At 26.0% G+C, this 72089-nt stretch overlaps 2 protein-coding genes across 3 annotated transcripts; one reads left to right on the top strand and one right to left on the bottom strand.

The window, feature by feature from the left end:
• The first annotated feature begins 17982 nt into the window (after positions 1-17982).
• Positions 17983-50676, top strand: LOC135927752 (protein PF3D7_1417600-like). 2 transcript variants are annotated; one of them, XM_065463915.1, is made up of 11 exons: positions 17983-18028; positions 43384-44081; positions 44139-44197; positions 44254-44383; positions 44430-44668; positions 44800-45499; positions 45555-45901; positions 46009-46120; positions 46436-46840; positions 47734-47903; positions 50064-50676. In XM_065463915.1, the coding sequence occupies exons 2-11, from the start codon at positions 43520-43522 to the stop codon at positions 50160-50162; spliced, it is 2823 nt and encodes a 940-aa protein (XP_065319987.1). In that variant the 5' UTR covers positions 17983-18028; positions 43384-43519; the 3' UTR covers positions 50163-50676. The 2 variants fall into 2 exon arrangements, with proteins under 2 accessions (XP_065319987.1, XP_065319988.1); XM_065463916.1 differs by having other exon boundaries at positions 44254-44380; positions 50064-50675.
• A 17601-nt stretch (positions 50677-68277) lies between these two features.
• On the bottom strand, positions 68278-70086 carry LOC135928352 (DNA primase large subunit-like). Its single transcript, XM_065464799.1, has 8 exons — positions 69960-70086; positions 69812-69921; positions 69693-69772; positions 69281-69653; positions 69086-69238; positions 68867-69046; positions 68684-68810; positions 68278-68636 (listed from the first exon to the last, which is right to left on the bottom strand). Exons 1-8 carry the CDS (start codon positions 70084-70086, stop codon positions 68368-68370), a joined length of 1419 nt encoding a protein of 472 aa, XP_065320871.1. The 3' UTR covers positions 68278-68367.
• Positions 70087-72089: the final 2003 nt, after the last annotated feature.

Below are 72089 nucleotides of genomic sequence, written 5' to 3'. Positions count from 1 at the left end.
AAATGAATTTGCTCTATCGCTGCAAATATTCGAATTATAAATTAGGACCCTGATGTGGGAATATTTAATATACTGGGAATATTTAATATACTATTATATAAAGGAAAACAAGAAAATGTATAAAGTTTTAAAACAACTCATCCAATTGGAAGTATCGAACATGAAAGTTAAATAATATATTAAATATAAATTTTCAATTATCTGATTCTGATTCTGATTAGTAATTCAACAGTATATTAAGCGTATGAGCATTTCAATGTTAATTTTCTAATCTCTTCTAGCAGTGTGCTTCAACGGTAATATTTTATTTTTTTAACATAAATTATTTCTTGGACGTGTATTTTTAAATTTAGAAATCTTATTTTACCAGAAATGTATTTCAGCATAAGAATACTATTAATGTTACTAGGGAGGTAGGGAGACGGGCTCAAGTCTCCTGAAAAATTTGAAGAGCCCCCTAAAAATTTTGTAAATTTATTCCGGTTATCCGTGCAAATAAAACCTCTGCAGGTCTCTGATAAAAATACATTGGTTGTACAAGGGGAAAAAAAAATTTAAATAACAAAATTTGAATAAAAGTTAAATAAAATTGAATCCACAATTCATTTGTTTATATATTCCTATATATTAACATTTCACTCATTGAAAATCGATTGTTATTAGTGCTGCAAACATTTCTAAAAAAAATGAACGTGTTCACGTTCCCTTTCAATATAAGGAACGCGTTCATGTTTGTTCAAAATTTATGATAAATTTTTTTTTAAATTTAAATTAATATAAATCAGAGACCTGCAAGCCCGGCCCTAAACCCGGCCCGGGTTGTATTTTAAATTTTTTAAATATACCCGGGCCCGCCGGGCCCAAAAAAATTTTTAAAAATTTTTTTGAAATATATCCGGACCGGGCCTAAGATTGTTAAACCCGGGCCGGGTCTTAATATTTTTTATAAAAATTTTTACATTATGAGTTAATGGTTATAAGATTATATTATATTATAGTTATGATTAATATAATATTGGGTGATAGTTAACACTACCTAACACCCACAGATCGATCTAATTATTAATTTCCTGCAAATTTATTCAAAGTATTAATATATTTTTTTATAATTCATATCTAAATTTTTACAACATATTTTACCAAAACAATCAAATAAAGGAATATTAGTTCTTGAAGTTTGTAAAACCTTTCAAAGCGAAAAAGGAGAAATAAAATTGATTTTACTTAATATAAAGCATTTTTTAATTGAAAAATTTGTTTTACACAAGTATCATTTTATTTCTCTTTTTCTCTATCCCAAATTCAAGCAATTACGTATGTTGTCAGGGACAGATCGCAAGATGACGGAAAACTATATAAAAAATTATATTAAATTACAAGAGGCTCAGGAAGTAAATGAAATACCATAGACCAGTCAAATTACGACTGTTGTTAAACAAACTGAATCGTTTTATGACAAATGGGGATATGGTAATTCTGGTAATATGTCAATACCCGATGATGAATATTATAATTACATAAATAAAAAAATAGATGAAACATTTAAGGTGGATAATTTGTTAGAGTGGTGGGCGGCTCATCAAAGCGAATTTCCAATTTTAGCAAAATTGGCAAAACGGGTATTGGCAATTCCTGCTTCAAGTGCAAGCTGTGAGCGGAATTTTTCCACTACTGGGAGAATTCTTGAAGAAAGAAGAAGTAATCTTCAACCTGAAAAGGTAGATATGCTTCTCTTTCTTCATGATAATTTGTGAATTTTTAATATCTTTCTTGAGTATAGGGTTTCGTCAATCATGCTGGTTTTTTACTTTGCAAACTGTCAAATATTTATTGCATTTATTATATTTACCTTGAGTCATGAAAGTTTTTAATCCAACATTTTTCATTATTTTTTTTACAATAATATATAATACAATTATCTTCTTTTGTTAAAAATTTATATTATAAAATAAATTATATTAATATTGTGCAATTAGATTATATTTTCAAAATACTATTTATTATACATGCATTTTTTTAAATAGCGATTTATTTTTATTTTATAAATTAAATAGTATAAATTAAATACAATATATTATATTCTCAAAATATTTCCATTTTTATAAATTAAATATTAGTTTTATTTTTTTTAAATGCAATATAAAATATAGTATATGCTCAAAATATTATTACCATTTTTATGAATATTAGTTTTATTTTTATAAATGCAATATAAAATATAGTATATGCTCAAAATATCCATTTTTATAAATAACAGTTTTATAATTTTTATAAATTCAATATAATATTCTCAAAATATTAACTTTTTACATGTATTTTTTAAATAATAAGCGATAATACTCGCTGAAAAATATGGTAAAATACCTCATAGGTGAATTTTTGTATATACCAGGTCGAATATAATTTTAAAAAATATCCGGGCCGGGCCTTAAATTTTTAAATCCGGGCCGGGCCGTAAAAATTTTTTTTAAAAAATATGCGGGCCGGGCCTAAAAAATTTAAAGCCGGGCCGGGCCGTGCAAATGGTACCTCTGCAGGTCTCTGATATAAATAAATAAAGAAAATCACTAATAAATTGTAACAAAAATAATATTAAAATATTAGCATCAATTTTAAAAAATAAACAATTTAATGAGTTTAAATATAAAATATAAAAAAACGGGAGAAAATTTATAATATAATTAGTAAAAATTGATATAAATATTATGAATTCATTTTATAATAAATTATAATATTATAAAAGAAATTATGCTTAAAAGATATATGCTAAATTTCAAGTTTTTAAAAATTGCAATATGTTATGTCAATAATAATAATATATAAAAATAATTTAACAAAAAAATTTATATAATTGTAGCATTTAGTAAAAAATTAGCGACAATGAATAAGAAAATTTATTGTAAATAACTATATTTGATGAACTAGGAGGGAAAAGGGAGTGTTTCGAAGAAATATTTTGTAGTTCCCCTTTAGAATTTCGAATTGGATTTTTTGTTTAAGAGATAAGGACTCGTTTTTGACCCCCTGTCCTTAATGAAATTCTTCAACTTAATTGATTGAAGAACTTTAGGGATTGGAAACCGGGGTTACCAAGGACGCTAAAAATTAGAAGAATAAATATAAAAGAATTAGGGAGAAATCTATATTTATTAAACTTATTGATTTCTTGGAGTTCCAAGGGGTCGGTATTTCCGTTAGCCGGAAAGGAGGTAACACATGAGACGTCCCAGACAAGTCTTTTGCCGCCATGCCAAGACATTAAAGACATGCCATCGGGACGCTTACCGTCAGCATTTAGGAGACCTAATGGCTCCAAACTATTGGGGAAACCAGTCGAAATCAAGGCTTGGCTGATTAACCTATTAGGGTTGTCGTGCCTCAGGAAACGGCCACTGACTTTGAGACACGAAAAACAATGTCTAGAGAAGGGATCCACCTGTTTGTAACAGGCAGCACAGGTGTCCACAGAAGGGATAAACACCCAAGCCTATGGCCAATGGCAGTTTGAAACTCATCGTCTTAACGTTTCCTTTTTACCACTCGGAATCGCGTCTAGTCATTCATGGCCGTTAGAATTTTTTTGCGTTTCTGAGCAGTTGAAGGTTAGTTAGATCGGGACACATACAAAGTTTATCAAACGCGCATTGAAGCATAGGGACCAGGAAGCTCTTTAGATGACTGGGAACTGGCTGCTCGGAGCCTTGGATAACTAGAGTAAGCCACTCTTGTTTAGCTGAAAATAAAAGGGGATCGTCCAACTTGATAAGCGAAGAAATAGAGTCGTTAAAGGATATTCGAGATGAAAGAAAGCACGCAATTGCCATTAGGAAGGGGGGCTGAAAATCCAAGTCCACCCCGGAGCGGGCATTGAGGCGAAGGACCAATTAAAATCGGAAAAATTTAAGACTAAAAGGGATTCGATAAAATGTTTAAATTTTAATTCGGAGGCCTAAAGGAGGACTGGAAAACCGGGGAAGATTTAAATATGTGTAAGAATTTCGGTAGGAAAAGGCATTTTTTAGTGAGGAAAAAGAACTAATGCTTGGGAAGAAGAGGAAGATTCTTGAGTGAATTGCAAAGGGATTGAATCAAATCGTCAAAAATATTTTGACAAAAGGAAGTTGAAAAACCGATAGGAGAACCTAAAAGATAGAGTTCCTCGTCCGGAATGATTATAAAATCTAAGAGAGGGATAAAATCCTTATTGTTGAGGGAAGAAATTTCACACTTTTTTCTATTTAGAGACCAATTTTCGAAGCTTCCATTTCAACGTACTCTATGGCCGACATAACATTGGATAAAGAACCGCCAAAAGAGCCATCGTCGAGATAGCATAGGTTAAGGTCTAATTTGAAATCAGACTTTAAATTTTTGATCAAATCCTGAATCCCTATAGTAAAGAGCAAGGGACCTAGTGGATCACCTTGCTGAATCCCCTCTTCAGAGGATATGGAAAATCTAGAATTTGAGTAACGAAGGGAATCCATAACAGGAATTAAGGAAATTCCAGTATTTTGGGAAACGATGTAAAAAGAGGGTAAGAATGCCCTCCTATGGATGTTGTTGAAGGCATTTCTTAAGTCTAACTTGCAGAAAACCTTATTGGCCTCAGTATTTATAAATATACGTACAACATGTGAGGCCACTTCACACCCACCCCTAATTTCAACTCTAACTGTGAGGGAAATAGGAGGGAACTGGCCTTACGCCGGATCCTATTTACAATAGCCTTGGCGACTAAACGACTAAAGAATGACCCTATGACTATGGGTCTAATGCCACCATCCGGCTTGGTTAAAGAAACAAGACGTGCGCCAAAAGAATAGGACGAATACAAAGAGGAACTTCGCATAAGAGGATATTATTGCAAAGTTCAGTTAAAGATTTCAGCAAAGGGTCAATAAAACTACTATCAGTGCATTGGATTAAATCCACAAAAAAACCAAGTCTAAAACCGTCCAACCCACCTGTTGTCCCTTTTTTAAAGGAATTTAAGCACTTAAGTACTTCATCACAGGTAAAAGGAATAGGGGAAGAGGCATGCGGGTGAATGTTAAAAGGGGAAGCCAGTGGATGTTTCTGGAGAAGTTGTTGAAAGATAGTAACGTTGATAGGGGAAATAGTATCATCAGAAGTCAATATTCGGGCAGCACCGTTAATATCTTCAAGATCTAAATTTTCAGATATCAATTTACGACGGAAAGAGTTGGGATTTAAAGAGTTAGATGGAGAAAATTCATCGAAATAGTATTTCCAAAATTGGACACTTTCTCCTTGATTGAGGCAGATAAGTTATTTATTCTATTCTTGGGCTTAACTAAAACTCGAAAGCAGAAACTAATTAGATCTAACCACAAGGGTATTGAGGAGAAATCTGAGTTTAAATTATTCATAAGATACGTAAGGAACCTTGAGATCGACTCTCGGGCGGTTATAGAGATCCTAGAAAGAACTGGGGGCTTATGCGAATTAATGAATAAATGAACAGAGCTTGAAGAACAACAAACCGGAATGGGGTCATACGAGTGAGGAGCGCTAATAAAAGGATTTGGGCGGGAGGAGAAGGGGAATTTTCCAGAATTAAGGCAAGCGGGTGAACCATGTTTCCTAAACACGCCATTTAAATTAAGCGAAATTATTTTTAAGCATACTTGACAACAAGAGTTTAACATGGGATGGCTTTGAAAGGGAGAAAATAAAAAAAAAATATTAACAGATATAACTTTGAATGGGAGAAAAAAACCCAAAAAGATATTAACAAGAGAAATGGGGAAAAAAAATCAAAATTGAAAAATATTTTATATTTTCTAACACATTATCTTAGCCATGTTAAAAAATAATATAGTTTTATTTTCATAATCTAATAAATATAATCTCCTTAATCAAGAAATGAACGTTTTCGTATAATCTTAATGTTTTTTTTTATCAATTTTCCTATCATCTTAATGTTAATTTTATTTTTTCTAACAACTTTCCTATCATCTTTATGGTAATAAATCGAAGGAGACTATATACCTCTAATGTTAAATTATTTATTTTTTTAAAAAAAGAATTATTTTTTTTACACCAATGTGATTAGATTCCCAGACTTAACGTTACATAGGCAAATATCCTTTCCAACTCAGCCCCCTTCTACCTTAAATTTTGTAATACAATTCTTCTTATATATAAACTATATTTTGATAAGGTAATTTAATTATATCAATATTTGTTTTATTTATTGAAAACTCCAGGCTTGGGAAAAAAAATTCAAAATTATTATCGGTTGGCCAGGTTTGAAAATAATTTTTTTAAATTATAATGGGTTGGGCTGGGCTTGGAAAATTTTTTATAAATTATATTGGGCTGGTCTTGGGGAAAATATTTCAAGTTATTATAAGCTTGGACGCTTGGGAATTTTTTTATTATTAACTATGGAAGACATTGACCTAAAACAAATTATTTTGGGCCTGTGCTCTTCCTGATCAAAAATCCAAGGCCCATATTTTATTCCAGTTCTCAACTACCAAAATTATTATGACCTTTGGTTGGGGTTGGGGAAATTTTTTCAAGACTATTATGGCCTTGGACTTTACTTGGGAATTTTTTCAATATTAAATATTAGGCATAGATGATCATTAATATTTTAACAAATAATATTGATATAGGCATCAAGTAAAAGCTTTAAATATATTTTGACTCAAAACATAGCATTTACACTTAGTTTTAATGGATTGAACCTGGTTTGAAGGAGGGGTTATAAAGAAAAAAAATTGTATATTATTTTCAAATAACAGGTAACAACTATCATAAATGTAAAGAGAAAATTCTTATTCCCCGTCAATTTTGACAGGCTCAGCAATGCTGATTAACGAGAGCTCTGGTACTCTTAGTTATATATTTTTCATTTTGCCCATCAAGAAAGACGGGTGATCATACTTGAAATTAAGAATATCTTATGAGGTTGATTTACAAATTTACCTCATTTTCTCCTAAATTTTAAAATTTTTATAAAATATATTAATAAGTAACTAATTACCCTTTACCACGTCATTCTTGACGGGTTATTAGCTAGTGTAATTATAAATACAATATAGCGAATAAAAAGATATTTTATAAAAAATTTTCTTATTAATTTTAATAACAATTTTTTTTCATCTGATAGACAGGAATGCTTGGCAGTTAATACGGTATTAGCTATACTAAAAACGCGCTCTACAGGGACAGATGAGGGGATAACGGTATTATACTAATCAACTCTTTTAACGTGGGGAATTTATTAAAAACATTTATTGTTTTGTTCTTTGCTTCAAAAAATTGAGATTAGTTATCCTCCTCCAATCCAATCTCTTACTTCATAGTCAAAAAAAAGGATATCTCGAAATTAATAGTTCTTGCATTATCTTTTCTAGGGTTTTCTATGCATTTTTTTTATTAGCGCTATAAGTTTATTCTATAGGTTCGTTCTGTGGAAGTTTTATCCTTGGCCATTAAAGCTTGAATACTGGATGTATAATTGCAGAAAGAACATATAGATCTTCATATATATGTTCAAATCTTAAAAAAAATAAAATATATGTAATTAATTTGATAGTGATAGGTTTAATACCTTTTATTAATCCCATTTAATACTGATCAACGGTTGATTATATTTTAGGCCATTAATTTTTTTTAATTTTATAATAACTATCGTTTGCTGGGATCAAATAGCCCGAATGCATTTTTTCTTCAAATTTAATGAGTTTATTAAGTTATATTATATAAATTAAATTTATTAATACTACAATCAAATGTCGTTTTGGAACTTGAATGGGCACATTTTACATTTGGTAAGTATTAAATTAGTTCCTTCATTATAGGATGCTACTGTAAAATATTTATTATATTTGGGTCATGGTAATGTTAATTCATCTGATTTCAAAATTTCAGAATCAGATGATGATGATGATGAAATAATAATATCAATACTTATGCTAATCCATTAAATTAAAATATAAATAATAATATTCAGATTAATAAACTATAATAAAGGCATGTGAAAAAATTGAAATGTGAAAAGGAAAAACAACTGATTATAATATATAAGACTTTTTTCTTAAAATTTGGATTAATATTAAATTTTTCAAATAAATTAAATAAAAAGTGTTTTTAAAATTGAACGAACATTAAATTCGAACACGTTCACGTTCAAAGTTCGTCAAAATTAAAAGGAACGCCGTTCATCATTTAAAAAAAAAAAAAACGAACTTCGTTCACGAACGCGTTCAACTAAAGCTGTATCTAAGTCTATTTTCTTGATATTTTTCATATTTTTTTTCATGTCATTTTTATAGTTCTTACCACACGTTCATATTAGCCATTAGATTGGTGATGATGAGCGGTGAGTATATGTTTAATTCCGTGATCTTCACAAAACTTCTTGAACAGGTAGCTAGTGAAGTTAGTTCCGTTAACAGTTACTATCTTTTTTGGCTGATTATTTTCATTAATTCTTTAATAGTTGATTCTGTTGCTTGTTTCTCATTCTTTTAATTATAGGGAACTTGCTATATGCGTCTACGAATACCATCCAATTATTTACTTCAAATTGAGCAAAATCTATGTGTAGGCGTTCAAAAGTTTTGTTGCTATTCCCCATGGATTTTATATTTTGTATGGATTATCTGCATATTTATTACATGAATCACAATTTTTTACTTCCTGATCTATTTCTGCTTTTATATCAGGCCACCATAAGTAATCTCTTGTTAACAGCTTGGTTTTACCAGCGCCTATATGTCCTTTATATAACTCTTGTAGTATCTCCTTTCTCATATTTAGTGGTATAATGATCCTTTCCTTCAGAAGACAATCTTTTACCAGGCTGAATTCTATTTCCATATCGGTTCACCATTTCTAATGTTGTTAATAATTTCCATCAATTCTTTGTCAATACCTGTTTTTTTTCATTATCCTTTTGAAATTTACTGGTATGTCCCATAAATTATTATCAACTTTTTCATTATCTATGTTTTGTAACATCTCCTCTATATTCGTCTGTGGTAATCTCGATAACACTTTATTTTCTTTTCTAGATCTATGGATTATCGTGAAATCGTGAGTTCCCATCGCCATATTCCATTTTCGAAGTCGCATTGATATGGGAGTATTTTCTTTGAGTCTTTTTGTAAAAATATATACGAGTGATTTATGGTCTGTAATTATTGTAAATTTTGTACCAATGAGATATTTTTGAAATTTATTTATTGCGTATACTATAGACAAGGCTTCTTTTTCAATATTAGTGTAATTTGTTACTGATTTTAATAAAGTTCTTGACGCGAACGCAATAGGCTTTTCTTTACCATCACCTATGAAATAAAACGGCACTTAAACCTTTTTTCGATACATCAGTGGCAATGCCTATAGGTAAATCTGGGTTGTAAAAATTTAGCTTTGGCGGACTATTTATTAACCTCTTCAAATCATTAAAGCTTTTCTGATGTGTATCTTCCATACCCATTTTTCTTTTTAACTATTTTATATAAAGGATCTGCTAAGTTCGCAAAGATACATAAAAATTTTCGATAATAACTAGCCATGCCCAAAAATGTAGCTAATTCCTCTTTTGTTGTAGGTTCTGGCATGTTTGTGATAGCTTTTATTTTGTCTCCATTTGGATATATGCCTTAATCGTTGATGTCGTGCCCTAAGAATCGTATCTCTTTTTTAAAAAATATACTTTTGTCAAAATTTAAGTCCTTGTTATAGTATCTTGTAGAAGACTTTTTTATATTGTTCAAATGAGCCTTATCATTCTCATCAGTTATAAGTAGATTATCGATATAAAATATGATATCTATCATATCCCCAAAATGTTATCCATGGTTTGTTGAAAAATAACTGACGAAGTTTTCAAACCAAAAGGAAGTCTTTTAAATCTGTACTAACCCTTGTGTGTTGATATTGTGAATAAACCTCGAAATTCTCTATGTATTGTACTTGAAGGAAAGCGTTTTTGAAATCAATTTTTGGACATTTCTTTTTGATAATTTCGAAATTAAATCATTTATAAGGTATTGGATATTTAAAATCTTCCAAAGCTGGTTTTATAGGATTTTTGAAATCAGCACAAAGTCTAAGTGAGCCATCACTCTCACACAGGTGTGAATGGACTTGCCCAGCGAACATCTTGAACGGGTTCAATAATTTTATCATCAATCCATTTTTGCAATTCTTTTGTTATTAAATCTAATCTTAATCTTTTATATGGAACACGTCTTGGTGGTATAATTTTTGGTGTTGCATTTTGTTTTAAGTGTAATTTGACGTAGCTACGACATGTTGATTTTTTGTTAAGTGTCTCTTTACATTGTTTTATCAAATTTCGTATAGTATCATTATTATCTTCCTCGATTAGATTTACAAATTTGTTTAATATATTCTGAAAAACTTTTATCCAGGTCCTTTCCAGTAGTGCAATCTTGTCACTTTGGACCACGTACGCATTTAAATTTTGAGTTTTTTCTTCGATTTTTGCTTTAACTTGAGTAGTGCCTAATAATTTTATCATTTTTCCATCGTAAACAGTGAGCTTCGTGCCCGACTTATTCAAGACTTTTCTAATTTCTCTTGCAATATTAATCGGTAGTATCGTGTATCTAGGCCCTGTGTTGATCTGCATTACCGTTGGGTCACTTTATAAGCATCATTGGCCGTGTTATCGCTATCATTCACGTTATTTATTTCCAGATTAAATAAATAATACTCCTTCTCTTATCTCGAATATTTGTTTTATTGTGTGGACATTGTTATAAATTTGTAGATTTTTTTCATTTAATATTTTAACACTAATTGAATTATCAAATGGCTTGTTGATGTTTAGGTAAACCTCGATTGCACTAATATGTACTCGAATTTCCATGTATTTTAATTACTGAATGCATATGTCGAAAATTTGCTGAGCCTGTGGTGAAAGTGTATCATATACAGCAAATGTCAGGCAGATTGAGCAGTACACAGCTTTGGCTTTATTGCATATTAATTTTATTGTAATCCATTTTCTAGGTATATTTTTCACTAATTACCATTCGATAATATAATTTATCATATTTACTATTTATTGGTTGTGTATTATGTTACATTAAAAATGTAAATTTTTGAGGTGTAGCTGTTAATTGCAATAAAATTTTTATGTGTATGCATATCCAATTCTGAAGGAGATACTCTAGGATCCCTTGAATCGATTTGTGGCATATCTGGAAAGAAGTTCTTTAAAAGAATAGATAATTATGAAATTGTGTCAGATGAATGTGACGTTAATATTCCTATTCATGGTGAAATTATTTCCAATATGGATAATCCACTTTGTGAAATATCTGAAGGCCTTATTGATGTAGTTGTCTGACAAGTGTGAGGATAATAAAATTGGAATTGCTATAATTAGATAATGTATTTTCATATATCAATGATTTATGCTGTAATGGTGGATAATATAGTTTCAGGTGGGTGTGGCAATGATTGAACTTATGCAAAAATAAATAAATGAAAATGTTGCAGACAATGTAGTAGTTTCAGTTAGATGTGAATGGGAGGCAGTTGTTGATATTCCTAAAATTAGTTTTTTTTTATATGAAGTAGTATTAGAAATACTTGGTATTGATTTATCAAAGAAAGATAATTTAAGTTTTATATATCAGCACCAGCTACTTTGAGACCGGCTTCATTTTTTCTCTTAATTTTTCAGCTCCACCTCTAAATTTCCTTTTGGCATTTCTGCATGATATTTAAAAATATATCAATTTAACTAAAAATAATACATTGTATACACTACACAGCATAGGCGTAGCCAAGGGGGGGCAAAGGGAAATTCCCATCCCCTTCAGAAATTTATCACTTTTTGTAAATATCATTTTTAGCTAATAAAAAATATCCCCCTTAGTCCTCCTTCAACTACCTGACCCTCAAATATGTATGCATATATCTTAAATAATAATTTAAAAGAAAGAATGTAAAAGTTGATATTTTTTTATAAAACTATTCATCATAATTTATAGATTTTTGGGAAATAAATTTATAAATATATAAAATGAACCAGAAATGTTTTTTAATAAATGGAATATAAGCCAAAGATAAGTCTTAAGACAGAAGTGAAATGTATTATAATTATTAATAATATATCCATAAAGTTACTAAATAATATAATATATCAAATATATTTTTTTATAAAGTAAGTAATTTTAATTTATTTATCTTAATAAAAGTAAAATATAATTATAAAACTATTGATAAAATTAAATCATAAATTAAAAAAATATTAAAGCACAATACAAACAGTGGAATATTATATGTCGTAGATTTACAGTATATCTAATTATCAAATGACAATCAAGTAATTTTTACCAATATAGCGAATTATATATTTTACAAAAAACTATAAAATATTGATAAGGACATCAGAAAATGTCTTTTAAAGATTGTGGGATGAATAATATGAAGATTAAATTTAAATATCATTTTTACTTAAATTAAATAGATGGCGTTAAATAATTGAATGCAAATTGTTGCTATATTTAATATCAAGAGCATTGATTAGTAAAATTTGTTAAATTATTAACTGTAATATATTCTCTAACTGTCAAATATGTCTGTGAAAGTGGAATTTTACCTAGTATTTTATAACTAATTCTATATAATAGAGTAAAATCAACAATATATCTACTTACTTTTTATAAATAAATTTCTTATAATTGTTTGGAATAAATTATTACCATGCTTTTATATTAAGGTATATACAATACAAGTAATTTATTATATTTTTATTTTATATAAACTAATAAAAATATATTTCATATTTGTTCCAGGCTTATTTTTTTTTATTAAAATTTGTAAAAATATTTTATGACTATATATAGACTAAAGAAATCCATCCGAAGGCCGGGGAAAAGCGGCCCGCCCAAAAGGGGGTCTGGGGTCGAAGCCCCCAGTAATTTTTTTATTCCCCCCCCCCTTATGAAAATCCTGGCTACGCCTATGACTACTCATGATAAATATAACAAGATAAGTGTAAAATTAAATTTAATATAATTATTTTAAAGAATTGTATTTTCATATAAGGCAATAAAGTCATCATGTTTGGTTATCCTTTCATATGATGTTGCATTAAACATTTACTATTATTAATTTATAACTTAAGGCTAAAAAAAATATTTCAAGATGTGAACTGGAAATTCAAATAAAATTTATATTTTATATAAAATTACTTATTTTTATAAGAAATCTGATGAACCAGCCAGTAATAATAAAAAAACAATACTGTCAATGGATTATGAAATATAAATAAGTGTAAAAATAGCTATATAAAGTTGATTATTATATTTGGTTTGTACCATAAATTTTACTGAATTGCAAATGATAAGTAAATTATTGTAATCCAATCGTTAAGATTTTAACAATCTGTGCTTATTGAGCTTAGTTAGTAATAAAATAACATGACTTAACAAAATTAGTTAATTAAAAAGACACAATAGAAAAGTTGATCAAAAATTTATTTTATTAAAAATATTATACCTGGGTTTTATTTAATTTCAATAAATTAAGAACAAGAAATACAATCGCAAATGTTGGCTATTATATTATTTCTACAATAAATCAATGCATAAAAATAAATAATAACTTAATCAAAACTTAGCTTTCACTCTACTCAAGCGGAAGCGTTTTCACTTCATTTGAAAGAGGACACAGAAAAGCATGTGTAATGCTATATAATAGCGTCAAGCGACGTTATTGATATTTTATGCATTAAAACAGTAGCGTCACTAGGAAGGGGGCGCAGGGGCTCGAGCCCCCTGAAAAATTAGAATAGCTCTCTGAAGCAAAAAAATTATTTAAATAGAATTTTAACCCTTTAAACTAAAAATAAATTTTTTTGATTGCCCTCTGAACGATTTCTTTTATAATTCTATTAAGTAATATATAGATTTATTTTATTATTCAAAAATTAATAGGACTGTCTAATTATTTATTAAATGGATTCTATTTTAAATATTAGATAGACTAGATTAATACATAGAAATTATATTTTCACTATGTCAGCTTGCAATCAAATTTTGTGATAAAAATAGAATATCAATAACACTCACTAAATATTAATTTAGTATTAACAGTTTAAGCTTAAATGACTATTATTATTTAAATTATTATTTAATTATCATATAACCCTAATTAAATAAATATAATCATTTATTAATTGAAAACTAAAAAATTTAATATTATAATTAGCCGAGTTCAAAATGACTAATCAACTGTATATTTATTTTTAAATTTTATTATCATACCTATTCCTAAAAATATTTTCAAGGTCCAATTAAGTATAAGAGATTTCTTTATAAAAATAAGTAATTCATATAGTTTATAATCCTCTATTATATACAGTTGTTTATAAAATATTGGATAAAATGCCACTTTTACGTATTTGAATATATTACAGTTAATATTATAATAAATTTTACTAATAAATACTTTTGATAATAAATATAGCAACAATTTGCATTTAAGTATTTAACGCCATCTATTTAGTTATAAATAATTTTAAAAATTAAACATTATCTATATTATAATTTTCCGATGTCCTCACTACGTCATCGTGACATCATGTCATCGGTACGTATTTATTTTTATTTTTTTTATTTGTTGATTTTATTTATTTATTTTATACAAACAGATGAATAGAATTTCGAGATGGTGTACACATACCTAACATGAATTGAGAGATTTGAAAAATAGTCTTTGAATTGATAAAAACAATATTCCCTCAACTTTGTAAATATGAATGAAACTTTTTATTTCACTTAATGCTTTCTTTATTTTTTAGATTACCTTATCAATTTTCATCTCATATTATCAATTACACATTAATGAAATCTCTACAAGATACTCAACTTGTATATTTATTTTGAACATACTCACAATTTTTGTCAGTACTTACATTACAATTTTTTATACTCACATTTTTCTTTCATAACCAATAATTAAAAAGATAACCAAGTATATTCAAATATTTAAATATTCTTATCCTAACCTATTTATAATCTCCAATCCTTATAAATAACTCTTTCTTTATTTTTTTCCCCTCCCTTAATGAATTTATTTATCACTAAATTTTATTATCTCATTCTTTTCTTTCTATCTCTATTATCTATTAACCACTATTTCTCAAAGCCTTATCAATTCCTTTAATTTAATTTTTATAATATAATAATTTATACCTTCTTTTTTCCCCCCATTTTTAATCTTATTTTTTAATTACCTTACAATTAATTAACCTTAATCTTAATAACATTACATTCATCATGTTATTTTTTAACTTTTAGAATATCATAATATGCTTGATAAGTCCCCCAAAAAATTTTTTCTGATGATAGCCAAACCTTATCAATTCCTTTAATTTAATTTTTATTATTTTTATAATATAATAATTTACACCTTCTTCTTTTTCCCCCCTTTTTTAATCTTATTTTTTGATTACCTTACCATTAATTAACCTTAATCTTAATAAATTACATTCATAATGTTATTTTTTAACTTTTAGAATATCATAATAGGCTTGATAAGTCCCCCAAAAATTTATTTTGATGATAGCCCTCCAACTACTAGAAAGCATCTAATATTGAACTATCTACCGGTTTTACATTATTTTAATGTTTGTTTAATTTAAACAATAGTTTATTTATATTTTTGCCTGATTTCTTTATTTGTCTAGGCTAACCCTAATCCCTCACATTGCTACAAAACATGATGAATCTCTTATTAAAGATAAGCAAAGAAAATAATGACGATTAAACAAACGCCTTACCCGTTCTAGAGTTACTGGTAGACAAAATAATAAAGAACTATGCTTGAAATGAACTCATCTGGAGGTTTGTTTTTTTTTATCTTATGTTTTATATCTATGTTTATTTTATTTTCACCCAGTTCTCCAAATGATATTTCTATCCACCAAATTACTCAAAATAAACGATATATATTATATGGCGTCTATTTTCTATAAATAAAATCACATATTTTTATTTTACATAAACAATTCAACATAAAATTGATAAATTTAGATATATTTTTAAAAAAATTTAAGGCCCGACCCGGCCCGAATTTTCTTAAAAAATATTGGGCAGGGTTCGGGCCGGGCCTACTTTTGCAGATCTCTATTACAAACTACTATTATTTTAAGATATAATATACCAACTAGAGGTGGTGCGATAATAATATATAAAATTTTAATTACTTTCATCATACAACTATGGTTCTTATTTTATAGTTATAAAATGTTTCATTTCTAATATGGCATCCTTGCCATGCAAATAGTTCAAGGCTTCAATATATTTGTATAATTTATTCTAAAGATTTTTAGTGTTTTTGTTTCATCAATTTTTCTAACATAATAAATTCTGATATGGGTTACGATCGTGAGTGTCATGGCTATGACTGTAAATTAACCAACATCTATTATTTGTGTGGCTATGTAATTTAAGTTTATTACTACAGCTGCTGAGAGCATAGATTGCATATTTTAGATATGTAATAATGGTCAACTGTGTAGTCGTTTATATATCACTAAAAATGGAAGATAATCTTTTAGAAATTTGATATCTCACAATAATTTTCTCGATTACTTATCTAGCTTTCATCATGTCATCTAAAAGGAAGCTCTAACCACCATATAGTTATATGATTTTGATTGGTCGTTTATACTCTCTTCTTCAAGAATTGTTCATTTGGTTTAGGCCTATAAATTTTTTCTTATTAGACTATTCTATAAAACATTGTCTAAAATGGTAATAGATAATTTCATGACCTTTTGTCAATGTAAGTTGCTAAGAATTATATATCGTTTTAAAACCATTATCAATTGAGGCATTTTTATGAATTAACTAACCTTTTTTATCACTTGTAATTCCTTAGACGCTAAATTTTTTTATATCAGCAATCGAAAATATTTTTTTACTATAATAAATAGATTTTGTATTTAAAAATTTTATTTTTAGAAATGTCTTATATTGTTTAAGTTAATTTTGTATCCATAATATAATAAATGACATAATAATAGTTAAGAGTTAGCAAATTTAAAAAAGTATAATATATTAATATAAAACCAGGCCGAAGGCCCGCAAATTGAGGAGCGAAGCCCTCCATAAAAATTATTTTTAGTTGAGCCCCCTGAGATTTTAAAGGCTAGCGACGCCCCTGCATTAAAATATAGTAAACGACATGATAATTCTCAAGGAATGGGATAATCAAATAATAGAGTTATCATTTAAAATAAATAAATGATAAGAAAAATAATGTAAACATAATAATATTTCTTTTTCTAATCGGCTTCTTTTTTGATATTTTCCTCTGATCGGCCTCAAAAATCGATATTTTCTAACGACTTCGTGGGCAAAATGCCCACCTGGTCTTATGGCCAGTCCGCCCCTGGGGCATTAGCAGACTGCATGTTAGGTGTTAATAGAAGTTAAAACTTATTAAGCCTATTATTTATAAAAAATAATAATTGATAAAACTAGTTAAAATTAGTTGAGAGTGTGCGAACAAGATTTGAGAGCAAATGTATTGTCTAAAAATAATTTCTTTATAGAAATTTTATTTGTGAAACTTATTAATTTTGTTTTCTAAAATTACGCTAATAAATTGATTATATCTAATTAGATTGCCAACTTTAAATTATATTGGAATTAATTCTTCCCTCAAGAAGAATTTTGATGTTGTTTGACACTTGTTAATTTCCATTATTACGATTATAAATAAAGTTATTATTATAATATGTTTTTCCGCATTATAATGGATTAATAAGAGAATTGGGGGAATTACGGAGAAGTATCCATACGATCATAGGTATACCGAAATCTACTAGACTATGTAGTCGTTATCCACTGTCAAGTAAAAATACATAATAAATTTTTTAACATTATATTAATATAACTATTTAACAGTCAGTTAATTTACAAGTGACATCTGTATATCATATTATCTCTCTAAAATATAGAGAAGTTTAGAAAATGTCTAGTCATTGAAGGTAGAGATTTAAATTTAATTTGATTATTTTGACCTACTGTAAATTTAAATTAATATCTAAACAAAAATGAAAATAGTATTTAATATTAGTTATTCTATTTTGTACCTATTGTAAAGGTTATTAATTGCTTGCATTAACCTAAGAGCTAATCATAACTGACTAAGTGATTTAGTAAAATAAATATTATTAAATTATATAAAATAAAATTTATGATAAATGGCTTATATTTATATTAGATTTAAAAATAAATATATTTAACTTTTATAATTGAATAATATAAGAAACTTATTTTTTTTAAAGATTTTGACTGAAAAATTTATATGCAAACCTTTAATTTAACTCAAAATATGAAACAACCAATAGTAATTCACCTTTTTAAAAGATATTCCAAAAAAAAATATATTGATTTATTATGTAAATAAAACATTATATTTGCCATATTAAACATTGATAATTAAATAACAATCAATATAATAACCTTTTTTTAAAATGACATATTTTTGTATAACCTCAAAAATTTATTAACCTCCTCTGACCATGCTAATAATTTTTGGAGATCTTATATTTGATCAATTCTAACTACTAATTATTAATTTCCATGTTTGTTCTATTGATTGACTGAAAGTAAGTTTAATTAATTGTAAAATTTAATTCTCAATTACTACATCCTTTACATAAAATTTATTAGATAAATTTTGGAGATCTTATATTTGATATACCACTTTAACTACTAGATTATTAATTTCCATGTTAGTATAAGTTTAATTCTCAATAATCTTATTAAATCCCTTACATAAAATTTAGTAAAAAGAGGGAGGAGGGGGAAGCTTCTAGCCTGTTGAAACCTCTTGCCCAAATTTTAAAATATCTTATATAGCAAAATATTTATTTTATTTTCTAATGAATAATAAATATTTCCAACTTCTAATTTTTTTTAAAATTTTTTTTATTAAATTCAATCAGGCAAATAACAAAATATGAGAAACAAATTTAAGATTGAATTTTTGAGATGGGGCCTATATTTATGGTAGATGGAATATAACTCCCCATAAAAATTCCCCTCAATTGTTTTTTTTTTCTGAGAAGGGTGGGATATTTTTTGAATTTTCGATTAATATTATATGAGTTATTGCTGGACTGTTTAATTAATATTGTAAATTTTAGTATAATAAAATATTTGATGCTATGCCCAAAAATTTATGCCTACATTTAAAAATGTGAATCCATTTTCAAAAATATTTATGCTTGAGTCACAAATTATATATTATTTTGTAGCTTTTAAAATTCTACCTTAAAAACTATTTAAATTTTTTTTTATAAATGTTGTATTTTGAATTCAATTTTCATATATCACTTAAGATATGTTAATATTATTTTTTTATTGATTTTTATTATAATTATGTCGATGGTAGTGAATCTGTTGTCCCATTGTTTAATAATGTTTATTGTTTTTATTTTATAACAAAATATATTATTTTCCTCTGAAGATTTTAACGATTACTTTTTTTAACAACAATAAAAATTTAAATTGTCTTAATTGTTTATGAATTAAATTTGGAAATAACGTTAAAAATCGTTCATGAAATTATCTGTGATTTTTATTTCCAGTGAAATTTAAAAAACAATTTAAAGGGAATATTTTTGGATATAATGTATATTTTCTTTATATTTAACTCTTTAATTTTAAAAAATTGATAGTATATTAATTCCATGCCAAATCCATAACTTTTCTACCCGACCTTTTAAATTTACATAAAATTTGGCATACTGATAGGACATCATTAGAAAACATGTAACTCTATTAAAGGACTTTTATTAAATATTAAAGATTTTATAAAATAATGATCTTGCGGTTTTTATATAAGCTATAAATTTTGAACCTGAAAACTCCAGGTATTTCGCTTTCCGAATTTCCTTAAATTTAATATTTTATTATTCACTTATATTATATCTATATGTAGGGATGTACCAATATTTTTTTCGGATCGGGCCGATATTTCACCCATTTTAAAATATTGGTTATCGGCAGGGATCCAAACCGAAACGAAAGTTCAGGTTCGGTTCGCAAAAAATAAAAAGGATTATGTATAAGGAAATTTTTTTTTATTTCATAATTAAAATAAAAACCTTCATTTTTATTAATTGCACATTATAAAATAATATTTAATTTATAAATATATTTAATAAATATATCAATGTTTAATTTTAATATGAACAATTACTTAAAATTTTTTATTAAGACGCACAATTAATATATTTACAAAATTCGTCTCACTCAAATTACATCTATAAGGAGATAATATAAATTTAATTATTGAGAAACTTTCCACACTAACTTGGGTAGCTGGCATTGCCAGTATGATATCAGATTTGATGTGTCATTTATTATACTATATGTAAATAATTTATATATTAGATTTAATTTTTTTCTAGGCATTATAATTTATAAGCTTAAAATATTGTAAAAAATGTTGTAAAATGGCAATATACTAAAGTTTATAAAAATTATGACTGACGTTTATCAATCAAATGTGATTGATAATAATTTTTAAAACAATTTTAATATAATTAAAATTTTTGCAATATACTACTAGTAATAACTTACACATTATAAGCATAAAATTATGAGACTCGAACCGGTTCAGGCATTTTAGCGGTTCGGTTCAGGTTCGGCTAGAATTTTTTTAGAGGTTTAGGTTCGTTAAAAAATACCGGTTTTTAACGGTTCAGGTTCGTTTTGGATCCCTGGTTATCGGCCAATATTATAAAATTTTCCGATTCGATATAAAATGGCGTCTAAACAAAATAATATGTTCTAAAATTTTTTAAAAAAAGTTATATCTAAAATCATAAATAAAATCGAAATCCATTTTTATGTAATATTTTTTTAATTAATCAATAAACATTCTTATTGTTATTTTTTTGGGGCATTCTGTTTATAAAAGTGTGCGATAATCTCTTCAGAATCAGTTTTTAGTGAAGCTGGTGATATTGACAGTTATCTCGCCGCAGGGATAAATTGGAAATTTTGGTATTTTTAAAAAGAAATCTGATATATTATTGTTAAATATTATTGTTAAATATTATTGTTAAATATTTATTTCAAATTTCATATATATTTGTTTATTACTTATTATGTATATAGATTAATGTATTACTTATTTTATATAAAAGTGATTTAACAATAAAAATATTTTATTGAATTGAATATAAACTATAACTGATCATTATAATATATTTAAATGACATAATGGTATAGTTAAATATAGATGTTATACTAACAAAAAATATATTAAAAATAGAAACCATTGGTATCTTTACAGAATACATAATTAGATATGATATCGGATCGGTAATCGGCCGATATCAATTTAATATTGGGAATATCTGATCGGCCTCCAAAAAATGGTATCGGTCGGTACACCCCTATCTATATGTAAGAATAATTTAAACTTGGGACCATGGGCTTTTTAGTCATTACGATTTAAAAAAAAATATTTTTCCCAAAAATAGATGGCCGGCCCTGTATAAAATAACGCATTATATTATTTTTTGGGGATTTTTTAAATAATAAGATTTTCCAGCCTTAATATCATGAAATGAAATTATTTCGATTATAATCTAATTTTTGAAAAATTATTTTATTAATTTTGCAATGATAGGAAAATTAAAATTCACGAAAGATATTACTTATTTTCGGCTTTTCATTAAATTTAGTATTTTTGACTCCTTCATAATTTCGTTTTGCAATAAATAATAAGTATGCCAAGTCATTTTTGATGGGCTCACTGTTAAAATATTATCTTTTGATATTAAAAGGAGATCTGTTGTCAATGCATAAACAAAAGAATTTGCTCGTCCTTTATGATAGAAAAAATTTACTTTCATCTCTATTTACACCCACTTTTTGCACAAATCCTAACCACCAATTGTTTTCTTATATACAAGTCACATATCCTCAATTTCATTAACAGACACATATATTCTCCATAAACGTTTGCGAATTAAATATATTTTAGTATTTAGTTACGATTGGAAACACTGCGTGAAATTTTTATGTCCCAGGTATTGTGTTAAATTTACTAAATTATTTTATCTCTTCTGCCTCATACTCTGGTATTGCGGCTAAGAAAAATTTATACCGTTTATAAAGCTTTTCAGCCTATTTCTAAAATTGTACAGGTATACTTATTTGATCTGAATATGGTCTTTGTAAGCTTTCCTTGGCAACACATCTATTCTGGATTGTTAATTATTATTTCTGAAATAGCTTTTGATATTTTCGTTGGATAATTTTTTCATTAAGTTTTTTTTCTTAATAGGAGATATTCCAATTTCATTTAAGGGAATATTGATTGTATCTATTGATGTGGATGCTATGATGATATTATTTATTACATAATCATTATCAGAATTTATATTATCTAGATTTGATAAACGCTTACGGCATTGATCAATATAGTGTTTTCCTCCTCAATATTTGAAAATTAAGTTATTCATGTTATTACTGTTGGCAGGGTTGGGCAGTATCGCGGATATTTGTAAAGTATCTTTTTTAAAATTTTTGAAAGTATCTTGTATCCAGTATCTAAGATACATATTATTTAAAAGTATTTGTATCTTAACCAACTTTGTATTCAAAAAGATACAGATACTTTAAAAAAAATTTATATTGGTTAATTTAAATAGTATTAAAATTTAAAATGATATTGTTTTAAGATTTAAATGTAAAATTTAATCAAAATTTAGATATTTTAAGATAATTTTTGATATATGACGTTGGTCGTCATATAGCAATTTGCTAACAATTAGAACTACCATATTTGAATCGTTTTATATCTGTCTATTTTAAAATTATGGAAGAAGAAAATAGAATAATATGTTTATCTTCGTCTTCAGATGATTCTTCAACCGAAAATTATAACAATAAATTTAAACTAAGCATACTTAATGGTAAATTTTTTGAAGTACTTCAAGATGATCATAATAAAGAAATTTATCGTGACTTTGGTATTGACGAAAAAGTTATAGCAACTGTTACAATTAACTGCTCTAACTTTAAGAAAGCTTTCAAGGAGTTTGGATATTCTATGGAAGCTGTAGAGAATGACTTTGACATCAATGATGATGAATGTATAGAATTCGAAATCATTGAAAGTATTATTTAATACTTTTTTAAAATTTATTATGATATTGTAAATTTAGTAAAAAATTTTATTCAAATAAAATTATTTATTTGTTTATTTAAGGGTCTAAAGAAGCTTCAATAACATTGCCTCAACACATTCGTTGTTTGTGCCATACGATAAGTTTAATTGCCACAACAGATGTCGAGAGAGCTATTAAGGATTCTCCTAACATTTCTAAAATTCATCATCCTGCAATAGCTAAATGTACTAAGCTATGGAATGCAAATAATAGGCCTAAAACTGCAGAACTTATCAAAGCAGTTTTAGGAAAACAATTAGTTACACCTTGTTGCACTAGATGGAATAGTTTGTATGATAGTCTACATAGTTTATTAAAATTTAAAGGCGAACTTCCTAAATTATGTCAAAAATTAGAATTTCCTAAATTAAGATATTGAAATTCAATATTTAGAAGAATATTGCAATATAATGGCCCCATTGGCTATAGCGATTGACAAAACACAGAGTGAAATCAACTGCTATTATGAAGAATCAGCTCTAAATGTCGTTAAAAAAAATTACAAATTTAATTCAACCCAATCTACAATTTTGCAAACTAATAGCTATTGCCATAGAAAATTATTTAAATAAAAGATTTAAAAATATATATGATTTTGATAACAATTTTAAAAGTGCATTTTTGGCAACTATTTCTCATCCCGATTTTAAAAATCGTTGGATTGATGGTGAAAAAGAAAAAAAATACTTTCAGTTTTATTATTACATGAAGTTTTAATTGTTTTTAAAAATAATATTGAAATTAATACTTCAACAAAATCTTCAATCGATGAAGATGATGATTACTTTTGCCTTAAAAGTACCACATCTAATTCTAATAATTCAATAAATTATATTGAAATAGATGTCCTAAATTATATGAAAGATGACAGGCGGAGTATAAATATGTTAAATAGTTATAAATATATAAAAGAAATATTTATTAAATATAACACAATATTACCCTCCTTAGCCCCCGTTGAAAGATTATTTAGCTTTGCTAATATGGTTAATAGACCAAATCGTCAAAGATTAAACGATAAATCATTTGAAAAATTAATAATATTAAAAAATAATGCTGATATATGATGCTGATTTATTATTATTTACTAATTATATAATTATTAAATGGAATATCGCATTATCTTTTATAATAAATTTGTTATTTTCTACAATTTATTTTAAATATTTTTTTATAAATTTATATTATAGATATAAAAATAAAGCTTTATACATTTTTATTTTGACTATTTAAAGTATTTTAAAAAAGTATCTTGTATCTTATATCTTATTGAAATTTTTCTAAAGTATCTAGTATCTTAAATACAAAATTTTATAAAGTATCTGTATCTGTATCCGAATACAATTTTCTGAAAATTTGCCCAACCCTGACTGTTGGCTGATTTATTTTATAATTAAAGTGCTTAAATTCTTTAAAAGGATTAGAACATTTATATTATACATTATAATTTTATGTAAAAAATATAATTAATATCATAATATTTGTAAAATAAAAATTAATTAATAGCAGGCAGGTGCATGAAAAATTAATTATTATATTTTCCTGCAGGAGATATGGGAATCGTAACTAGTTTTTTAGGAAATTAATCATTATTATACAATTAATTTTTTACAGGTTATCAATATTAATTAGTGTTGTTAAACGGCTCATTTTGAGCCGATTTATAAAGGCTAAATCAATATTTTAACAAGATAATAATTGTCTAAGCATCGAGATTTCACTAGATGTCTAAACCTTTGTGCCATCTATGGGCCAAATCTTCAGGCTTTAATATTTTTGTGGATAAAATATTGAGTTAGCCGTTTATAAAAATCGGCTTAAATCGAGCTGATTAACAACACTAATAGTAATAATATTTATATAATCACCGTAATCATGAAATGAACGTTTTCTTATAATCTTAATGTTAATTTTTATTTTTCCTATCATCTTAATGTTAATTTTTATTTTTTCTATCAACTTTCCTATCCTCTTAATGTTAAATAAATCGATGGAGACTATATATCTCTAATGTTAAATTTTAAGAAAAATTTTTTTACATCACGGGATTCGAACATATGACTTAACGTTTTAATGGCAAATGTTCTTCCACTTAAATTTTGTAATATAATCTTTCTTATTTTGCTATTAACATATTTTTCAATTAATTTATATAATTTAGATCTTATTGTGTTATATTAAAAAGAATACTAATTTCACCTCAAATTATGGTAAGAATGAATATTATTTAAAATATTTAGCCAATTGAAAAATAAACATTGATCTCATATTATATTCAATCAAAGTAAAATTTATTAATTTTTATAAGATTATTTTTATATTACAATTTATGTTTAACAAATAAATTTAAATTATTTACCATCCCAAAATATGGCAGTAAAATTTTTTTTTATCTCAACCACAATATGGTAGCTCTGCAAATAGTATAAAATACCTATTTATCAATATCTTCCCATGCTAGAAAATTAACCTCCCTCACTAATCCTAAGTACTTATTATAATTTAGATTTAACAAATAAATTTAAATTATATTTAGCCAATTGAAAAATAAACATTTATCTCATATTACCACCCCAAAAATGCCAGTATAAATTTTTTTATCTAAACAACTATATTTGAACTCTGGAAATGACATACAATACCAATTTTTCAATATCTACCCTACATTTTTAATTACAATTTCATATATTTTACGCTAAATTTAATAAAATGAATAAATAATCATTAAAATTTGTCATTTATTTTATATAACAAATTATTTTAAAAAAATTTTATATAATAATTCAAGATTTTATTATTCCCGTCATTCTTTGCGGGTTATCGACTAGTAATATAATAAATAAGGCTGTTAACGGCTACGTATTAAATTTTTCATGATATTAATGCTGAAAAATCTTATTATTTATGCTCAAAAATGGGAAATTTTTTTTAACAAAAATGCATTATTTTATATAGGAGCGCCAGAAAAAAATAATCATATTATTTAAATCGTAACTAAAAACCTATGGCTGTTCCAAGTTAGAATTTTTTACTTATAGATATAATATAAGTGAATAACAAATATTAAATTTAAAAAAATTCGGAAAGCGAAACACCTGCAGTTTACAGTCCCAAATTTATAACTTAAATAAAAACCGCAAAATAAAAATTCTTAATATTTTATAAAAGGCCTTTAATAGAATTACAAAATGACATATAATTTTTATTTTTGGCACTTTTGACCATTGATTTCTAAAAAACTACTAATACGTGAAGACTAAAATTTTGGATTCGATGCTTTATAATGATGTTCTCAGTATGCAAAATTTTATCAAAATTAAATAGGCGGGCCGAAAAGTTATCGATTTGGTATAGAATTACACTGATGTAAATTGATAGTATAATATTATCAGAGTTTTATAGGGGTTTATTCTAATTCTATCTAACCAAATTCAAATAGGTTGGATTTGAACTAGAGCTTTGCATTCTATTTATTTTTTCGAATCTATCTGATGCGAGTTTTTTTAAAATATATTTGCCCAACCAATCCGATCAAACTTTTTCTTCCTGTAGATCCGAGTCCAATCCGAAAATTAACTTAAAGAATTTGTGAAAATAATTGCGATATCAATTTAATAATATTATAAAAGCACTAAAACGAATAAAAGATGATTAATTCCAATATTGAATCAAGATTATTGAAATTTTCAACCGATTATTTAGAAAATCATTGTCTGCATTAGTTATTTGGAGATGGAAAAAATTAACAAATAAAGGAAATTCAAATAAAAATGATTAGAAAAATAGGAAATCCAAATCAAAACTACGCTTCTCCTCCCCTACCACCCTTCAATTTTATTGTTGATCTTATGTCATATCCCCCTCCCTTATGACAGACGTCCTTGGCCATAACATCTCTACTAGAAGACCCTAGATGTCTTCGGTTCAAATTTTAAAAGGTGGCAATTGATTATAGTATTTTAAAATTTATAAATATTTTTAATCTACTATGTTTAAATCACATTAATTTTGTTTACGCTTAATCTAACTAAAGAAATAATTGCACTCTAGGATATTTACAATTTTGATCTTAATAAATTTTAATTAGATTATAGTTAAATTATTTCAATGGGTCTAATGGAATACCAGTTTTTCTCCAAAATTAGCTTTCCTAGACCAAACAAATGTTTTACAAGAGCGCTCTATGTAAGTGAGACATTTAAAAAATGTATTATCTTAACAACATTAATATTTTGAGTGTGTTTGAGTTTTATTTCCTAGTTCCATTTATAGAAGTCGAGCCGCGCCGCATCTAGATCTAAAATAAAATACTGCCGAACGTTTTAGTTCGAACCTTTTCTTTTACAAATTTATTAGGATTATAATTTTACAGAAAAGCACATTTTATAAATTTCATCAAAACGCACAAGAAAGCAACTAATATTTATTTTATTTATTACACATATAAAAGCAGGTTTGTGCTCAAATGCAGAGTATCCCAACATTAGACCTACAAAAATACTAATCGAATAATTATATTATTCGTATTCGATTCGAAATTCCGAATCGAATAATGGAATTATTCATATTCGCTTAAATCGAATAATTCATTATTCATATTCGTACGAATAATAAAATGATTATTCGATTCGATTGAATTCGAAAATTTTATTTAACCGTAAATTAAAAAGATAGCATATTAAATTTATTTTGTAAAATTTAACTATGGATAAAAGACAAACAAATTTAGTAAGATAATATAGATACATATAGTATATTTATATTATAATGTAGAAAAATCAATATAATATTCATATCATGTAGAAGACAAATATACCAACAAATTTTTTAAACACAAAGGTTTTGCAAAAAGTCAAATTTATGATTTCTCCATCATCAAACAAAGGAGAAATATCTGGTTCCCCCGTCATTCTTGACGGGATAGCTACTAGTTATTTATAATTGTATATGTGTTATAAATTACATATCGTCCATCGTAAAACAATTTTCGGAAGTTATTTTGTATTATGAATTATTCGAAGAAAAACAGCCGTTAACAACATTTAGAAATATAAAATGTTTCTTCATTATTCCACTAGGAAATTTTATCAAATAGAAATAATTGCAAATAATTCCTACCAGGGTTGGCAAGTCGGTCAATTGACCAGTCAAATTCAGTCAATTGACCGGAGGAGTATTTGACCTGTCAAATACGGTCAAATACTCTAAAAAATTTAAAGGAAAAATAAATTAAAAATATGTTTAAAAAAGGGAAAAAAGATGTAAATACATGTGATCACAATGTTTGCTTATTTTTCGGGTCCACAATATCAAGAAGAGAACTCACTAGTAGTGTAATTAATGAAGTATGTGATATAATTCAAGAATTAGCTATTTTACAAGGTAGTGATGACCAAAATATTTTAAGTGATATAATTAATTTCAGAAGCAAAAACAGCATGTTTAATATAGCAAAATATGTGGAAAGTAGTAATTTCCAGAAACAATCAATTCCGACCTCAAGTTAATAGATTAAACTTTGTCTACCCTGCCCATTAAGAGACTAACAATTCCTAGTTCTACTTCTTCTTTAGAAAGAAATAGGTCGATTTGGGTTAATATTCTTATGAAAATAGAAATCGATTTAAGATCTAAGATATCAGGAAAATTGTTTAAAAAATATTAAAGAAAATGATAATATTGAATATGAATCAGAACAAGACTCTGATACAGATAGCTACACGTTAGTTATTGAATGATTAAAAAATTAATATTATAGATTCATTTTACTATTATATTCAAAATAAAGTTAATATTAACTTTAAAAAAATATATTTGAATTTGACCACATTTGACCGTATTTGACCATATTTGGCCGGTCAAATATCGGTCAATTGACCGAAACGTATTTGACCGGTCAAATGCACAACCCTGATTCCTACTAATAATATATGATTATTTTTCGATATTTATTAATATAAATTATTTTAATCGAATAATCTAGAATAATTCGATCGAATAATAGATAAAAAATTATTCGACGAATAATATATTTTCCTTATTCGAATTCGATTCGAATGTGTTATTCGTATTCGTAAAATACCAATCGAATATCGAATAACAAATAATTCGTTTTAGGTATACCCAACATATATATATTCAAAAAACTTGCTAAGCAATGCATTTGATTATTTGATTTTGTATAGGAGTTGAATCGGAAGTTTTTAAGGACTGAGTTGATCCAGTAGATGACATTGTCTTTTAGGCTTATTGCCTCAGGTCAAACCGAAATTGGGCAATATTTTTTTGCTAAAACTAATTTGATAATAGACGGAGCCCCATCCCTCTAATAATATTAAGTAGATACAGAGCCGTGCGAAAACTTAGCGGCCCAGGGCGAAAATGAATTCTGCAGCCCTTTAAAAATCCCCTATTTACAACCATAAATAAATCATAAATAACGAACTGCGCCGAATGGGAATTAATAAACAGCTTAGAATATGAATTAGATATTATTTGTAGTATGATAAACATTTCTGAAAAAGCGAATTCTTTCGCGTTCTTCGTTTATTAACAAAAAATTACGTTCAATGTTCCTTTATTAAAAAAATGAACCCGTTCAAATTCGTAAACGCGTTCATTCAAACTGTAAAAATTATATTTAAAAAATATCCGTTTTGAAATAATATTTTTATTTTACATATAAAATAAAATATGTAATTTTTAATTAACTTCTAATATGATATACCACAATTTTAACAATATATACACAAATTTGATTTTCTGATATACTCTGAATTGAGGATACTGTGAATTTAAATCATTTATATTTTACAGTTTTTATAGTGGTTTAGTTTTTTTTTTGTTTAGTTGATATATACACTTAGACCAATATAAATTCTTTTTCAATGTGTTTCAAGATGCATGGTTGCCTCAGATTATAACTACCTGCATAGAGATTTTGTATTATACAACCTTCATCTCTACTATTCACCACTATCGTCTGACTCACAATAAGTTGATGCTGTAAAATAATATTTATTCTACAAATTTACTAGCAATTCTTCAATGCTGTAGTTGCTAAATGAAGATGTTATATAAATAATTATAGTATATTCGTTTTTGTTTACATATTGATTTGTGTTAAATAATAAATTTTATTGTTCATGTACCGAATTGGAACATTGGTAACTTAAAGGAATATTAATTCTTAAATTTAAAATATTATTAGATTTATAAAGTACATAAATAATTGATATATACAATTAATTAAATACTGTCTAATCACTATAAAAAAAATAATATGTGTAAATATTTTTGGAATTGATACAGAGCAGGAATTTTTATTGAAAATAAATATATAAATGAAACATTAAATGGAAAATGTTCCATATCAAAAAATTAAAAATGTTTCTAAATCTGAACTCCAGTTCAAAAACGGATTAAAATAGAAATTATAACTTTTTTAAATTATTGAGCGTAAAAACGAACGTTCAAGTTCAAAATTCGTCTAAAATAAAAGGAACGCCTTTTCGAATCAGTTCAATTTGTTTGGTAATGCTATATTTTTATGCAATGTATTTTAGTAAAATATAAAAATTTATAATTTATAATGAATAACTAAATTATAAAATTAAATATTTTTTTATTACATAATATTTGTTTATTACAATTTACTATTAAAATCCAAGAAAGAAAAAAAATTTGGCGGCCCATAAAATAGCCTTTTTTGGCCTCCAGGGGGTAGGCTGCCTCACCCGCTCCTCCCTTTGCACGGGTCTGAGCAGATATTTATGGCATTTGTCCCAAAATTAAATTTTTACCTGACCTACTTAGTCCTAAAAATTCAGATATGGATTGGACTTAGTTTTTTAAGGATATTATAGTTAATTTTTGAATTATTTGCCCTCAAAGAATTATTGTACAATTAGATATATATAGGAGAGATAATTTTATATGGAATCACGAAAGTCAACCCGATTTACAAGCATTTGTAGTCTTTAGGTTCATCATTCCTAAAAAAATTTTAAAAAATAATGGTTTACCGGTTCAACTTTTACTATATATTCGGCTTGAACCGTGCTCGGGTAAAATGTAAAAAAATATTATAAAAAAAATTTTTTTTCGTTACTTTTATCTAATAAAATTACGATTAAAATGTCTCTGGGATCGGACATTAGCTATTTTACTTTTTTAATTTTATTAACTTAATAAAAATGCGTTTAATTTAGATTTCTCATTTAAAATTTTTTAGCCTAGCTCAAATTAAATTTTTTTTATAGGGCTCTAATATCGCGATTCGGAAAAAAAAATATTACCTCCTATAACTTGACTTTTAGCCTTTGTCAAGAGTGAGAAATAAAACAATGACTTGAATAAATTTTTCTTATATTTAATTTATTTCTAAAATAAATAGAAATCGAATATATTTTTGCAAAAAATATATTATCGTAAAAATTCCGCCTTTGACAGGATTTATTATAATTGGTGTTAAATATTTAACTATCATTTGTTGATAGATAATAATGCCCCATCTAGTATATCTTCCTTTTTTTTAAATTAAATTTAATAAAATATATTAACTTATTCTTAAGAAACAATTAATTATCAGCAAATTCAGATTAAATTTTTATTATACAAAATCACACTCGTTATCTTTATATTATATTAACTGGACTATTCTAGACTTGGTAATTTCTTTTATATCTTTCTACGCTGATTTCTCTATAAAAGTTAGCTTTTAAATTCAAAGTTTAATATTAGAATTTTAAGAAAATCTCCGTTTTTTAATTTTTTTATCATTTTAGTGTTAATTATTATTATAAATTACGAAATTTGAAGGTTAACAAAATAATTTTATATATTTTATTCACCCCCACCCAATTCGCATAACATATTTTCATATCGATTTATATAAAATTATTTTGATGAATCAATAAAATTATTTTGATGAATCAATAAAATTATTTTGTTGAATCAATAAAAATAGATCTGATCCAATATTCTCTCCACTATAAAATCTTGCACACTTTATTATTATTAAGTATAATCATTTTTTTTGAAAAGGTCTTTTTTTAAAAAAAAAAGTAATTCTTTTAAAATCATAACATTCTACCTCGCCCTTGGCCTTCTTTTAATTTATTTTTTTTTGAATTGAAAATTAGCAAATAAAAAATTTCAAAATATAGATTATTGATTATTAGTCAAATATATTATATATGTTTAGGAGCAAGTTATAAATTTATGCTGCTTATTATAAATGGATGATAAATTTTGAGTTCAGAAATTATTCGTTCTAATGAAATAATCAAATGCTCTATCAATTACTAAATAATTTTCTATATTTTAAAAAATATTTATTATAAAATGATATCATTTTTATTTCACAGGGAAAAAGCATCCGGTTTGTCTGGTCTAAAATGAAACAATGCGATGCACTGTTAATATTTTTTTTAAACTTTCGGGCCAAGCCGGGTCGGGCTCAAATTCTTAAATATAATATTAAATTTTGTCAAATGCATTGAAATATTTTAAAATTCTTGCAAGAAACAAGGCGTTAATATTTTTTATTTAAAATATTTTTTACAATCTAAATAATATATTTTCCGGGCTGGCCGGGAGGGGGGAGGGCAAATAATTTTTTCTTGGATCTGGCTTTTCATGACAAATAAAATATGGACAAATTTTTTTTAAAAAATAGGGTCGGGCCTGGCTTGAAAAATAAGGCCAAATGCAGATCACTACTGTCTACTAAATTTCCTAAAATCAAAATATATTATAAAATAATTAGTTTTAATTTTTATTCCCAATATTTTTTATTTGACAGGGCAAAAGCGGCCATTTTAGATAGTACAAATACAAAGATTTAAATTATTTTCTTATAATTTTAAATAATATTATCAAAAAAGTTATAAATACTTTTAGCATGATAAAGATGATAATTTTTTTTATAAAATAAAATTAATTGTCGGAATAGGTCAATAGGTCGGTGGAACTGTGTCACCTTTAATTTTAATATTATATCTTTTCTTCTGTGTTTTTTTATAGATCGAAAGTTATCATGTTATAACAGTTTTTTTCTTTCTTTTTTAAGAAAAAACAATAATGTTTTTAATAAAATGTCATCTAACATTATTATACATTAAATATATATATATAATAAGTTTTAATTTTTATAAATTTTTCAACAATGAACTTTATTCATAAGTAATCAGTAAAAATAAAAACAAAAGTAATAATATTTAAAAAGAAAAAGTTTGAACTTTCAATTCAAGAAATAAAATTTTAATATCTTAAATAACTATGCCATGTCAAATAGGTTATTAATATATTTTTATAAAAGAAAATATAAATCCATTTATAGCAAAAATAACCTTACCCCCTCCCTTCTTTATTTTACAACTAACTTTCTAATAAACTTTCTCTTCCATTTTAATGATTCCGTTGATTAGTTTTTTAGAATATTTATTTTTGATAAATCAATTTTTTTAATTACAATTTGATATTCTTATAAATAATGTAAGTCAAGTTTTTATCTTTCATTATAGGGAATTTATTTTAATTATTTTTATCAAATAAGATTTAATCGTTCGAAATTATATAACAAAAAATAATCATTGAATTTTTTTTTGCATATTTTGTAAGAATTTGAGGTTAAAGGTACATCAAAACAAATCTTACTTTTTTTTTATCATACAAAACTTCTAAATATTAAAATATTAATTTTTAATTATTTCTAGCAAAATTAGATATCACATTTTCTTTAAAATTATATTACAATTAGATATAATATTTAAAATTTATTGTTTCAGAAAAATTATAAGATCCATTATATTCAAAGGGTTGGCTTTATGCTTCTTAATTACTTACCAGCGTATTCTTAAAAAGGTAGCCTATTTTATTTTTCAATTTTATATATTATGTAATATGAAATAATCTAATTTCTTGTGATTATAATTCAAAGTCCTCCATCCCAAATATTTTTCACCTTGCATATATTTTTTTTGCAAGTTTCCAGCTTATAAAAATTTTGCCAATTCAACAATCATTTATAAATTTTTGTATATAGCAAGGATCAAAATTATTTAATTCCGAACTCTATGCAAAAGGAGACAATTATTATTTTCTTATAGGTGATTTGATTGCTTGCACCTACTGTTAAAATTTTTGTTAGATGTTTACATTAATTATGAATTGAAATATTATAAAATTACAGAATTCAGGGTCATAATCATAACAATTTTTTTAATGCATCATATTTCATTTATAATATAAATAATAAATTGGAATAATATTTATATGTAAATAATACATTACATCTAATGATTTCGTTCCAAAATTCTAAAGATAATTTTCGTGTTAATTTATTATTTATCCAAATTGTAAGACAAAATATATATATAAATTTATTAAATATGAAAATTTTTGAAATTAATTAGTTTCTAATTAAGTTTAAATTTTAAAAAATTTTTCTCAAGAAACCGGACTTCGGAACCATGTTTTTTTAAAGTCACGGCCCTGTATTTAATGCTTTTGTTTGATGCCTTAAGATTATAGTTGGGTAATTACTATATTTTTAGACTTTTAAGTCGATTTTTAGCCGGCTAAAAAATCGGTTTATCTACTTTGGTCTTGGGGTTTTTCTTAAAAATATAGCATAATATAAATTATAACGTCTTAATATTGAGGGATTTTTTTTCTACACTTACCTGTAAATTAGCCGATATTTCGCCATATCATACAACCAGAGCCCTGCTAATTCTTTATTTTTAAACCCGCCGGATCACTATTATCAAAAAACACTACGATGTGAGATAATTTATAATCGAACCTAAACCTTTACGAATAATTACAAAATTCATAATTATAGATTTTAAAATTACAGATATCTACAAACTACAAAAGATTTTATTGGTGTTTTATGATATTGATACTTATAAATAAAAATATATAATCAATTTATTTAGAAATCATATATTTTATAAAGTTAGGACAAAGAGTTCTCATTGGTATTTTAAGATTATTACATTTAAATTTAACCCTTTACTACAAAGGTGAAAAAACTACCTTAACTACAAAGATGGGGTTTATTTTACCCCAGATTTTGATTAGCCATATTTCAGAACATTTTAGAGTATAAGGCTGTGTCCTAGGTCGGCTTAATACTTAATAGCTGGCTATTTAGCCGCCTTTTAAGTATCGGCTAATTAGCCAAACAATAAAAAAATTTAAAAAACAACAAAAAAAATGAGAATAAAATGCCAAAAATAGCTATGCCACCAAATACTTAAAATAAATTAAAATAGGGTGTTCTCTTTTTAGGCTTTACTAAAAAGCAATAAAGTACCTAAATTAAGCTGATAAAATCTTAAATTTTGAATATATATTTTAAAAAATATTGGTGATAATAAATACAATATTTTAGATTAATATGTATTTCCAGAAAAAAATTATTCAAATATTCCTGAAGTTTTTTGAAATTTTTTTTATTTTTTTCCTTTAATTTAAGTTAGTGATCTGCATCGGGCCTAATTTTTCAAGCCCGGCTTGACCCGAAATTTTTTTTATAAAGTTTTGCCCGGCCCGAACCCGAGATTTTTTTAAAAATTTTTATTAATTCTTATAATTACTCAAAATAAACCATATATGTTATATGGAGTCTACTTTCTATAAATAAAATCACATATTTTTATTTTACATGAAATATTCAACATAAAATTAATAAATTTAGATATATTTAAAAAAAATTTAAGGTCCGACCCGGCCCGAATTTTCTTAAAAAATATTAGGGTACGGGCCGGGCCTACTTTCGCAGATCTCTAATTTAAGTATTATCACCAAAAAAAATTTTTAAATGCAAATTTTATTACATATTTTATTAATTCAATGTTGAATACTGATAATTACATAAATTTTTATTAAAAAATTATCAAATCTCAACAAAAAAAGTTAAACAAATTGCAAATATTTTAAAAATTATCAAATCAATAATCTTGAAATTTGGAAGATATTCCATTGACATATAATAATACCCAGACTGACGATGCTTTCATTGAAAGTGCACATCAATCAAAAACAGCTGGGGACGCCATTTTGGTTACCCATATAATTTTTAAAAAAGTTTAAACTTGAGGCCAATTTATTCCTATGCCTGTCTCAAACTTTATTAAAGAATTGCCTGATCATCGAAATAATAAGGAAAGCAAGTAATCAATTTAATTTCTTCAGAATCATCTTTAGAATTTAACAACAATTTTAAAAAAATAATGTTTATACAGTTGATCCACATTTTTCACTACCGTATTTTCATAACCACAATATCCTATTTTTCCTATGTTAAATTCAACTAAGCATCCTTTAATTCCACAATCAAATATCATATCTCACAATTATTCCAAGGCTATTCGTCCTAGAAAATATGAATTTAGCAGACCAAATTTAAATAATTTAAAATATTATAGCAAAATTATTATGAGTTTAGTTAAATATTCATTATCTTATATATTTTGATTAAAATTATAAATTTTTTATATTTAAACCTTTAAAGCTCGACTTTTTAAAATAAGACTAAAAAATCTTCATTCATATACACCAAGGATGTAAAATTTTTATTTCGACTTTTATTTCATAGTATATAAATAAAAAAAAATCATGATACAATTTGGCATCATTTAGCGAAATGCGTATATAAAAAGAAAATTTTTTAATAATTTATTTCCTAGTTATACCATAGATTTTTTCACACATAGTCCTTAAATATGCGATAACACATAATTTACACCTTTTCGAGTCTTAGAAACTTCTGGCCAATGCCCTAAATTATCATATCTAACGTCAGTTATTATCTGAGGTAACTTAGATCCTTTTTGTATTTTAGGATTTTCATTTGATGGTTTTTACTAATTTTACTTGCCATTAACAAGGCAGGAACTATTTGAGATTTAAATGTTATAAGTTTTATAAAAGATTTTTCATTTTTTTGAAGTAATGTCTTCGATACAATAACCATGCATTCACAATGCAGGTATCTCAAATGAAATATTATTCGAAGTGATATGGTGTTGGAATATTATTTGGGGGATTAGAAATTTTTTTAGAAAATGTTGTATCAAATGATTCAATATTTTTTAATACCCAATTACTACTGAGATTAGGAAAACTAGGACATTCATGAACATTATCAAGTTCTATGTGGAGTGCATTTATGGGCGAATCAATATCTATATTGTCAATAGGATGATTAAAATTATCATCACTATTATCAATATCTGTTTCCGTAATATCACCTTCAATTATAATTATTTTATTTGACATCTATAAAAAATAAAATTTATTCAATGTTAATAGAATAACTTATTAAATTCCCAATGAGTTAATTTGACATCATAATTTTAAAATTATATTTAAAAAAATAATTAAAATTCTAAAAAAATATAAATTCATGATGACATATTTGAATATTTTGTCTTCTTTATAAAATAAACAGTTTTCAAAATTTTTCAATTAAAATATATATAAATAATATGTAAAATCAAGTAATTCAGAAAAAATCGAAACGGAAATATAGTCAAAATTTTCATGATAATAAAATAAAAACAAAAGCATATTTTTTTTATTATTGATAAAATGCTATTGAATACATTTGTACATATTTATTTTAAAAAATTAAATCATTGAGTGGTTTTAAACGTTAAAAAATAACATTCAATAAGATGATGTCAAATTAGCTCACAGGACTTTAAATGTTAAAAATAAAGTACCCTAACTTATCTTATTTATTTTTCAAGAAACAATATAATTGTTTTTAGTTTCTATTCTATTCTTGAAATATCTAATAGGGTAGATTTATAAAGATTGCTTGAATTTATGTTTATTTTAATATGAAACTTTTCTAACCCCTTTAATATTTCGAACCTTACAGGGTGATAAAAAAACTGAATCATCAGGAATTTAATTACAAGTAACCATCTTGTTTGGCTTAAACATCTAAATATAAGTTATATTTTAAAGCATTCTAGCTGAATAAATAATTTACATTTTGCATATTAATAATATAGTAATTTTAAAGTAAAATAAAACTTAGTAATCCGGATTTTAGGCATCCAGGATATGGAGAAAATCTAAAACATAATTTTCTTAGATAAATTAAATGTTACTCAATTATATAAAAGGTTGTGTGGTCTTCAATCTTAAAACTAGAGAAAATATAAAGTAAATGTATAACTTTCAGATATATTCTCAATAATATGACAATTTGTTTTTGGTGCATATTATAAATAATATTTAATATTAATGAAATACAATATTTGTGAATTTAATATTTTAAGTAGTTGTGCTAATACCTCTTTTTGAAGAATTTAGGGGCCTATTAATTAAATGATGAAAATCAATAATTATCTTTTCAATATATTATAGTCTCTTTAAAAAAAATAGATGTTGATATCAGTCTTACAAAAAATAGTTTATTATAAATTAAAAAATAGAAATAATATGCATAAATTACAAAAATCAAAGAAAATATATTTAAATATATATGGTCATTATATATCTAATATCATTTTAAAAATTAAATATGAACATGCCCATATCATGCCCATATATTTATTGTCTTATATATAGAATGGTTTTTATCAGTTTCTGTCGAATGTTGGTATTTGAATTTTTGTTTTGTTTATCTGCAAAATGATACAACCTTATATTTATATAGTGTTCCACTATTAAAGTTATTAATATTTAATAATGGCTAAATGTGGCTTGTTCATAAATTAATAATATTACTTTTTAGGAAAATATGAGTGAAAAATATCATCAAAAGTTCTTTTTAGAAAGATATGAGAAATAATTATCAGAAAATAAGAAAGATGATTCAAAGTATATCTTCTATATGATTTCATAAAAAACCATTATTAATCTTATATATAAAAAAATATGTACTTTGTGAAAAATCTTTTTAAAATAAACTATTTTCAAATAACATCAATCTGGATAATAAAATTAGGATAATATATATTTGTTGTTTTAATTTTAAAATCTTAGAAAATATATAGTATTTTTTAACATGAGAATAATAACATATACGGCTTACCAAAATGGTGGGTTTAACTGATTTGCATTCAACGACACTTTCAAATGTAATATGAATGCATCGTCAGTCTAGGTATTATTATATGTCATAGATATATTCCTTATAACAAAATATTAAAATCTATAAAAACGGCCAAAATAACCTTAGGTTTTTTTATTACCAAGATTATAAACGTCGTGGGGTATTATTTACCCCACCTTTGTAGTAAAGGATTAATAAAATATATTTGTTAAGCGATGAAATCTTTTACAAAAAAAATTTTCAAATCTAAAATGGCCGCCATTATATTTGAAGCGATAATATAATTTATTATTGCTACAAATTTAATATGGCCGCCGATATATTTGAAGCGATCAGTTTATAAGATAAATTTATTTAAATTATAAAGAAATAAAAGGATAATATTTTTAAAACATTTAAGAAAATAAGATTGAGTTTTAACATAATATTGTACTAAGAATATCATTAAAATATAACATGAAATATAAAAAACATTGTAAATATAATTAAAAAAATACAAAATTATCCTAATAATCGCATTTCCTAAAAATCACTACGGTAGTGATTTCGGAATCCTACATCTGACTCTAATTTTATTTTAGGCCCTTATCCCGCCTCAAAATTTTTTATTTGAAAAAGATATATATATCATTTTTGATAGCTCCTAATCTCGTGATTCTAATTATCGTTTTATTAGAAGAATAAACTTTATATTTTAAGCCCTGCCATTTATTTGGCCCAAACGATCGGATTGCGACCTTGATTTTAAAATTATTTCGGACCGAACTCGGAGTCTGGCCATCATTAATAATACATTTTTAGCATCCTTCATTTCATGAAAAGGTAACACATTATTTCAAATAATCTTCCTTGTACTTATTTTATTCAAAATAATTCTTCTGAGAAAGAAAAAATGATAGATTGCATGTTTTCCATGCAATAAAGCACCTTCAATTTTACAATTTGAAATTACAATTTTCATAACAAGAAATTTGTTAAATTACCAAAAGTGTACTGTTTTATAGTATCGTCAGTAAAAAAAAAAGCAGTTACTAACAGCGTTACTTTTCATCCCAAATATCAGGCAACGACCTTAATTTTTTATATTTTAATCATTTTTATTTGAATATTGTTTCTGTTAAAAACATTTATAGAATATAATATACTCTTGTCATTCCCAGCACCTATTGAACGGGTGTTCAGTACAGAAAAGTCAGTGCTGTGATTGTTTTTAGGATAAAAACTTTGGAAAACATCTTTATTAAAAATTAATTATTATATTCTAGAATATTCATAATAATAAATATCTGTTATTTCTTTGAAATTTGGGATCTAATAAAACGAAAACAATTTATACAATCTTGGAAATGTAAAGTAAAGGAAGTTAGTTTTTAAAAAAGTAACATATACAACGACTTTACTACTTTACAAAGTAAAAATTTAACCACGTTACTTTTTTGAATAATCTCGATAACCCTACAAAAATGACTTTAAAAATAATAATCTTTGTTGCATTCAATAGCTTAACATTGTTTACTTGTTATAATTATGATTCTATGTCGTCAGAAGAAATATGTATGTTTGATATAATTAAGATCATATTTGGAAAATTGCTGATCTTAAATGATAAATTTATATATTAAATGATAGTCAATTAACTAAACATATAATATAAATTATACCCTACCCAATGATATATAAAATTTATACTACTAGATTGGCGATTCTAATTGAAAATGTTCTTACATCAAAGTCAGCTGTAGCGCCATTTTATAAGGTTTCGCGTCGACTAATTGTCTTATCGATCATTGTATTAATATCATTATCGAAGTGCAAACCATAAAATGGTGCTATGATTCCTATGTATGTTATGCCTAAAAAAACGAATTAAATTCTATTATTTGTATTCCAATAATTATAAAAATATCCATTCAATATACTTAGCTTTATTCCATTCTTTTAAACGAAATTATAAAAAAAACATGCAGAGAAAATAAAAAATGAAATATTAATCCAGTAGGAAAAGAGGTTTAATTATTTACTTCTTATTTTACTAATGATTACTGACAGAATAATAAAATATTGACGAAAAATTCCGAAACAAATAATACGAATAATTTCGAAACAATAAAATTAATTCTATCTAATAATAGAAAGCATATTATTCGACGAATATTTTTTTTCTTTATTAATATTTGATTCAAATTTTCAGATCATATAATACATCATTGACTTAGTGCATCACCGAATGGTGTTTTTGTCTAAAATGTGAGGTAATAAAAATGTAAACTACGAAGATGCCTTTACAAAATTTAGTAAAGTTGATAAAAAAAGTTAAACCCCGAAAATCTAGCCTATTTGGAATTTTTTTTGTCCCAAACTATAGTTATAAAAATAGCCACCATCCGAAAAAATATTATGCGAACGATCTTTCAAAGATAATTTAAAAAAATTATACTAAATGAAATTTTGAAAAGAAAAATATTTAAAATTTTGGCATAAGTTTGCATAGTTAGGAAAAGTCGTATAATCAAATTGGTAACTTTATTCACAACAAGCACAATACTGAAAAATTGATAACACAATTAAAAAATAGAAATATATCTATTTTGTTCAAATAAATATTTAAAATTTTCTTTATAATTTAATGAATCTAATAATTTAATCTGATGTTCTTTATTGCATTTGCGTAATCACGGTTTGCTAATTCATGCAAAAAGCTTAAATTTAACATAACAAAATTAATAAACACATTTTATATAATATCTTTATTCTATAATATAGGGTTTTAACCAGGGAGGAAGGGTATTCTTAATTTTTTCATAACGTTTTGGGAACATGAACAAAACTTCTAAATCTATTTCATTTATCATATTGACATTAAATCGAAAATTTTTATTATTTTTCCCAGACGCATATATGCGAATATAAAATTTTGTCAACATAATTATTCTACTTATTTGGTAGATTAGCATTATTTAAAAAAAATATCTAATTTATTAATGAAATTGAGAGGCTCCTTGGGTGAGAAAAAATAATGATAAAGGATGTACAGGATTTATTACCTAGCTATTCTATATTACCTCATCTATTTAATAAAAAATATATTAATGAAAAAATATTATATAATAAAGTTTATGTACATTGACCCTTAATTTTTTTATGTTAAAAAATATCAAATAAATAAACTCTGTCTAGTCATCGTCTGAGGAGAAAAAAGGGCAAAGCAGGATGAATCATTATGAATTTTTATTTAATAAAATCTTGAGTCTTGTTTTTTTTATTAGCAAAATAGATTATGGTAATTGGGTTGAGAAAAATTTCTCCTTACCTTTATTGATAAACACCTTCTAAAAATGCAAATACTCATTCATACTTAAATTTTTTTGTATAAAATAAAAATATTTAACAATCAAGTATAAATGTACTTTATTTATTATTTTTTGCATCTTTATAAAAATTACATTTTGCTTTTTGCACTACCCTATTTTTATTAGAGAATTTTTTCTTGTGTCTGTAATTTTATTGGGATAAATAATATTATATTAAAAGGTTATTGAAACGCATAAATAAAATTTTTTTTATCGTTTTCACATAATTTTTATAATATAAGCTAAGCCCTCCCCTACCCCTTCCAAATTTTTTTTGTGAACTATGATCGATTTCAATTGTACCCACTTATTTTTTCATTGTTTATATTTTTTTATATGTAATTATTGCATTCATAATAGATAATAAAATATTGAATTTTTTAAAACCCCCCTTTATAAATTTTTCCAAATAAAATAATTTGGATAAAAAGGATTATATATTTTTTTTTTCGTAATAATATTTTTAAAAAAAATGAGCCAGCGTAATTTGTAATTATTTTATTTATTTTTTGTAGTTCATTCATTTTTTAAAAAAAAACGTTTTTTTTATGATTATGCCTTGTGTTTGTGTTTACGAACATATTTTGTCTAAATCTCAATTTGAACCATTTTTGGGCTGGTTGATTTTTTTATCTTCTAATTATTAATTATATACCTACGTGTTAGATACATTTTTTTAAGATCGATTTCTTGAAACAAAAAAAATTCTATAGGGCACTAAAAAATGGAGCCTTCAATTGTATCCGCGGTTGATTTAATCCTTAAAATGATATTAGATTTAGATAACCATACAAAACACTAGTCTATCCCTGTCATTTAAGACTGAAAAATATTTACCAAAATCATCTAATGGACGTGCTTTATGTCAAACAATTAGATAAAAATTTTAAAAATGCCGAATACTTTAAAAAGAATGATAATGCTCAAATGTCCCTTGTCGAAAAAATAGATAATCATCACCATGTATCTTTATACAATCTTTTGAAGGAGTCGAACAAAAATATTTCGTCATTTCCCGGAACCTTAAATGCCCTATTTTCGCCGGACAAGCATATCGATTTAAAATACGATGTAAAAATTGATGATAGAGTTGTTACCCAAAAAAGGGATGAGTGCAATAATCTAAAGAAGAGACGGATGCTAGCCGCTTTTTCCAAATACGATACCCATAACCAAACCCGCAATAGTTTATACGATACTATTAAGGATATATCATTACCTGACCGATCTTTTGTTGATAGTGTCCCTATCAATGTCAATGAATATATCACACTTTCAAGAAATAATGTTATAAAGCACACTTCCGATAAAATTTGTTATCCAATAATTCAAAAATATGATCTATCTAATAGAAAGAATGAGAATTCCAATCAAACGATTCATACTAATATTGAAGATACATCGAAAATAAGTATAATCAATAATTATTTTTACTTTTATATATAATATATTAATTTTTTAAAAATAGATACCGCTAAAGATTTTAGTATACTGCCAACTAAAAGTTCCCATTCAAATAATCTTTTGGTAAAATGTTTATAATATGTGTTTTATTTTCTATTTACTAATATTTTTTACTATAGTTTTTACTCGATAATAATCCTATAAATGCCAAAAAAGGAGAATACCAAATAAGTTCCCAGAAATTAAAGCTAAATTTTGAATCTAATATCAATCATCTTGATGGAAATCTGATCAAAGATATAATAAGTAGTAAAAATATAAATGTCAGTTGTAAATATTCAAAATATCATTTTAGATATTGACATTCCGAAAAACAAATTGGATCCTCCCGTTACGGATAATGCCCGCATGTATTGGGAAAATTATATTAAACAAATGATGATTTATAATGACTACAGGGAGTCTCGAAATAATGTAACTGGCTCAGATTTCAACAAAGATAAAAAATGCCATAATGATTATGTTAATGATAGAAGAATACGTGCAACTAAGTTAGAACCACATTCCTCATCCCCGTCATCTTCTAATAACGAGGTTTTACGTTAAATATGATCCTTTTTGGTCCGTTTTAATTAAGTTTTGCAGATTATTAAATGTAGCAAAAACACCAATTATATATTTTTTTTAAATTACAGTATTTCATAAAGAATATTTTTTCTTTTTAGCCTCCTACAAGATCTCAAAAAACGGCACAAGTTTTATACGAACATTTATTATGTGCTATTCCCAAAAACAATCATGATTATTCCAACGATCAACCTTTGAATTTAACCAAATCGACTACTAAAACTAATTCGAAACGACAGCTTTCTCAATCAACATATGCGAAAAGGAAAAATCTAGTCATCAACGACCCCCAAAGAACGATCACTACATATGTGGATCATTTTAATAGTGAGGATACTTCACCCGATTTCGATAAAACCGGTGACGAATGTAAAAAAAATAACACATTCACGTCTATCACTAATTATCCGAGTGTTCCATCACATTGCTACAATTATGACGATGCTATTACTGACCCTGTGTTTGCCAAATTTCTACAAAGCTCGCATTCTTACGTTTTACAACCGGTCGCTCCTAACGTCTCCCCATATTTGTATGGCTCCTTGTATTACAATAAAATTCCATACCTGAGTAAGGCCGTCTCAGGGTCATTTTTAGAGCCAATGGGTGATTTTAATCTTTACGAAGACACTGGTAAAAATATTGAGACCCATTCTTCCTCCGATCATGTTTATAAAAAAATGGATGAATTCGCCAAATACTACCAAAACATGAACCCATTTTATGTAAATCCTTCAAGTTTTCTCCAATCTTTCATGCTAAACAATGAATTATGGGCAGCCTCAACTTGGAATCACAGTATAATTGAATATTAAATTATTAATAATCATTTTAAATTATATTTAAAATTTAGATGAAACAGAACCTGAAATTAAAATTTCTCAGTCAAGTATAAACACGGCATCAATGGACCAACGCTCAAACAATGTTACTAACATGTCACCTACTTCTGAGATTAACGACGATATTAAAATTATGCCTGAAGATTTATCCAATGGTTTTGCCTGGCTTCATGATAATAGTTCTGTATCTTCACACTTTTCATCCGAAAGCTTCGAAAATGGCAATAACTCACATAACTTGAGTTATGATTCACCAAAGGCTAATGCTCATAATAATGACCATTCCGGAATTCTTAAAATCGAAGACGATAACAATGTTATTGGGCAGAAAGGCGGGAAGGATATCCTAAATACCGATGTGAATATATAAATTTATAAATCATTAAATTTTTTAAATATAATCCGAAATTTTTAATAAGGCATCAGCAAACTATTTATGTATTCCCAAATTTCATATGTTAAAAGTCTGGTGTCGATTTAACTTTCGAAGAAGAAGCTCAATCAATTAACAAAAAACCATATGATTCGCTGGTTAACGATGGTATAGATCAATACAACGAAGACAAATATAAAGATGGTAAAATTTTTATTTTTTTCATAAATCATCCACTTATTTGAAATATAAATAGTCCTTCCAAATTTAGGGCTTCCAATGCTGTATTTAAATGCATATAATGCAAAATTATATCGTCCAAATTGGTTAAATCTTGATTTTGCGTTTAAAAAATACGTAAATATATTTGAGTTTTTATGTTTTAATATTAATTTTACCTAAAAATTTTGAAGAATTATAAACGATCACATAAATGAATGATATAATATTCACATAAAGCAAAGTGCACATATAATTTCTTCACTAAATATATTTTATAATCAAAAAAAAACATTAAAGACTTTACTAGCGACGCCGTAAAGCGACTGGTACGACGCTGGAAGGGAACGGAAGATTTTTTATGGGAAGAAGACCAAAATCTTTCATCTTCATTAGCGAATCCCACTTTAACATTGTTTAAAAACGTATCTCAGCATTTAAATAATGATAGTGTTCACCACAACGATAATAATAATAATCAGAGTCAATTAAACGGAAGGCCGTGTAATAAAGATGCCCGCTTGGCTCTGGCGCTTTCCTTGCCTTTCAGTATAGAACGTATAGTTACTTCCCCCATTGACACATTCGGTGAAATGTTGAGGAAGAGCGAACTCACGCTCGAACAGATAGGATTAGTAAGAGATATTCGTAGACGGGGAAAGAATAAAATAGCCGCTCAAAACTGTCGAAAGAGGAAATTAGACCGTAAATAATAAGAATCAATGACATAACAACTTAGACCTGGCGTTCCTAGCTAATTTCTTTAAATAGCCGTTTTTTAATAAAACATAAAAACTAGTTTTTCATTCAAATTAAAAATGGCTCAGTTGTTAGGTTATTATTAAATATTTTATTTATATACTGGGTTCAATTAAATTATAATTCGAAGTAGAATAGTTGCAATATAACGATATCGGATATGATCGTTCTATAACAATATAAAATGAAAGTTTTTATTATTAAAGGTGCTAGAGCTACAAATAGGGTTGCCAGATTGTGAAAATGGGGTGTATGACTTTTTAACCTTCATTTTATTTCTTTCATTCAACATTTTAAGATCAAAGTTTCGAGCTGAGATAAATTTTAGCAACCATACCTCTTAAAATTTATACGAACCGGAACCCAATCGGTTCTTACTGAAATTCAATTAATTTATATAATATGGTTTAAAATAACGTATAGTTTAATTTTTTTTAGAATTTCATTGGTTATTAACAGTTTAGAACCAAGAAACTGCTTCATATCTAAGAACCTGGACTTCTCAAATTTGTTATAAACTAGAACCATCTTTTTATTTCAGATTCCAAACTTTGATTAATATAATAATTTACTTGATTCTGGTTGTCAATAATATTATTTATTTAATGCATCAAAATAAAATTATAATATATTCAACTTGGCAACCCTATTGTAATATAAAATAATTTTTTTAAACCAAACTTAAGGCTGTGTTATTTAAATTTTGCTATCATTCGGACTCTCGCATTGAATTTAGATTTTTGATTTTTTTTCGAATAAGTGTGGATAGTTGAGAAAAAATTATTAATTGATAGTTTATTCATCCAATTTTTCTTGTTAACTTTTTTATGTAATGATAGTGATCATGTATTTGGGTCAAAATGTGGACCATCTTAAAAAGATGCGTAAAAGATTGTCGGAAGAAAGACAAGATTTGGAGTCCGAAATAACTAATTATCACAAAAAAATATCCCAATTGTTCCTAGACAATTTTTCAGCCTATAGTGATCACAACTCTTGTGATATTCAGGTTTAATCAAAATTTTATCTATTTAAATCAAAGCATTTAAAAGAAATTTATAACGTTCATGACTCCACTATCTCTTACAGTCGTGATAATAGAAAAATAAAACAGAAAGCCTATCTCCCCCTCCCCTGTAACCTTTCTCCATTCAAAAAATATTTCAGGAAATATAATAGTCAAATTTAATATACCTAAAAATGCACAAGTTTAACTTTAACATTTAAAAGGAGGTGAGGGTTTTTTTTACAGGAAAATATTTATTATTTTAATTTAGATTCACTTATACACCAGTGCAATACGGAATTATATTAAATTTTGGATATATAAAATAATAATACCTAAGGATTTTTATCGATTCAAGCCCATTTATCGACTAAGGGATCGTGTCTTTTTTTTCTTTAGATATTTCTTTTTTTTCTTTAGATATTTCTTTTCGATGGTTTTATTTCTTAGGTATTTTTCCAGGAAATGCATGCTATTTAATCAAGCATTTTATTTTTAAACGAGGCATATAAGCTGTCTATATATATTTATTAGAGAAGCATTATTTGATCGATACTTTTAATTTCTACCCAAATTAAATCATTTTCCCATATTTTTATAAATTATCTTAATTCTTTTATTTTTGGCCCAATTTATAACAATTTTTTGTCTCAAGCCAAGCCCAAAATTTTTAAATGAAAGGTATAAATTAACATTTTCATAAGTTTAAATTAAATAAAAGCACTAATTAATTTGTCATAATCTCGGAGATGTTATAATTATTTTTAATGAAAGATGCAACATTAACCCTTCAATACTCTGGTGGGGTATATGAGACCCCAGGCTTGCTAGAATTGATATTACATAAAAATGATTTATTATTATGATCTGGAATTTTTAGTAGCTTCATCAAATATATTTTAGAATCTATATTCCAAATTTCATATATTTTGGCTGAATAGTTTTTAAGATATAAACATTTTGTGACTGATTGGGGTTTGTGAGACCCCACCAGAGATAATTATTTTATTTTTCAAATTATTTTTATATTTATTATGATTTTTACATATTCTGAAAGTAAATATAATAAAATTTATTTAAGCATTTTACATATATTTGAGTTGGATATGAAAAAATAACATTATTATCATATCCAAAGAAAGAAAAAGATGTCAAAATGCTATCAACTTTATAATAATAAAAATGTTGATACAAATGATACAAGAAATCCTGAAATTATAATATTTTATAATATGACTTAAGGTAGGTTAGATATGGTGTATTGAATGACAAAAAATGCTACAATTTTAAGCAGGTCTTACACACTTCTAAACATAATATCAATTAATTCACATCATATAGCAAAATAAAAATATCCACTTACAAGAAGTAATTTCATATATAAAATATCAATGGAACTTATTATGCTATATTTAGTACAACAAAAATTATCAGATTGTCCTGACTTTTGAAGGAATCTATATGCAATATATTAGGCAAAGTTCATAATATAAATCTTATCCACTCAAGAGGAAGGTACAGTATGTGTCCTAGCAGTAAAGATGAGAAAACTAAATATTTTTGTCAAATATGGGGAAAAAAATTATGTTTGGAGCATATTAATGCTTTATGTGATTAGTCAAAATTTACATATTTCAATGTCCTATATTTTTTTATTTTTGCATGTATTAGTGTAAATCTTGTTTTATATTGAAGAATAAATATCAACATAATGAATTATAATGATGATATGATAGGTAAATTATTTTTCAATTTAAAATTTAATAAAAGTTGACTTTTTTAGAAAATTTTGGCACAAATTATAATTATCCTCATTATTTTTAATCTAAGAATAATAAATTCAAATAAATAAATATTTTATCAAATTTGTGGTTTATTCTATCTTATATCCAAATATTAAATCCAAAGGAGATATATACATTTGAAATTGGGGTCTATTAAAACCCACCAGAGTAATGACGTTATTCCTTCACCCGAGTATTGAAGGGTTAATTTCTATTTTTAATCCTGACCGACTTGCATTGCTCTAATTTAATCGTTACTAAAAAAATATGTTTATTTTATATTATGAATTAGTGAAATAGAAAAAAAGTGATATAAGGAGCATCTGATATTTATATAAATTAATTCAGTATTAAACATTAAAATACTTTATAAAAACAGGATTACAATATAATACTCGGGACAAAGGGACGCGGTTCTTTTATAAACAAAAAAACATCCATTTCCGAATACGAATTTATTTGGGAACCCAAAGAATGAAATTTTATGCCAAAATATTTTTTTTTATTAAATAATCAAAAGTGCAAAGTTTATGGATTTTATTTCATCTTGCATTCTCTTATTTGTATTTATATATAAATTATTTTTAAATAACCCCAGTTTATACAATTATTGCCCCAATATTAATGTACAATTTTATTTTGTCCTAACTTGTTTGCACTATATTAATTAAATTTATTTTAACAATGCAAAATATTCTTTTCCTTTTTTGGGGATCTTTTATTATCAAGAAATAATGTGTATTCTTTTCCATGCCAAATTCTCTTGAAAATACATCTCTTACCCTTTCTGTAATCTTGACTATTCATAAGATAGCATAATCAAATTTATTGTACTATAAAATTAATAGGGTAACAATTTAATTATATTATTGTAACCATTGATTATTAAAATTTTATAAAATTAAAATGCGCCGTAAATTTTTTTTTTCAATAAAAAATATTAGACGAGAATGACAATAACAAATCTTTATAACTTTTGCGCCTTCAAAGATAAAACTCTGAATTATTATATTAACGTTAATGTAATGGATTACTAAGGGTTTTTTATAATCATCAATTTGTTCATTTTAACAATTCTGCCTATGTGTTTATTACAACGAAAATGTATTATATTTGTTCAATATTTTTAATCTTATATAAATATCTATCTTATACCAAATATATTCCTTTTTATTGAGATATTTTAATTTAGGTTTATAATTAATTAATAAATTATTTATAAATAAAGTTGCCTTTTAGGAATTTATATCAAGCCTCTTTTTTTTAAATTAAGGTTCGGGCTAATAATTGGTACTAGTTAAAGAGTTGAACCGATCTTAAATTTAATGAGCGAAAATTTAAAAATTAGTCCCAAACAGAATACAACTATAGATCTGCACATCATAACAAATAAACTTATAGAAGAGATTGGCGACGCCACTGTCAAAATTTTTAAAAAATGAATAAATTTTTTTTCTTTACAAAAAAACGATGGCCTGATTTTAACGGGCCAACCCCGTATAAAAATTTCCTATTGGGAATTGTGTGAAAAGTGTTCAAGTATATAGTATTATAGTTTCTTCCCTTCCATGCAAGCAAAAATTATTGTTAAACGCTATTCCCCAAATGTAATAACTGATCTAATATTGAAGCATAAATATTTGGTACAACTTCTGGATAATAAATAAAACCATTATTATTTAATTTAAAATATACATTATATCTAATAATTTAAATTGACATGATTTATATAGAGTCTTGATAAGAGCAAATCTTGCCTCTAATTGCTAGGTTTTTGACTTGAATTTCTATACGATAATATAAATAAGTTATAGGTTAGATTTTTTTATTATCATTTGATATAATTATCTGGGACCTGGGTTTTAAAATGGGAGCATGCTATTCCCCAAATTCTCGCATTATTTTTTCCACCTTACCAAAGTTTATTTACTAATATTTATAAGCAATTAATATCTCTAATTCCTTTTTGAATTTATTTTTAAAATAAATATAAATCTCTTTAACTATATTGGTGTTAACTATGATTTTTATCTAAAGCTTTCATTTGTGAAATATAGAAATATAAGAAACGCCTAACATTATTTTATAATATAACTCTTATATGTTTTAGAGATATCATATTAACTAATAATTTACATCATATTCTAGAAAATATTACGCAAGGTTATTTCCAGGCGGAACTTTTTTCAAAGCAATTTTTGGGTAATGTTATCAATCTTTATTTTCATACAAAGGATACTAACTTGACATTAATTTTTTTATATAATATAATATTTAAAAAAAAAACAATCCAGATTCCCATTTTTTTAATCGGAAATAGAAAACAAACTAGTTGGATTTTAATAACGATTAAATGACGACTTGAAATGAGGCTCCGGAGATTGCTTTTAGCATTACCCAAAAACCGCTTTGAAAAAACGTGTCTGGAAATGACCCAAGTCTGATAATGTTGCTCTTAGATGGCATAAAGGCATCTATTAGCTAATTCTTGAGGCTTAGGCAATATTTTTTGGTTAAAATATTGAGTTAGCTGTTTTTAAAAATAGGCTCAAATCGAGCCATTTAATAACACTATCTGAATCATTAATAATTTTTATAATCTAACATTTATAAAATAATGCTTTACGTAAAAGTTTGTAAATACTCGCTGACATTTTATTAAATAGTTAAAATTTATTTTGAAATTTGTTTCGAGAAATTGATTGGAAGGAATAACAAGAAATTATCCTCATTGATAAGGAAAATTTTAGCGATAATTTAATTAAATATAAATCAATATCTAATTTTCTTCCTAGATGTCAATTTTAACTTTATTTCAATTTTCATGAACTAATTCATATTTCGAGTTTTTCGAATTGATAAATTTTGTATTAAGTTTTTATAATTTAATTTGAGGGAAGCCTATGCTCGTGTGGCAGGACTGTACCAATTGGAAGTTCTAATGAAGCCGGCTTTAGGAGAATCGGGATTAATATCTACTACATAATATGGTCCCCTAAGGATCTCCGCATCATTCTTTGGAAAATGGGGGTAGAGGGTAGAAGGCACTGAAAATAAACTCTCCTTATTAAATCCAATTTAGACAAACATTACAAAACTAACAAAATATTATTAACTTTAACTTGGCGTCTTGCATTTTAGTTACAATCGATTTATTACTAGCTACTGATTGAGTAGTGGATAATGATATTTCGTTACTATGTTCTGCATCTTTAATAAACTTATCAATATTGGGAATAACTTTTTCTTCGTACTTTCCATAGTTTTCAAAAGGGTCATCACTCGTGTGATTTATTTGGATGTTTAAATGGACCATATTCTAAAAATTGAAAGTAATAAAAAGATATACAGTATAGAAATAGAACCCTAATTGATATGTATTAAATTGTTGTCTTGTTATTTTTGTATTTTTTGTAAAGTGTTTATTTTCATTATTATATATTATCAGATGAATTGAATAACAAAAAATGGAACATTATTTTTTTGATATGAAATAAAAGAAATTAAATTGCAAGAATTCTTTTACTACTAAAGATACATTACAAGAATGGCGCAGTCGATAAAAAGTCTAAATGATTCAAACCTGTGTTACAAAGTTATGACTTATTTAAAGAATTTAAAAGCACACAACCAAGGTTAACATCATCACAATGTTATTAACATCAATAAGATGTGATACTTATAAAATATTGGTAAATTTATGCGCACCAGATAGTCCAGAAAATAAGAGGTATTAGAAATACATAACATTTTAATGAAATTTTTTCGTCCTACTCTAATTATAATTGTAGAAAGATATAATTTTTATCAATATAATCAAAAAAATGAGGAAAAATTAATAGACTATATATAAAATCTTCGAAAATTAGCATCGACTTGTGAATTTGGGGAATATTTAAATACTGCATTAGGAGATAAATTTATAGTCGAAATAAAAAATCCTAAAATTTTACAAAGATTATTATCTGAAGATGATATAGACATATATAAAGCTGTTCAAATAGCTACTGCAGCAGAAACATCTATAAAAAATTAATACTTAATGATGAAACTAAAATCGATCAGTTAGAAGGGGAATATAATGATATTATAAATAAAATTAAAAAAGTTATTATGATAACCGATCAAAATCATATAATAATTATAATACGGGCTACAAAAAACAAATCCCTGCCACTCCTGCGGCGGAAACCATAGAAGAGAAAATTATATTTTTAAAAATGCCACTTGTTATGAATGCAACAAAATTGGGCGCATTGTTCGAGTCTGTAGAAAAGAAATAGGGAATTTTATTAATACAACAAACGAATATAATCAAGAATTTTGGGTGGATGTCAAAATAAACAACAGCGATATCAGAATGGAATTAAATACTGGAGCTGGAGTAAGCATAATTAACGAATAGATTGGAAAAATAAACTTAATCGTCCTGGATTAACAAATTGCATGCTAAAACTTAAAAGCTATACAGGAACCGATATACCACTATTAGGTCAGACTGTAGTAATAGTAAAATATAAAGGGCGAACATTAAAACTACCACTCATAATTACAAAAGGATATACAAAAAATCTAATTGGAAGAAAGGATGATTAAATTTCCCCAAAATGACTAAAATACCTGAAAGGATCATACAAATAAATAAAAATAATATACAAAATGAATTTCATCAATTATTTACCAAAGAATTGGGCTGCTTAAAAGATTTTAAGGCCAAATATATATGAAAAATGAGAAACCAATTTTCTGTAAATCACGTCCAGTACCATATGCCTTAAAGGATAAAGTTGAAGAAGATTTAGACAGATTGTTAAAAATAGGAGTAATAGAAAAAATTAATCATTCACTTTATGCATCACCCATAGTAATTGTCCAAAAGAAAGATAAAACATTACGAATTTGCGATATAAATCAAAATATTAATATTGATTCATACTCAATACCAAGAATCAAAGATTTATTAGCTAGTCTGGGAAAAGGAGAGGAATTTTAATATTGGATCTCTCAGATGCCTATTTCCAAATTAAAGTAGGGGAAGAGTCTCAAAAATATCTTGTAATCAATAGAATAGAGGATTTTAATATGCAAGACTACCTATTGGTATATCGTCTTCTCCAGCAATATTTCAAAGAGCCATCGAGAATTTATTAAAGGGTTTTGAATGAGTAGCTTGTTATTTAGATGATATTATAATAACCGGGAAAAATAAAGAGAAGCACGAAACAACTTTAAAAAAGGTACTTAAATGTCTAGATGAAAATGGAATCAAGCTAAAGATAGAAAAATGTAAATTTTTCATACAAAATGTCGAGACTTAGGACACAATAAAAACGGGATTACAACTACCGAAAAAAATAGTGAGGCAGTAAAAAAAGCACCAGAACCAACAAACTTGAAACAATTACAGTCATTTCTAGGGTAAGCAACATACTATTCAAAATTTATTTCAAATTTTGCAGCCAAAGCCAAGCCATTATACAAATTATTATAAAAAGCAGTTGTTTGGAGATGGAATAATGAATGCAAAAAGGCGTATAAAGAAAATAAAGTAAGAAATAAGTAGTACTCTTACAACATTATAATCCAAAATTATCCATTATATTAGCAACAGATGCATCAGTCATAGGAATTGGGGCAGTAATGCCACACATAGAAGGAGGTAAGTAGAGACCAGCATTCGCCTCAAGAACGCTAAATGCAGCCGAGAAAAATTATAGCCAAATATAAAGAGAAGCTCTTGCCATCATATTTGGGGTTATAAAATTCAATATATATGGAAGAAAGTTCGCATTACAAACAGACCACAAACCATTAAAGTTATTTCATGATTAAAGGAGCATAGTCAAAGGAGAGAGGAAATTACTACAGTAAGAGGTTGTTACTATGGAGAAGTAAAATGATAATACCACAACAATACCGAAACAACGTGTTAGACCTGATACATCAAGAACATATTGGAATTGTAAAAATGAAGGTGAGAGCAATACAATACGAGTGGTGGCCTAATATAGACCAAGATATAGAAACATGGGTCGAAAAATGTTAAGAATGCCAGGAACAATACGATATGCCTCAAAAGACATCAATTCAAAATTGGCCAAAACCACCAAAAGCATGGCACCGCACCGAGTATATATTGATTACGCTGGACCTTTTCAAAATCATTATTGGTTAGTAGTGATAGATGCTAGCAGTCGCTGACCATAAATAGTTCCCATGACTAGTACTACAACCGAAAGCACGATAAAAATATTAAGAAATATTTTTACCAGATTCGGATCTTGAGATAATCGTTTCTGATAATGGACCACAATTCAGCAGTAAAGAATTCATTGATTTTTGCAAAAAAAACAGAATACAATTAGTGCAAGGAAGTCCATACCATTATCAGACAAAAGGCATGGCCGAACGTTTAGTTCGAACTTTTAAACAGACCATGAAAATATACTAGGGGAATTTAGAAACCATAGCTATTTTTCTATAGAATTACCGAAATACAACAGGGGTAAGCAAAGTCCCGCTGAAATACTACTAAAATTTAAACCTAGAGGATTGTTAGACTAAATATTCGAACGGGGGAATAAAAAGGAGAAGTTAGAATACTACACTCAATTCGAGATAAATGAAAAGGTGTGGTCGCCCATTTACAATAATAAAGAAAAAAAATGGGAAAAGCCATTATTAAAAGTATATTCGGATCACTACGATATGAAGTATAGAGGGTAAAACAATTATACGTCTTACTGATCAATTAAGGAAAAAAACTGAAAATATATTAACTGAAGAATTCGAATTAAAAGAGAGACCCGAAGTAGAAGATAGAGCCGAAGAGAGAATAAACAAAGAGGACATAATAAACAATAACGATGAAATGAATCTAAAAAAGAGGGAGGAAGAAGACACAAGTCAGGATCATTATCGAAAAAAGTATGAACTAAGCCAAATAGATTAGGGATAAATGATATGTATTAAATTGTTGTTTTAAAATTGCAAGAATTCTATTACTACTAATAATACAATATACTAATAAAGCGACAACTTTTTCCTATTTTTTTGGTCACTTTATAAAAATAATTTTAATTCGTCCGTGGAGCAGTTTTTTAGTTGATTTATATGACTGAGAACCAAAATTGCTACCTTATCAATAGATCACCGGGTCTTAATGGTTCAATGAGTAATACAAATTATTATATAATTTTAAAAAATTCTAAGAATTACCTTAAATTAGGTTATAACTAAATATAAGATCCATTTATTTTATGCAGCTTCCTTCGCGGCAATGCTATAAGCTTTATAAAACAGCTAGTTTGTGTTAGTTAACATTAAAATAATTAAAATATTAAATTCATAGCTAAAGTGGAAATATATGGGTTATAATGACCTCAAAAAAATTCTGAGTGAAAATGTTTTTTTTTTATAATTTAAACATCGCTATTGTTGTGCTATTTTTGCGCCTTCTATAAATGAGGATAAACAATTCCCAATATAAAATTTTAAAAAAATTGCGAAAAATTATTTATTTAGGTCTTCTTTTATAATAGGAAGATAGTGTGACATCATGTCACTTATTAAAATGCATGTTAAATTATAATACTATGCTATCGGTTACCCGTGAATTATGCATCGTTTAACCATTATCGCGACTATATAAACGAACGTGGCCTTAAGTCTATAGTAACCACGATATCGCTCAAATGATGAGTAATTCACCATTTATTACGGAACAAGCTTGATATATTTTATAAATTTGAGAATATATTATATGTACCTCCAAATTTGGTTCCTCGATCTGCGTAAAGACTCCATGGTCATGTATGAAAACATATTGCAAGCACAGAAAAATTAAATAACGGAACATAATAATAATAATATTTAAACTTTAAAAATATATTAAAATAACTATAATAAATGAATTAGAATACTAATTTCTATAATTAATGACATTAGATTACTATAATTGTTAATTAATACTGTATAGATTTAAAATTTATTCTTATGGAAAATATTATTTTTCTTTAACATTTTTAATCTAAATGTCTGTAAATACTATTACCATAACCCCCTAGGTGCATGGTAAAAATCCCTTAAGTTATTTTCTTAATTTCAATGATTGGTCAGTCCTCAAGGCTACCGCCTCCTAACATACCACTACCTCTAGATAAGACAGCATATCGAAACAAATTTTGTAAAAAGATTTATAAGAAAACATTCACTAAAATTAGTTATGTAATGGTAGGAAATTTTTCCGGGAAATTTCCATACCTATACACCACTATTTACAATGAGATAGGTGATAATTCTACTAGCGAACTTTAAACTCACACGTATTTGCTTTTATCTTTATTTTATTTATATAATCTGTAATCGTTTCTCATTTTTCTTGTTCCGTTTTAAATAATATCTAGCATAAAATTCGTTTTCTACGAGTAATAATTTTTTAAAGTAAGTTTAATTATATAATCATATGATATTTCATCTAAAGTCTTTGACAAACACAAAGTAAATAATTTTGAATAAACCTCTAGTTCAATATTTGCTAATAAAAATGATTTTTTGTCTTCTATTTTGGCGATTTTAAAAATGAATTCCATCTTTGATAAATAAACTTCCATCTCGTACTTCTTTATATTAAATTTATCCATTTGAAACTGCGCCACTGACATATTGTACAATTTACTATATTTCTAACTGTCTTAATATATTTTGTACTTCGATTTATATATCTTTTACAAATCAATCTAAATATATCAATTAATCATCATACACAATTAACAATATATTTGAATACAATTAATCATACTATTAATTGCCTTTGAGGTTAATTGATTCTATTACAATAACCATATTAGCATTATGTAAAAAGATTCGCTCATAGATGGAAGAAATGCTTGAACATTTATTTGCCAAATCTCGATGCTTACATAATATTATTTTAGCTAAAATTTTAATCAAGTCGTTGAAAAATTGACCTAAATCGGGCTTTTAACAACACTAGCTTTGAGCACAGCATATCTTTTATTAACACCATTGAAATACATGTGATTAAAACTTTTTTAGTTCTTTTATCGATTGGCATAATTGAACAATGGTTATATTTAATCGATGACAATAGCACCATATAAAAACTGCTTTTGAGACCTCAGCTCTAATCAAAGCCTGCACTTCTATGTTACTTTCCCTCATGTTTGATGCACCATCATAGATTTGCCCAACTAAGAATTTGAGGGATATATTCATGGAACTAAGTTACATATTATATCTTTTTAATATCAAGACCAGTCGTGTTATTATTTTCAAACAAAGCTATAACTTCTGATTTCGACACATCATATGTACCATCAACTATAATTAAAAAATACCTGTTAAATTCAATCATTTTTAAAAAAAAGTTATAACCATATTTATCATGGTGAATCTGCAATTAGTTTAGCAATGTCTTTAAAAGCTACTACTTTAAAGCTTTCTTATATCGTTAAAATTTAGCCGACCACGTCTTTTTCTAATATGATCTGTCCATTTATCATCTCTTATATTATGCCACGTGCCATTATTGCCACGTGCCATTATTGCCACGTGCCATTATTGCCACGTGCCATTATTGCCACGTGCCATTATTAATTAAATGTTTTTATATTTTTGGTTAATATTTTTGGGCATATTTTGAAATTGGGAAAATTATTTTATAAGAAAAGAAATCTTTTGGCTATGGATGGATGTGGTAAAAAAAATGAAAGAAAATTTTAAGAAGCAGTTGCTTTGGACCCTTCTTCTCACCGTTGTAGGGGCCATTGCATTGCCGTCTAATTGTCTTTCTTATTCTTTTTGCAAATTCCATTTCTGGCAGCAATTTATTAAAATCTCATTTCTTCAAAAATCAATTCTTTTGCAATATATTCTAATTTTCTACCTTTGACGATCTTATTTTCATACTTCTATAGTATTTATAATTAAAAAATTTCGAAATATTATTATTAAACTAATTATTAAAAAAAAATTTCTTTTCATCTAGCCAATTACTACATCTGTATTGCATATGACCGTCTTATTCGCATTTATTACACCAATTCTGCATTTTGTGACTAGGTGGCCGTCCCTGCCACATATCAAATTTTTAGCTAGGTCACATTGCCGCCACATATGGCCAGGTTGTCCACAACCATAACATCTAATTAAAGTTATCATTTTCTCTTATTATTATTTTAACTTCATCAACATTATTTCCTTAAATTTTTATAGAAGACGTATTTCTGCTTAAACTAGCTATAGTTAAGTAATTACTATATTTTTAGCCAAACCGAAGACTATCACTTTGGCCTCGAGGTTTTTCTTAAAAAGATAGCAGCTTAAAATTGGAAGAAACTAATATAAATTAAAATGCCTTAATATTAACGACGGATTTTCTCTGGCAAGCGCCTGAAGACTGAACCAAATTAGACGACATTTAGCCATTACCCAACTATATACTTATTCCTAAAGCGAAACTTAAAATTACAATTAAAATTGAAAATATATTATTAATTAATATATCTACAGTATTTATCTGGCTTATATGCAATAGTGAATGTAATAACCACCTTATGGCTATTAACTTAAATGTTTTCCAATAATTAAGCAAAGAACAATAATATATTTAAATGTGAGATATACCATCGGTTCGTTTTGATTTTTAGTTTAAAATTATCGGTTCTTCGGTTTATAGTTTATAACGGTTCTTTTCGGTTTGTTCCGGTTTTTATAAATTTGATTTAAAAAAAAAATTAATCATAGAGAAAAATCTTTTTAATTTATATTTATATAATTTTTTATTTAATTTAACCATTATAATCTAATAGATATTTTTATTAAACTTAGTAAATATAAATAAGACAAATTAATTTTTACTATTTCATAAGTAAATATAATAACAAACATGCGCAAATACAATGAGGAATAAAATAACGCATAAATATAATGAAATTTATATTATTTATGTTTAAAAAGAGAATTAGAACGGATAACTAAAATATTCTCTAATATTTCAGGATTTAATTTAGCTCTCTGAGCAGAGCGTATAAACCCAAAGCTAGAAATTTTTTCTAAGGATACCTCCATAGCTGGAACTGATAGCACACTTATAACTTATAAAGTTCTGGCATACTATTCTTTACATTTTCCCAATAATTCAAAAGATTAGTATTTTTTTCTAATCTCTAACAAATGACCGAATTATTCTTATTAAGGCTTTCATGCGACTTTATAAATCTTCAAAATCATTATCTAGATTATCTTTCGAATGTGAACACGTAGGCATAGTATCTAGAATTTCAATATTCTGATTATTCAAATTTTGTATTAAGTTCCAAGTTTTAGAAAGATGTTTTTTGGCGATCTCTTTTTCTTCAAATGTTAAAAATACATTATATCATGGGTCGAGATAGATTGAGCAAAAAACGTCATTTTTCAAATTTATTTCTCGTGCTTTTATCGTAGAAACCAAAAGTTAAGCAAATGGAGTGTCTATTTGCATGATACATTTGATCCACACGGCATAAAAATCGCCCATTGTCAATTGTCCACTTTGTATATATTTTATCAAAATATAAGCTGGATTAAAGCTTTTATATATCGCTAATTATTTTCCATTCATTCTCTGATAAACATTTTTCGCGTCATTGCTTTGGGGTGATATTTCTTGGCAAAAGTTTTTTAACTTTGTGCATCTATTAGTGGTTTTTTCAAATTTAATTTGGACAGAGCCATTGTTATCTGATTTCTTATTTTTGCATATGTTTCTTGCTTCATTTATAATGACAATTTCATTTGAATTTTTAATGCAATCATTAATTGTTATTGATTTATGTGAGGCACATCTAATGCCCATTATTATGGATCCGGTATTAGGTATAAGATTAATATTTTCAATATTAAAAGGTTCTTTATTTTCATCATCACTATCATTTATTTAAATTATCATTATCTATATCATCTTATTTAAATAATCGTTAACATCTTCTTCGTCGTGATGTATTAAATTAATAGCTTAATTAATTTAATCATATTTGCTGCATTATCGGTGGTTATCGTGTAAATTTGCTCAATTCTTATTTCATATTCTTTTAGAACATCTAGAATAAATTTTTTAAGATATTCTAATGTGTGGGTTTTTTTTGTCTCTTTCATGCAAGAGTTCTTAATTTTATTTTCCGTTATTTATAAATTGAATGTCGATCCCCAATATGGACCTATCATATCTAGTTGCTATATCTAATTTTAACGAAATAAGTTTTGGGTATATTTCCTTTTTTATATTTTGCGAAAAATTAAACGTCATCTTTTTAAAATTATTGCGTATATTTTCCGAATGGATAGTTAAATTTCCACCCAATCTTATAATTAATGGGTCTATAAAATTTCGAAATGCTTTGTCGTCGATTAATTTTATTGGTCTTCCGTGAACTGTTATTAACTCGGTGCAGGAGCTGATTAAAGTTTCTTTATTGATATTAATTTGTATTGTAGTAGTTCTGGACTTAAAAGCATTTTGGATTGTTTGTATTTTTTATTATTTAAGTTTTTTTAATAGTCAAATTTTCTTTCTTTTTTGTAATAATTTGAATTCCCTATCGTGGAATCTTTCTATATGTCGCCTAGATTTGCAGCATGGTCCCCAGTTAAAACTTTACCACAATCTATTTGCAAATAGATTGATTATTTATAATATCTAATTTAAAATAAGATAACACAGAATTTGACTTTTCCCGAAACATTTAATAGATACTATATAAGATGATTAATAGATCAGAACTTTTATTATATAAATAGAATAAATAAAAAGCTTAATAAAATCAAATTTACATTCATTTTTATTTTTATATTATAATATGGTTATTTTATTATCTTTTTAAAAAAACTTTGAACTTGAAATTTAAATGACAATAAATAAAATGGTCAGCAATATTTTAATGATCAGTATAATTTTTTATTTAATATTCATATAGTTTTTTTAAATTCAGAATCCATTTAATAAATTTTATTACTAAAAATATGTTAGAGCATTTACCAGAGTTATTAAAGTAGCGCGCTACTTAGCGCGCTAACTTTTTTAGTAGCTATAGCTAATAGCGGCTACTTTTTTTGTAATTATTTAATTTTTTAGCGCGCTACTTTTTTTGAAAAATTTAATGAAGGTAAGTATAAACATGAAAATTAAAATATAATATAATAATTAATTATAAATGATTTATTATTTAATTTTGAAATTGAAATATATTTTCAATTTGTAACTTATATTTTCATTTGTATTATAAACCTAAATCAGGTGTTAATAATTTAAAATGTCATCGTCTATGGATATCCAAATCGTTGAAAGTGATTACAGATAATGATATTAATGAAATGGAAGATACCAGGGAAGAAAATGTTCTTAATAGCTATAATACAAATTTCCCATTCCCTAGATTTGAAAATTTTTTTAAATAAATATATAATCCAAAACTGCTTCAAATTTATTTGTTTAAAATGTAAAAAAAAAATATTTCCTCAAATCAATCCAATAGCTATAACCTCAAGAAACACCTAAAGGTAAATTATCATTTTTACATTCTTATAATATTTATTTTATAAGACTGTTCATGAGTTTTAAGGAAATGGAGAAACATATAAATAATTTTGGTATAGGATACTCTACATCCAAAAAGATTAATTCAATTCAAACCAAATTAATTAATAATTCAAATGACAATATTTCTCAGAAATTGACTGATAAAGTTATTATTGATTTAATAATTTATACAGTTCAGCCTATGTCCTTGGTTGATAATCCATCATTTACATGATGATTAAAACTCTATCTCCTAGTACAACAATTTTATGCCCCCAGACACTAATGAATAAAATAGCAGATAACTTTAAAATGATGTAAGATGCTCTAATAGTAGTGTTATCAGAGATATTATATATATGTACCACTGCAGATAGTTAAAAACTTATTTATATTTATAAATTGATCTGATTAAATATTTTTGAGCTTATTTGGGAATCACAGGCCATTGGCTAGACCCTAAGACTTTAAAGGGAAGATCTGTGGCATTAGCCCTCAAAATGATAATAGGATGCCAGACATACGATGCACTTACAAATAAAATTATTGATAATCTATCTTATATTAAAAATACGTATATAAGATTAAATACGCCCTTACCTTCAAGTGCTAGTATCGAGAGATTATATAGTAAGTATACTTTCCGATCGTCGCTCTAGACTTGGGGATGATAATATTGAAATGATTTTATTATTAAAATGGTACAAATTGCCATAAATATTTATTTTTATTATATAAATTTTTTTATAATCAAAACGAACTATATTTTAATATTTATAAATGTTGATTTTTATATATTTACTATAAAGCTACTTTTAAAAATAGCTAATAGCAAGCTACTTTTTTTGACAAATAGCGATAGCGGTAGTGCGCTATTTTTAAAAGTAGCGTTTAACAACTCTGGCATTTACCATTATTCTTATATGCAAAATAGAAAATATGATTAAAGTATAATTAATATTCTTCTAAATCTGTTTAAAATAATAAAAAATCTTGCTATAAATCTTCAGTTTAAATAAGTTAACTCTTAAATTATTTTTATACTTTTATTTATTTACTTATATGTTTTATATTAAATAGACTTTGAATTAAAAATAATAGCAAGTTTTACATTTTGACGTTTAACTAAATATTAATACTATAGTTTAACTTGAATTACCCATTCCGTCGTATTCTATATAAACTAAGAAAAACTTTTTTTGAATATATTAATCAATATGAAATTATTATAAATATTTTATTAAAAGTGGTCAGTACTTAATTTTTATTAGAATAGTTATTAATGGTAGAATTATATTTTTCCCTAAATTATTAGCAAGAAAAGCTAAACTAAGAATAAACTTGTTAATTTAACCAAGAATTTGTGTGATTTTAAGATTATATCTTATCTATAATTTGCCTTATCTCTATTAAATTGAATACTTAAAGTAAAAACAATAAACTTGGTATTGATTGCTATGTCTATAATTTTAAAAAAATTATAATTTGAAAAGAAATCAAGAATTTAAAATTGCCCCAAGGAAAATTTAAATTTCAAATTTAGGTTAATAATTTAAAATTAATTCTTTTTTTAAAACCGTTTTGAACCGGTTTAAAATATTTATAACAGTTCGGTTCGCCCTTCTTGTATTTTCTTTATAACGGTTTGGTTATTGTTCAGAAAATTATACAGGTTAATTCCTGATTGGTGGTTCGGTTCGAAACCCTGATATATATATGATATATATTACCTTTTATATTTTATTCGTGAATTTTTCAAGAGGTTTCTGGATTATTTTTTCCACTCTACAGCACATATCATTTAAAATTCGCAGTACATAAGGGTATGAATTAAGTTACAAATAAATAAATTAACTGAATAAAAATTCCGAATATAATTTTATTTTAAAAGATGGTGAATAACATATTTTGTAATTGCTATATATATATATATATATATATATAATAATCGCCCGTTTATAATTTGCATAAATTTTTAAATTATAATAAAAACAAAAAAGCTAATTTACATGTTAACTGCAACTAAAAACTATTAATTTAACAAACGATATCTATTCAAATTTTATAAAAAAACTTTCCGTACATTAAATATTGTCAATTTATACACAAGTTATAATTTCATCTTATAACAAATAATTTAATATATAAATATCAGAGACCTGCAGAGGTACCATTTGTACGGCCCGGCCCAGATTAAAAAATTTTCGGCCCGATCCGGATTTTTTTTTTAAATTTTTTACAGCCCGGCCCGGGTTTAAAAATTAAAGGCCTGGCCCGCATATATAGAAAAAAAATTTTTTTTAGGCCCGGCTCGGAATTTTTTATATTCGACTTGGTATATACAAAAAATTGATTATTTCGTATTTTATCATATTTTTCGGCGAGTATTATCATTTAATAAGCAAGTATATTCGCTAATATTGTTAAACGGCTCGTTTTGAACCGATTTTTAAAAACGGCTAACTCAATATTTTCGACAGAAAAATATTGAATAAGCCTTGAAATTTCGATACTATATGTCTAGACCTTTGCTCCTTCTATAAGCAAAATTTTCAGGCTTGCATAATATTTTTCTGGATAAAAAACTGAGTTAGCCGTTTTTAAAAATTGGCTCAAAACGAGCCGTTTAACAACACAACATATTTTAATTTTTTTAATCTAAACAGATATTTAGTATATTACAAATTGACACTATAAAAAATTTGTGTAAATAATATTTTGAGAATATACTATGTATTTATAAAAAAAAATAAAAATGATATTTTAATTAATAAAAAATATAACATATATTATATAATATTTAATCCTTTGCGTATTTATTCCATGGCAGGAAAACTATAATTTTATTATGTAATAGATACTATGAGTGTTAGCTAGTGTTAACTTTCACCAAACATTATATTAATCATAACTATATATAATCATTATAATCATATCTATTTGACGAATATAATAATTCATGCTGTTTATTTAAAAAAATACGGCCCGACCCTGGTATTTTTTTTAAAAAAATTTTCAGGCCCGGCCCGGGTATATTTTCAAATTTTAAAATATGGCCCGGCCCTGCAGGTCTCTGATAAATATAATTAAATCGCATTTTAAAAGCCTCCGCTACTATATTTTATAACGATAGTAAAGAGATAAGGGATTTAGTCGCTTTTAAAGAATTGTTAAAAAAAATTAGCGGGGGGGGGGGTCCCCCGTAGCTGTTCTCGCAGTACAACCCTGGCTCTTGAGTCGTATAAGCCCAATGTTATCATTATAATTGGGTAAATGGCTTAGCCAATCCGATTTTTTTTGGCTAAAGCTAAGCATGAGCCAATTTTTTTGGCTAAGGCTGCGATTATGATTTTTGAGTGGCTAAAGTTTAGCGTAAGCTGATTTTGGTTGGCTAACGTTATGCTTTACTGTAAATTTTACAATTTAATTTAGAAGGAAGACAATTGTCATTTTACAACTTTTCTAATGTTTATAATAAAATAGGTAATAATTAATATTTTGAATCAGTTTTCGTGTAATGATGGGTGACAATTGTCATATTCGGCATTTTAAAACTTTCTTAGTCAAAATAAATCGGCTCAGGCTTATCCAAAAAAATTCTGCCTCGGCTTAGCTAAAAAATTTTGCCTTAAGCTTAGCCAAAAAAATTTGCTCAGGGTTAGCTTTATTTTAAAAAAATCGGCTATTACTTACTATCACACAACTCATCAAGATCTTGTTGTTTTTCTCTTAATAATATTCATAATAAGAATCCCATCTAGTAGAATTTGGGCATATCAGATACCTACCCAATTTTTTTATTATATTATCTGCCAAATTTGTAAACATAAGATTGGCATTTTTGAAAGGAACTTGGAGATATTAGTTTAAAACTTCTATTATCTAATTCTCTGCATCAACTGTGGCCAACAATTTGAATGAATGCGTTTATGAATTTGAACACGTTTCGGTTTGTGTAAATGAAAATTGAACGTATTCGATTTTTTTCAATGAACAAGAACACTAACGATTCATTTTTTTAATTTTAAGCATCACAAATATTACTTATTTAATATTCCAAACTACTTACTCTCGCATCCCTTTTCAAAAATGATAGATTTCGTTATTTTATGATTTTTTTATGCATATATAAATTGGGAGTTTTTAAAGGGTCGCCAAATACTAGGGCTGTGCCGATCACATATTTTTCACCGATCCGATATATATAGTGATTTTTCACAACCCCCTTTTGAACCAAATGTAATTAAAAAATCAATATTTTTATGCAAAAAATCGAATTATGCATTTTATTTAATTTTTTATTTTTACAATAATTTAAAAAAATTATATTATAATAGATAAAATAAATATATTTAATAATATATCCAGTTGGTATGAATTATAAAATTGTAATATTTAATATATAAAATTATAATATATTAGATATTTTTAAATAAAATATTTCCATAATTCAGATACCATATTTAAAAAAATTCTTTCATTTAAAGTATAAATAATAAAATTGGCCTTATTATTTAAAAATATTTAAAATAAATAAAACATTGGGTATTCCTTTCTATTTTTATAAAAAAAAAACTTTTAAAATACTATAAATCTATTTAAACAAATAAATAAAATTTAAGGAGTGTTGTGCAATTGATTTGTTTAAAAAAAAATTATTTAGAAAATAATATTAATGTAAAATAAATATACATAACATAAAATAACAAAAAAAGAAAAGTAAAAAAATCGGATCGGTTTTTACAAGTATCGGCCCGATCCGATATTTTTGGAAACGCTAAATATCGGTGCTGATCCGATCCGATATTTAATATTGGCACAACCCTACCAAATACACTTTCACCTTTAGCTGTCAAAAGGCTTTGAATGACTCACTAGATAAACTATTTTAATAAATATGAATACAATAGAAAGTTAAATGGATTTTTTAGATCTATTAGAAATAATTATATATTTAAAAATATAGATCAATATAAACAAAATATGAATAAATGAGGATGGCCTTTTATATAATATATTTATACAATTTATTTGCTCATGCTTTAAAATTTATTAAACCTCATAATATTTAAAAAAAATTACATTATAATTCAATATAAATGGATCAACTAATTTGTACAACTAAAATTTTTTGACTTTCCTCAAAATATTGATTGGGGTGGTTAATTGCTGGAGCTTTTTCCATTGTTATATTATGTTTATATGCAAAGTGTCTAGAACATGCGATTTGAAAATGTGAAGATTGTGCAAGTGAAACTATTTCTTCAATTTGTGTATCACTAATTTTATTGAATTTTGAGCGTTGAAATGGATTTGTTTCATATTTTATATTTTGTCTCAGGACAGATACATCCATATGCTTAAATGGGCAACCTTATAAAATAAAATGTAATCAATTTTTTTAATGATAATCTAATAACCATGGAAATCTTGAGGACCTGGAGTTGCACCCATGATGACTTTTATGCAATTATAAGGTGTATAATCAGCTTTTTTACCTTCTTTTCCATACATGTGTCTAACATTATAAGAATATTGTTTTTGAAACTATATATATATATTATATATAACATTACAATAATGTAAATAAATTAATATAATACATTTTCTAAGGATATAACTTTGATAAATTCATTTTGCCAAAATTTAAGTGCCTCACTCATTGGCAAGCCTAATCCTTTCAAAAAAAGCCCATACTGCATACGACCCCAATGCTTTAATTTGTGATCTTTCAGTAAATTTTTATGAAGATTTAACATGCATAGTGGAAAACTTTCACTAATCTATTATAAAATAAATAAATAAAAATCTTATAGCTTAACTTTTTCTATGTCATTACTAGTTAAATTATCACCACTTATTGTTTTTTGTTGATATTTCCCATTATCAGCAGCTCCATTATACATTTGTTCCCCTCCTTCAATTAAAGATAGTAATCGTTTATCCTTTATTTTTGAAATATAATTCCGGGTATACTAATTATTATTAAGCATATTTTATATCATATTTTATTATACTGTTAAAATATAAGACAAATAGATCCTGAATCTTCTAATAATTATATGTATTAGTTCGTATTTTGGTACATAGGCCCAACCTTTGTTGATGTATACCCTTCTTTTTCTAATAAGTTCAGGTATTTCTATAAATGGAACCTTTAATATATCAGTATCCTTATCTTTCAATTTATTGTTCAAAGATTTAGGTGTAGAATTTATTAAATTTTTTAAAAGAAATTCCTTTTCTTCAAGAGTTAAAGGGATATAGTTTAAATTTTCATGTTCCATTATGGATTTCATATATTGTGAATTTGATATTTTATCATGAAAATTTAATTTATATTTTAAATATTCAACTTCATTTGATATAAACCATTTCCTTTGATCTTCCCTATAAATAGATTAATAACATTTTATACTAGTAACTTACGTTTTACAAAAACATAATCTTAATATAAAGTGGGATAAATGATCTCTAAGATCTTCAGAGAATTTTTGTAAATGAACATACTAAAAATCAGTTTTGATTAAACATATTATTATGATTACTTTAATTGTCAAATCTTTTCTTATCTTACGAATTTCGTTATCAAGGGCATCATAATATGCTGTAGAATATTTACCAAATCGGAAGCCATTAATTTCAATGGCATATAAAACTTTAAATCTATAAATATAAATATAAATTATACTATACTTTGCAAGCGCTCATAAGCTATAATATTAAAGTCATTGATTGATACTAAACCACTAGGTGGACTTTTATAGAAATAATTAGGTGTATCATTCGTTGATTTAAATTCATTATCGTTTTGAAATTGCATTTTTTTATAATTTAGCGCTTTATTTATCCATATGTGATATTTATACCACCTTAAGGAAAGTTATTTATATAATCATATTATTGTTTAGAAAAAAGTCGAAGCATCTTACAGACTTCCCAAAAATTATTTAATTAAATATCTCTATTGAACTCTATAATTCACAAATCTAAAACTAACGAAATCTTTTTATACATGATTGGATACTGTAAAAAACAAAAATAGAGTAATGGAAGGAAAAGATACATCATAATTCAATTATATACTCTATTTCGCAATATAATATCACAAATATCTGAATTCAAAGTTTTCGTGAATATAAGTATAACGAATTTAATTTTATTTAATTAATTTTTAAAATTCTACATCTGTTTTAAAACTAAAAATGTAATGTTTATATAGCATGTTACAAACAAAAAATCAATTTACATATTAATATAATAATTTATATAAAAAAAACAATCACAATATATAAAAAAAATCAATAACAATTTAAAGGTTAGTATTAATCGGTCATATCAACATTACACCCTTTAAAAAAAACGATCTCCACTCAGGTTTTTGCAGAATCTTATCGTGCAGGCAACGTTTCTTGATAGTTATATTGTCATCATTAGTATATTTCATTAACTTTTGCTATTGAAAGTTTAAAAGAGAAATATTTTATTTAAATATATTTTTAGTCTTTATTTCATTATAAAATTATCGAATTTTTTGGGCAAAATTATATTCCTGCTTGGTCTTTGACCAACAAGTCTCTGTTCTTATATTCCTAAATTTTGATCATCATTTCTTCTAAAACTTAAAGTAAAAGGTATTGCATTTTCAGTATTTATTTTCAAATGTGTCGTTTCATCAAGAGGTGTGCTACTCGTAGACCTTTTTTTAATTTGGTCTAAATGTCTTCTAATAATTTTGTTTCCTGTATCTACTCCAAATATTAAATTCCCATTTTTGCGTTTTACCGTGCCTTTTTCCCATATATTATCCTTGAAGGTTTTATACCAAACTTTGTCACAATTCATGATATTTCTATTTGACGATAAATTGCGATTAAATTCATTCACTTTATCTTCTTGTGGTTTGATTAAATCCCATCTGGTTCTTATGGTTCTTTTGAACATCACTTCGCTTGGTATCTTGTTGGTTGTCGCGTTTGGTGTGTTGCGATAATTGAATAAAATCTTTTCTAAAGCTATATTTAAGTCTATTTTATTATTACTTTCCATATTCCTTTTCATGCATATTTTCATTGATCTTATCATTCGCTCACACTGACCATTAGACTGTTGGTGGTGAGACGAGGTGAAAATGTGTTCAATTCCATGATCACTGCAAAATTTCTTGAACAAGTTACTTGTAAAATTAGTACCATTATCACTGATTATTTTTTTGGATATACCAAATAAGCTGATTATTTTTAACAATTCTTTGATTGTTGACTCAGTAATTATATCTCTCATTCTTCTAATGATAGGAAACTTGCTAAATGCGTCAACACATACCATGAAATTGCTACCTTCAAATTGTGCAAAGTCGATGTGCACGCGTTCGAACTTTTACAGCTGTTTCCCATGGATTTTGTACATTATGAGGATTGTCCGCATATTTATTACACATATCACAGTTTATCACCTCCTGATATTTCAGTGTTTAGACCAGGCCACCACAAGTAATCTCTCGCCAAACCAAGATGCCCTTTGTGTAATTCCTGTAATATCTCCTTTCTCATATTTTTCGGTATAATGATCCTATTCTCTTTAAAAAAGATAATCTTGAACTAAGCTCCCATTTTCATATTTTTATATATCTGTTCATGATTCTTTATATTGTTAATTATATTTATTAATTCGATATCAATATTAGTTTCTTGGACTATTCTTTTAAAATTTATTGGTAAGTCCCAAAATTTGTCATCAATTATTTTATCAACTATCTCTTGTACCATTTCTTCTGTGTTCATCTGGGGTAATCTTGACAAACAATCCGGTACTACATTTCGTTTC

The sequence above is a fragment of the Gordionus sp. m RMFG-2023 genome, chromosome 4 (assembly GCF_954871325.1).
Source record: "Gordionus sp. m RMFG-2023 chromosome 4, tfGorSpeb1-WG-v2, whole genome shotgun sequence".
NCBI classification, from domain to species: Eukaryota; Metazoa; Nematomorpha; class Gordioida; order Chordodea; family Parachordodidae; genus Gordionus; species Gordionus sp. m RMFG-2023.
Note: the sequence above shows the minus strand (reverse complement) of the source record. Positions and strands in the feature narration are given on the sequence as shown.

Coding starts and splice junctions, on each gene's coding strand:
- LOC135927752 (XM_065463915.1), top strand. CDS start 43,520: ATGGACGTGCTTTATGTCAAACAATTAGATAAAAATTTTAAAAATGCC. Junction 44,082..44,138: donor TGAAGATACATCGAAAATAA/GTATAATCAATA, acceptor TTTTAAAAATAG/ATACCGCTAAAGATTTTAGT. Junction 44,384..44,429: donor GATCAAAGATATAATAAGTA/GTAAAAATATAA, acceptor ATATCATTTTAG/ATATTGACATTCCGAAAAAC.
- LOC135928352 (XM_065464799.1), bottom strand. CDS start 70,086: ATGCAATTTCAAAACGATAATGAATTTAAATCAACGAATGATACACCT. Junction 69,654..69,692: donor AGATTATGTTTTTGTAAAAC/GTAAGTTACTAG, acceptor ATCTATTTATAG/GGAAGATCAAAGGAAATGGT. Junction 68,811..68,866: donor AAGTTATATCCTTAGAAAAT/GTATTATATTAA, acceptor ATATATATATAG/TTTCAAAAACAATATTCTTA.